The sequence below is a fragment of the Taurulus bubalis genome, assembly GCF_910589615.1.
Source record: "Taurulus bubalis genome assembly, chromosome: 2".
Taxonomy (NCBI): domain Eukaryota; kingdom Metazoa; phylum Chordata; class Actinopteri; order Perciformes; family Cottidae; genus Taurulus; species Taurulus bubalis.
Genome location: NC_136590.1, coordinates 14,623,105 through 14,689,991, shown reverse-complemented (window position 1 = coordinate 14,689,991; position 66,887 = coordinate 14,623,105). Strand labels below are relative to the sequence as shown.

The 66,887-nt window shown below is 39.8% G+C and overlaps 4 protein-coding genes across 4 annotated transcripts in view; 3 read left to right on the top strand and 1 right to left on the bottom strand.

The window, feature by feature from the left end:
- lyrm1 (LYR motif containing 1) overlaps nucleotides 1-2,477 on the top strand; it is a 4,410-nt gene extending 1,933 nt beyond the window's left edge. The window contains exons 3-5 of the mRNA XM_079237479.1: nucleotides 1-38; nucleotides 1,876-1,907; nucleotides 2,011-2,477. The exon at nucleotides 1-38 is cut by the window's left edge and continues 23 nt beyond it. Of these exons, the coding sequence (XP_079093605.1) occupies nucleotides 1-38; nucleotides 1,876-1,907; nucleotides 2,011-2,124 (184 nt within the window). The 3' untranslated portion in view covers nucleotides 2,125-2,477. The remainder of the gene's footprint in view (nucleotides 39-1,875; nucleotides 1,908-2,010) is intronic.
- Nucleotides 2,478-32,244: 29,767 nt separating this feature from the next.
- Nucleotides 32,245-33,546, top strand: kcnj12a (potassium inwardly rectifying channel subfamily J member 12a; the record flags this gene model as incomplete). The annotated part of the gene is made up of 1 exon (XM_079235813.1): nucleotides 32,245-33,546. One exon carries the CDS (start codon nucleotides 32,245-32,247, stop codon nucleotides 33,544-33,546), a length of 1,302 nt encoding a protein of 433 aa, XP_079091939.1.
- A 13,035-nt stretch (nucleotides 33,547-46,581) lies between these two features.
- med24 (mediator complex subunit 24) lies at nucleotides 46,582-57,502 on the top strand. The gene is made up of 26 exons (XM_079237054.1): nucleotides 46,582-46,638; nucleotides 46,894-47,054; nucleotides 47,136-47,218; nucleotides 47,313-47,351; nucleotides 47,437-47,510; nucleotides 48,112-48,338; nucleotides 48,680-48,791; nucleotides 48,937-49,087; nucleotides 49,520-49,633; nucleotides 50,056-50,109; nucleotides 50,225-50,307; nucleotides 50,399-50,485; nucleotides 50,739-50,838; nucleotides 51,087-51,229; nucleotides 51,351-51,388; nucleotides 51,501-51,583; nucleotides 51,809-51,987; nucleotides 52,371-52,470; nucleotides 52,876-53,051; nucleotides 53,165-53,429; nucleotides 53,699-53,880; nucleotides 53,972-54,065; nucleotides 54,223-54,322; nucleotides 56,032-56,112; nucleotides 56,240-56,388; nucleotides 56,707-57,502. The coding sequence occupies exons 2-26, from the start codon at nucleotides 46,925-46,927 to the stop codon at nucleotides 56,821-56,823; spliced, it is 2,961 nt and encodes a 986-aa protein (XP_079093180.1). The 5' UTR covers nucleotides 46,582-46,638; nucleotides 46,894-46,924; the 3' UTR covers nucleotides 56,824-57,502.
- On the bottom strand, nucleotides 57,501-59,661 carry LOC306753823 (uncharacterized protein; the record flags this gene model as incomplete). The annotated part of the gene is made up of 5 exons (XM_079237740.1): nucleotides 57,501-58,146; nucleotides 58,236-58,376; nucleotides 58,469-58,576; nucleotides 59,013-59,188; nucleotides 59,646-59,661. The coding sequence occupies 5 exons, from the start codon at nucleotides 59,659-59,661 to the stop codon at nucleotides 57,955-57,957; spliced, it is 633 nt and encodes a 210-aa protein (XP_079093866.1). The 3' UTR covers nucleotides 57,501-57,954.
- Between the last annotated feature and the right edge of the window lie 7,226 nt (nucleotides 59,662-66,887).

Genomic DNA, 66,887 nt, shown 5'->3' with positions numbered 1-66,887 from the left:
AAGGAGTATAGAAGAATGTGAAGCAAGGATAGAAATAGGTAAGAGTGGAGAGATTCCACACACTTCCTTACATAAGTCTTGACTTCAACTTCGCTCTGGTGAAGACCACAATCATACTGTTCTCTGCTTCCCATGTTTTCTATTCATCAGATGCAAGTGAAGTGCTGACTTTATGAACCGCGTATCATACTTCCACTTTGACACTCAACCTATAATATTTTAATATAAGCCCAGTCTCATTTGTGGACATGGGTAACACTATTTATACATATATGGGTGTTTCAAATATTCTGACTTGACAAAGATCCAAGTAGCATCAAAACATGGTCATGAATAAGACATTGTGGCATGTAGTGGCGTGGGGCGACTGTGGCTCAATGTTAGACCGGGTCGTCCTTCAATCAAAGATTCTGCAGTTCGATCCCCGTCCCCACTAGTCCATGTTGATGTGCCCTTTGGCAAGACACTTAACCTCAAATTCCCACATTAGGCTGTGTATGAATAATGAAATGGTCCTGATGGCCAGGTGGCACCTTGCATGGTAGCCCCTGTCGTCAGTGTATGAATGGGTTTGAATGGGGGAATGAACATGTAGTGTTAACCTTTTCAACCCTGCAAGGCAAAGCAGCACCTGTTTTCAGACAATTTTTATTTTATTTAGTTTGAACGTTTCCTTAATTATCTCCAGAACCACATTGTTGTTTAACTTCATTTAAAGTTCTACAGTTCCACAACCCTTGTGAGAAGATACACATGGTGTAAAACATAATTAAAGTAACCGTTAAGTTTAAGTATTTACGTAAACTCCGCCGACTATACTGCTGCTCAGTCAGCTTGCCGCGGCGGCCGTAAGGTTTTACCAAATCCATGATAAATACCCTTTACAAAGTTGGATTTCCCTAACAAACACACCTCAGTAATCGTACAGGCTTGTGGGAGTCTAACAAAGCAATCAAAATCTTTACAAACTCAATATTAGTACCTGTAAAATCACAAATCGCCCGGAGGTTTCTTTTTTCTTCTCTGTCTCACAAATCCCCTTCCTGTGACTTACGTGTACCCCCCACATTTCTAGAAACACCTCACACAGCAAGGGGGAAGGTTTATGCAAATTGTAATACCCAGCAGCCTGGTGAGACAATGTATTGTCATAAAACAAGTAACCTTTCTATTTTTGAACCGAACAACACGTTTTTTTTGACTAAAACACCGTCCCAATATATCAAATCTTGGTTTTACAGTGGTTTTTGTTGCAGATTCTGATTATTTAGGTCCTAACCTTTCCAAAAAGGTGTCCTATTAGTATTTTGGATGTTGGTAAGGGCCTGAACCATGGAGTAAAAGTCGGCTACTTTTTTGGGGGGTGGAAATCTAGCATAGATCATGCTGGACATTAATAGTTATGATCAAAATATGTTAAAAAAGTGATTTTTTTTTTGAAAATATACATTTTATTCACAAATAAATTCTGAAAAAATAATACAAGTAATATACCTAATTTGGGGTTCATACGACTACTTGAATAAAGTAAAGACGTACAAAAAGAACCATATAAGAGCCTCAGGTTTCAGTAGCGCTTTGAGTGGTCGGAGATTAGAAAAGCTCGTCCATTTACCATTAAGTATACATGTTCAGCCCTTCCCCTTTTAGATTACGGGTGCTAGAATTTGACCACAGGGATACCCTGACAAAAGTTTACATCCTACCTTTGAAAGGCAAATTAGGCTAAAGTGATACAATTACTATTTAAAGCCCCACAGAAATCACTCAGAAATTGAGAGAATCTGCTGCTCCGTCTATCTGACCATGCAGGACTGCAGGAATGAACGCTTTCTGGCTTTAGAAGAGTGACTAACACTATCATTATTTTCACAGGTTTACATTACAGGAACCCACATCCGAGGCCTGTAAGTAAGAACCTTTTATTAGACAAATTTGATAAGTTTCTCTGTGTGGGTTATTGTGTTGAGAAATGTCCTACATTGCTTTGTTCTCTGAATGTCCCTGTAGACGTACCTGCCACCGATGGGATTGGCAACTCAAAAAGGCAGGAAGCTGAAAGCACAGCAGCGGCTGAGGAAGCAGGCCAAGCCAATATACTTACAGTCACATGACGAGACCTGATGCTCGATATCCTCGGTCTTTGCCAGCAGTTCAAGTTACCATGGGCAGGAAACTAGAGTGCAGTCACAAGTTGATCTCATGGGGTGAGCTGTAACAAGCACTCTGTGATGCTAGAACACCAATCATTCAGGAATAAGGCATTTTTCATTGTCTTTTATTTATTTTTACTTTAGATTGCTTAAACATGAGCTCCTCGATGTAGCTAAAAGGTGTCAGCTTCCCCTCTGGTCAGGAAGGCTGTCAAGGTGACTTGTAATATAAGATCAAGTTGTATATTTTTGTTTGTTTCTCTGTAAGAAAATAATATGATTATTTCACAACTGCTAAAAAACAAATAAAGTTGTCTGAACATTTTTTATTCTAGTTGTACATTTGTGAAAGGTTATTTGTCGTATCTAAGTAAGATATATTGAGACACTCGGCAATGACCATCTTCTCTCTTTTCTAGCATGAACGTTGTTAGGAGCCAAACCCTTAATATTGGCCCCATTTTTCAGCTTTTCCATACCTGTTTATTCACGCAGAAAATATTAAATACACTCCAGGAATGTTGGCAACAACACAGAGGAAGGTGGGGAATACAATTCTGAACCAATGCAGTGTATGCAGATGGTGAACTTCCTAAGAAGTTCAGATTTTCTTCAGAAGGAGTGGGTGAGATAGACAGGAGGAAGGGCCCTTTACAGTAAATCTTCTTCACAGACATCCAAGCACTCGCAGTAGTAAACACGAGGCAGAATTTACAAAGAGCTTTCCAGGAATAGGAATACAATTATACTATCCAACATTTCTCGATCTGTATTAAGAGTACAGAATATCTGGTTTGCTTTGATATTTATGTTGTCTTTGTCTTTTTCTCCATAACAATGAATCCAGTGTGGGGAAAGAGCAGTTTGGTTTGTGCATCACTTTCAGTTCTATTTAGAAATCAGAGCAGAAAAAGGCTTTTCTCTCATGTACTCGTTGATTCATTCAGATGTTGATAAAAGGGACAAAAACCTGCAGATGTGGTCGAAGATTAAAGTCTCCTTTGTGTTAGAATATACTGTATACTGAGCTCTGTATTGCAAACTACCAACTATTTACTCATACCACTATAATGTACAAAATAATGTGTACATTTCTGCTCTATTTCAAATCTAATTTGTGATAATAAACTGCAGAGTACTGTGTTTTGTGCATGGTCTTTGCACTTGTATTTCAAATATATGCTTAATCACCCACATGTATCTTTGTACACTGAATGTACAATGAATGTTGGTGAAAATGTTCCCTCCTGCTCTAAAAGATGCACATTTAAATTACTGTTGCAAGAGAAACAATTACCTTTCCTTAAACGGCAGTAAAGAAATGAAAACTGATTAAATTGTATTCATAAGAGTAAGCTAAAGATGTTCTTTCTTTTAATTGGTTCCCCAGATTAGACATTTTAAACAGTGTCAATAATTATTAGTATAATAATAATAATAATAATAATAATTTGTTAGGTTTCTTGATTATTTGATCAAACCAGCTTGCATGAATGATAGGCCTCCACCACAATAATGTGGTTCACTCCAGTGAGTTGGCCACAGCCCAAATGTACTTGAAACGCCCTCTCTAGCTGATGTATTCTGTGGAGACTATTATGTTCTGCTCCACTTTCCAGCAACAAGTGAAAAGAAAAAACGTGGATGAGCAAACATGACTTCTGATAATATCGGCAGGGCACATATTTGCCGTTCAGTATTGTTCTGTGATACAGCGCTGTGTTGTAAACCGTTGACCTTCAACAATGTCGTCTTTACGAGATCATTTTAATTTCACACTCTGGACTGAGTCATCTTGATAAGCACAGTCTCCTCTCTTCTGGGATTTACTGAGGTCATTTTCTTAGTCCTTCAGCACTGCACCGGCCAGAACACAGCCACATGATGGAGCCCAGTGGGAGCAGAGCGAAGGGAAGTGTGCATGTTTTATTGAGTGACGTCCGGTCTGGTGGCTGACACACCAGACTCCAACCACAGGCGTCTGGGCTGCGCCGTTTTTCGAAAGTGAACAGTGACCTGGTAGAATTAAATACATTTGGGTTAATACATGGAACAAACATGTCAGTATGTCCTCACGCTGCTGGGGACCGAGAGAAAGAGTGAAGACATCTTTCAGTCACACAGTCACAAATCCTACAAAGTGCCACAGGACCTGATGTGGGACGCACACAGGAAATGAGGTTAGCAAAGGAACACTAAACAGAGACTGTCTGCAAAGGAATCTCCTGAATGACAAGTGGTCAGACGAGGAGACACAGGGGGAAAATTAGCCTGCAGTAACATCTGAATTTACTAAACTAAAATTAGACCACTAAGAAGAGAGATGGTCATGAGTAATTCTGGACATCAACTCCAGTTTCTGCCTGACTAACTGTCTGATGACTGACTAAATAAACTCACTAGTTTGTGAGTAAATGAGTAAATAAAGCATTTTTTGCAAGAAAAAAAAAAGAGACCAAAAACGTACAACAAAACCTTGGCAGCTCTGATGGGAAGTGTACTGTGAGCGAGAGTGATTGAAAGCAGTTGAGAAAATGTTGAACGCAAACCCGACACTCTTTGGCCACCAGGCGTCACACCATACCAAGTACTAAAGCCTATGAGGCTCAGAGGGTTCACTCAGGACCATGACCAAACTTCACCAGTGTGAGCGACTTTTCTGTGCATTCGAGCTACCTGTGATTACATCTTTCAGGTGGCATTACATATGACACACACCTGCCCAGTATGAGTTCTCTTCTGAAGACGACATTACCTCAGTGATAAATCACTCTCCTCACTATAATTGGCCACTGATGGGAGAGAAGCAGCAGCAGCAGACTGTTTTAATTGTAACAATTATATTAATGCTGAGTAGTGACTCACTCCATGCATTCATATATAGCATTCCTGTTGAACAATGGCCGTTATTTTTCTTTTCAGTCATTCTTGCTGGGAATATATTTCATTCATTTAAATAACTCAGCGCTGGGTGGGTGCATGACGGAACCAATTACAGAACATATGTTACTTCTCTCAGCATAAGTAAAAAATATGACCAATGAATCATGCCCAATTGCACTAATTCACATTTGAAAACCCTTTTTATAAAATAAATATTGTATCTGGAATCAATTACATTCTGTAAATCTGATGTAGTGGGCACACAAAACCTACTTTTGTTTGGAGTAAATTTGGACATCAACTCCAGTTTCTGCCTGACTAACTGTCTGATGACTGACTAAATAAACTCACTAGTTTGTGAGTAAATGAGTAAATAAAGCTTTCCCATCATCCTCAGCTGTATTTGTGCTGAGCATGTATGAGCAATTGTGAGCATGCTAACATGCTAAACTTAGATGGTGAACATGGTAAACATACTTCGCATGGTCATTGTGAGCATGTTGACCTTAGCGTTGTGCTCAAATCACTGCTTTGCCTATGAGTAATGCACAGCCTCACGTACATTCAAGTCAAGTCAAGTAAGTTATATTATGTTATAATATTGATTGAACTGCAATTGAATACAAATTTGACAAATATTCAAAAGACATTTTCAAATTACCCTTTCCAGCCCCTTGTTTTCTTACTCCATAAAATAAACAGCGTAGCAGTGACAACTATATGATCATGAATCTGTCACTTAGTTCTGCGCCAAGAGGTGTAAACATGACTCAAATCCATCAAAGATGGAAGTGGTTGTCGAACATGCGTAAGCCTGCTGTTTATTTGAAACTTGCAATCTGTGATATTTCTGCTTATGCTATTGATTCTGAAGCCTACAAATACCAAACTTAAAACAGAGCATTGACTCTTTTCACAGAACAGTAGCGTGTGGAGTGAGGCTGCCTTGTGGTCAAACAAAATAGCTGCTTTGTGGAGAAGTTAAATATGTAAAAAGTTAATTAAGCTAATTTAAGGCTGCACTGGGTGAAAATGTATGTGTAACAACCTCTCACTGACCGCCTATAGGCCTGATCTTGCTGCCCATATTTATCTCTGCTTAATAATGTAGCCGTGACTTCTCCTGGGGGACTTTAACCTCGAGGCATCTGTCCTATCCTTCTGGACAGAATACTCATTTTAGTCAAAACATTTTTCTTTGTGTTATTTAACACTTATAAAACATGTTCAATCATGTGGGTAGAAGTTATTTCACCTTCAGACTTCTTTAGAAGGGGAATATTTCTTATTTGTTTTGTTTTTATATATTTGGTTACTTACTGCTACAGCGGGTTAATTTCCCAACGGGGACCATTAAAGTTTCATTTGATCTTTTGAGCAGACTTTATGTCAACATACAGTGTGTTTCAGGCATTAATGCTGGTGAGAAATCGTCTCTCTGGGGCATTTTCTCCAAAAAGTTATACAAAATAATCTATAAAACCTTTCATAAGGGGTTGGGAAATGCAACTTAATGTTTGTTTACATTTGTTGGACATTTATCTGTTCCTTCGGTGCATTTATATCTTCATCAATACTTCTTAGATTAATGGAGTAAAATCTTGTATATCTACTGGAAGAGTATTAAACCTAAGATCTGTCTCAACAATAAAGCAAATTAACAAATGAAGGGATCTGTTGCATCATCTAAAAACTAAAAAGACATTTGAGATGTTGATGTTATTTAAAAAAAAAAAAAATATATATATATATATATATATATATATATATATATATATATATATATATATATATATATATATATATATATATATATACCAAAGCTTTGGAATTATAATTTCTTTAATGTTTTTCTCCTCTTATGCTGTAAAACTGTCTCTCTCATTCTAGCTTTTCCACATCATTATAACACTTACAGAGGTAATGTCTAAAAAGTTCAAAAGTAGTACTACTATTTGCGGACTTCCCTGTTTGTAAATAAACTTTCAAAATGAAAGGCATTTGACCCATTTTTGCGGCGATGTCACATACTAAAAACTGGATCATGGAAAAAAAGTGGTTCTTTTTTAATGTTGTCTGGTGTAAATATAGATATTTAGAGACTCACCTGAGAGCAGTGTCATTATGGAAATGATAAATAAGCTTTAGTACAAGAAGAATACAACAGCTCCAGAAAGAGGAGAGTGATCCATCATACAGCCCCTTAAAGCCCTTCACTCTGTGTGCATTATTTAGGGTTTCAGAGAGACCCTGGGGGAAATATGGTGGAAGAACCAGTGGGAGCAGGGAAAAAGGAAAATGACAGGGTATAGAATAATGCAGGAGGTAGACATCTAATGTTGTACTTATGGAGCTACGGTAATTAGATGCTTGTAAATGGGGAAATCCAACTCCTCACCTTATCTTGTCAACGTGCCTTAATGCTCTGATGCAGATCACATTATTGTCTGTCCTTGTTTTCACTTTACAAAGCAGTCAAAACACACAAGATAAGGCAAATAATAGCACTACTGTAATGTTATGTCATCTCTAATGATGATTAAAAGAAAGAAACTATACAGACCATAACATTCTATGTTCTAGTAGCTATTTATTTAAATTATATTTTAGTATGGTGAATTACAATAGCAATACCACAGCCATGATATTCCAGCAGTTGCTGCTTAGCAGCTACAACCTTTACAGCCTTTGGTGCTTTGTAACGTAAAAAGCACAATCGCAGCTCTTCGTTGCACATTTTATTTAAATAATTGTTAGTTCTTGTTTAGGTGCTCCAGTGATTCAATTACAAACAATCATACTATTCAGGGTTATGCTTTATACTAATTTCAAAGGCTCTCAGGCATTGTATTTAATTACAGTGGGCCTGTGTGATTTTCCTGTGATTTAATGAAATCAATTATATCTTCTTGAGAGTTTCTTAAAACACTTAAAACAATAGATTCACAGATGGAATACTTGCTCTACGTATCTATGATGCAGTGCAACATTTCTTCAGACTTCTGCCACACATGTAATCTCCATTAAAAAAATTCTGAAGATACTAGCCATAGCTTGTGTTCACCTCGGGTCCAACCGGCAAAATCACAGCTTTATCAGTGCATATTAAAAATTATGTGATATTATAGTTGTTTTCGGTGGTCATCATTTGTTGTTTGAGTTACCTTGAAAGTGCAGCATGCTCAATGAGAAATCACAAAAAGAACACAAAAAATGTCATAAAATAATTAGATAATTAGAAAGTGTTATATTTGGAATGGTCCAATGTAGACAATAAAAGGATGAGATGTTCTATCATGACTAAGCGTTTAATTGCCCTTTCTTGTAGCCGCAGACGCTTGTCTCATCTCCAGCTCCCTCGCTCACTCCCGTCCCACTCACTCTTTGTCTTTCTCTCGCCTTTTGTTTGGACTATTCGTTTCACATTGTCTCAGCTCAAAGAGTCATTAGTCTGAGATTAGCAGAGAAGGACCGAGGTGTGCGTGGGTCGACTCGAGTAGTGTAGTGAGTGTTGTTGAATGCCTGCAGTATGGAGGGCGCAGACGAGTGATGATGCACGCTCGGTTAAACTCTGTCCACTGGGGCCCTACGCGGAAAGTGTGTGAAGCGTATGCGAGTGTGTCAGACTGGGTGATGACGACTAGTTTACGATGAACGAGATTGAGAAAACAACGTCTGCATTTTTAAAGAGGGGCGAGAGAGACCATAGACTCTTTAGTGCATACGGTTTGTTTTCATAATCACAAAACACCTATAACTGAATAGTATGAAGAGCAGAGAGAGCTGTTTGTAAATAAACTTTCAAAATGAAAGGCATTTGACCCATTTTTGCGTCGATGTCACATACTAAAAACTGGATCATGGAAAAAAAGTGGTTCTTTTTTAAGGTTGTCTGGTGTAAATATAGATATTTAGAGACTCACCTGAGAGCAGTGTCATTATGGAAATGATAAATAAGCTTTAGTACAAGAAGAATACAACAGCTCCAGAAAGAGGAGAGTGATCCATCATAGAGAGGGCTTTATATTATTTGCCAACCAGAGCCATGTACCTGCAATAGTGAGCCAGTGCTTGGTAGAGGTGTTTAACAATGACTGGATGTGCAGATGTCCAACTCTAGTGTTGGGTCACAGGGTGACTGTTACTGGGTAACTCGAAGAAGCCATCAAATATTTAGCTGGCCTCCTTTTCATGATCATGGTATGTAAACAAACATATTATCTGTGTGATTGACACACGATCTTTTGGCCGGGCACGACAGTGAAAGCCTAGACAGTTCTTTAGTGTAAAAGGAAAAGAGATTAATTATCAAATTAATTTCCCAAAAATTTGATCAGACTACTGGGAAAGTAACACTTCCGCAGGCCCACTTTAAAGAGCATAGTGTTGTAAAGTAAGCCATTTGATGGCTAATCTGTTTCAAGAGATACATGAGAAGGTGAGAGACAAGTCTATTTTGCTGCTGCACCCCGTGTACTGTGAGTTGTTGTTTTTAGGGCACCCTGTCTGCTAATGAATGTTACCTCATTTCCTATTTCCGTGCCCGTATGTTTCTCCTCGCTCAGTTTTCCTACTTTACACACAGGGAAGCACATCATGCAGGATGGGTGAAATGAAATTAAAGTGATCAAACACAATTTACAATTTAATTGTGGTAAATGCATGAAGGTGGATGGAAAACTCATTAAAGACAGAAGATGAATAATGGAGGAGGTTGTGTTGGTGTTGTGCTAGCTTAGTTTACATCTTCGCTGGATGGAGCGCTGTTGGGGAGGGGTGGGGGGGGGTCAGAGACAAAGTAAAGCAGGAGGGGGAGGGTAGAGGAGGAAGAGGCCAGCAGGGCAGAGAGCCAGAGTGTCTCAGCACTGCGTAGTGAAAGTGAGGAGACGGCTTCACTGAAAGGCCCAGCCAGCACCTGCCTCATCAGGCAAAAATGGAAAAAGGTTAGCCAGTGGCAGCCATGACAGGAAACACAACCTTCCTCATTGTTGTTGGTGGAAAAAAACTGTGGGTGAGAATTGCTTCATGCAATGCGATAGGCTGTCTGATTCTGCATGTTTAATGCATATTTTGATTTTCTGAATGTTACCGGCTCATGCCTATTCAACTGTGTGTGAGTTCAATTTTTCACTTTGCACTGTTTAGTTTGCAAAAGAAAGGTGCCTTTTTCATGATGTGTAAAGATGATTTTTACTCCAATTCTGATTCTAACATGTATGCTTGTGGTCCCACTGTGAAATAATGAACCCTCGTCATTTCTTTGAAGCAGTTATTGATAAGCCATCACATGGTGATTCATGCCTTGAGGCAGATATAAAGCACAAATGTACCATGACTCTATGTGCACAGCCGACTGGTTGTTGGTGGCTATGGGTGCTAGGTGTCAGGTGACCGGTGTTGCATGGTCAGTGTGGTAAACACAGCAAGAGTCTCCCTTCAGAGAACAAATAGTTCAAACTCCATCAGGAGCAAAGACTGTTGCACAATCTGGCATAAAAACATTTAGATGAACATTCAGACCAGTGCACGCATGCATTCCTATAAACATGCACACACATGCCAAGTCAATGTCCCCGAGCTACGGTTACTCCTAACCAGTCATGCTTCCTCCTGCAAGGTGTCAGGCAGCGTCTGGAAGTGAAAATTAAAAATCACAGGACTCAAAGTGTGATCTTCTGCACATCCTTTACATATTCCTTGTTACAAGGCACAAGGCAATGATGTCCTATTCTGAATTTAGACTGTAACTAAATCTCTGTTGGTAAATCATTTGTAAAATTAGCTTTCCTACTGGCTAGAATCAGAGAGAAGACTTTGGGGGGTTGGGTGGATAGCAAATTATCACGAATTTGTGGCTAAAAACAAAATGTATTTAATCAGCAATGTCACCATCAACACTATTTTCAACTGGCTCTAAATGTGTAGGAAGCATTACGTATTCATGAGTCATTCCTCAACAGGAGCATAGTCACTTATATTGCTAATCTGTCTTGTCCCCGTTGTCTTTTGGGGTGTCATATATATACACAAAAGCCTTTCACTCTGTCATTGCTGTGTTTTTGTGTCTGTTCAGATAAAAAATGGGAGTCTCATTTTTTGTTCTTCCCCTGTGTAGTGATCCATTTTAAAACAGAGAGCGGGGCAACGGGTGCAAACTCAGAGAAAGAGGCTGGGGGTTTAGGTTGGTACAGAGCTGGTGCCGGTGCAGCAGGTGACCGGTCAGAAACAATGCACTCAGAGTGGCAGATGATTCATTTTTGAGTGTGATTGCAGCACTGAGAGAGCAGATAAAGTGAGCGTGGTTGAAAAAAACAGTCACCATGAGTAGGAAGACTAACAATTCACAGCTCGTCATTTAAATCAGAATCGGTCTAAATAACACCGTTTTGATTCTTTCAAATGGCCTTTGCTAACATCATAACACATTCTTGAGGTCATATAGTTAAAAAATAATTAAGTAGCTGTAATTATCGGAGGGGGGGGGGATCCCAGTGACTTGTTGATCACGTTGCTTTCAGTGTGACAACAAGGTCAGGGTTTTACAGCGCTCACGGTATCTACCTACCAACACACCAATAGGGCTTCCCACACAGAGAAAATGGGCAGTTTAAGACTTATTATAGACAAGAGAATAAATATAACACTCATCATAGAATCATCCATATTCAGCGTTAAAAAGCACTATGTATTCAAGCCATATTTCAGCTGTTGAGGGAAGAAAAGTGAATGATGTAATGGGTTATGATTAATTTGAAAAGAGACGTAAAACATAAAGGTACAAAAATGAAGTCTTACTAAATGCTTGGTGTCATTAAACTGTAAAATAATTACACAGCATCTTAAACTGTCCTGAATTATACAATCTTCACAACTAATTTCTTCTCACCTTCAGGATGCATTATGAAACTCCCTGTCATTACCTCACTTGTTTTGGTAGTGAACAGCCACAACTACACAAGCAGGTATTGCTGAAAACAAAATTGCGATTTGCTAGAAGACAAAAAATAAAGTAGACCTTCTTTTCATGTTATTGTGATATTAATGGACTGGTCAAGTTCCTCAGAGGAGAGTATTTTGGACTGAATGTTTGTGATGTCAGTGTGGGCATATCAGTGGTCATCCTTCCTGTCGCTTCACATCGCTCTAACGACTGCCTTTAAGCCGTCGGAAAAGACATCTGCTTTTGAAGGTTAATGCTGCGTTCGTGTTTGAAAGGCAGTAAAAATAATATGCTTATTGCAAATAAATGATGACATTATAATTATTTATTTAATTTCTAATTACTAACACTCAATGTTTTAATCAGTGTGATTTGTTGTTTCATTTTAATTTTAGAAACATCTTTGTTGCTAATTGCTGTGGTGTTTTTCTTTTTTACAGCATCCCCTAAAGATTACTCGTCAATCAGTGTGGCCAAGCACATCACGCCCTGTGTACCAGAGGGTTTTGTTTGTGGGAAATGCTTTTATGAACTGATAACAAGGTTGAATGAGATGTATCAATCAACAACAGACAAGAGCAAAGCAGTTATGTCAAAATGTCACAGATCATTACTTGGAGTTAGTGTATAACCACACAAATCCAGCCAGTCCACACAGGTCACGGGGATGCCAGGATGACCTAGATACTAAAAATACCACCAGCTGCAGTTAATTAGTGAAGTAATAAGATTAGATGGCTCGAATGGAACGAAATGGACAAGAGCTGGAGTAGAGGACTAATCCTGTTCAGCAGCTGTGAGCCTAATCACAGACCCATACACAGCATTAATGGACTTTGTTCTCATTCAGCAGAAAGGTTGATGGTATGACATAAGTGTGAGCTTTAATAAATTACTACAACATGAGAGTAGTATTTTAATATATGAACCATGTCACCATGTAATAATGCAAGTACAAAGTATCTGTGGCAGCCGTTGCAAAACTCAGTTATTCCTCAATTCCTACAGTATATTAGATTACAGATTTCTTTGCCGAAATTGAACTGAAATGCCCTTTTCAAAACTGGCAGACAGAAACACATCATCAGTGTTGAAGCGACTGTACCCAGCTTAACATGCATTTTGATCAGATGCCATGCTGGAAACGGCATTTGGTCGTTGGCTGAGGTAACCAGGGTCCATAAAAAGATGACAAGCGTCAAGGAAGCGGATGCTAATTCAGAGATGTCTTCAGATAGCTCTGATCTTTTTGTGTCTGATTCCAATTATCCGGCAAAATGTTGCCTTTGCACCAAGAACAGAGAGACAGAGAGAAAAAGACAAATACACATTTCAGCTACAGGTCCTGTAAAGGCATTCCTCAAAACTACAGACAAGAAATTTCAACGTGACAGCAATAAACTGTAGGCCTAAGCCGTCTGTTGATGTTTTCAAACACACACCATCAGAATGTAAAAGAAAGAAAAAGCTTCAATTTGAAGAAGAAAAAACGACATTCAATGCTGCTCTGATCACTGCAAAGTCTGGCTGAAACAGTCTGGCTGAAACACCCCTCATAAATATGATTATGATAATGTCCCCTTATGTGGCTAGAAACGCTTTTCTTTTTTTTTGCGTCCGCAAAAGCTGCGCAATTCTTTTGTGAATTCACCCCTGAAAGTCCTTTTGTACTTTGGAACTTGCACTTCTGTGACAGTGCAGTCGTCATTTTTCTGGACAACGGCACACTCAGCACTGCTGAGGTCTATAAAAGCCCCGAGCACTTTATCAATCCTCAGGGAGAATACGGGAATAAACACAAAGTGATGTGCCATTTCAGATTATAAAAAAGGAAGGATAACTGGGGAGAAACAACACCTGTTTCACACAGTAAAGTGAAATTGCATGCAGAGCTTGGTGATAGTGCTAAACGCATCCAGAAAACCTCAAAGACATCATTCAACTGGCTGCAGATGACTGTGACAAGCTGTCATTTTCACTAGTTTTCAGTTTCTCTCAGCAAGAGGTTGGCAAATAAACAGAGAAAAAATAAAAAGAAGAAAAGTGCACTCAGTGGAAGGCAGACCTCTGCCAGGTGTCTGCAACGACCACCACTGTAAAAATGCATGAAATGTCAACTTAAAAAAAAAAAATCACATTTATGCTATTGCGAAGAACACTGGCCAGAAAACAGTTTGCATGCTATTGTCAGGTACAGTAGATTACAAATCCTCTCAACTTCCAAAATCCAGCCAAGTCTGACAGGACAGAACACAAACCTCCTCTCTGGCCACTCATCCTTTTACATGACAGATGAAAAGATCACACACTCTACCTTTGCATTATGCATTATCTTAAAGGTTATAAGGTGCAAAAGTGAGAAAATGTACATCATCTTATTAGCGTTCCCAACTCCCTGTGGACATGCCGTTTTAGCATTAACCAAAGGTACCAATGTTGAAGTAATAATTGCTCTTGCCAGAGTGCAGTTCATTGTGTGTGTGTGTGTGTGTGTGTGTGTGTGTGTGTGTGTGCACGTGCGTGAGTGATTAGAGCCGACATCCCACGCCTGCAGATCATCTTAACACAGCTCCAATTACACAGGAGCTGATTAGATGTTCCCTGTAGAAAAGGCCGGGAGGACCCAGACAGACAATGAGCCACAAAAATTGTGCCTCTGATTATTATGAGAGCAGATAGCGTTGCTGAATGAAAGTTCCTTTTTCTAATCCTCAGGTGAACAGGAGCCAGCCAAAATGCAACGTTTAGAATAATGATATATTCTCAGTAATTATGTTTTTTTTTGTGTTTTATCAAACTGTGATGCGCTCAAAATTCCTATTAAGAATAGCCATGCATTACCCCTTTTGTTCACTGGCCAAACAAAAACAACATGACATCATATTAGTCATCAGACACCATTTCATCCATACAACTATTGACCACAAAGGTAATTTCTCCTCAAAGATTGAGCAGGAGCAGCTGTTTATAGCAGGGAAATCCATCACCGGAGTGGTAAAGCTACCAAACTATCATCAGACAGAGGCCTCACGAGACCACGACGCAATGGAACCAAACAATGGTTTATGTTCAGTACTCTCAGTTCTTCTCAGCTAGAAAAAATGTCTCACTCCAGTACATGTAATTGCTCTCTGCACCTGCTGTACACGAGTAAGCCTCAGCTGAATGCAGCGACTTAACACCCAGTCACTGGAGGTTTCTGAGAATGAGAAGTGTATACACCAACAATATGAATTACAAGGCAGAGATTATCAGAAGAAACCCTGGCATTTTGAAAAAAATTCATTCATGAGTATCGGAAGGCTAAATACCAGAATGGCCTCGCTAATGTTGAATCATGGTGACGACCAGGGGCGTTTCTAGGATTCAAGGAAAGGGGGTGCTTAGCCCCTTGGGAACTGGCATGTGAGCTAAACTCCTTGGTGTAGTTTACTGTGAGCTAAACTCCTTGGTGTAGTTTACTTGGAGATAAACTCCTCGGTATAATCCTGCTGTGGTTGATGAGAGACGTTACTTGGCAGAGTGAGAAAGCCAGCGCAGCAGCCTCCCCAAGGTCCTAGTGCCCTAAACTAAGTTGGCTATTGGAGTGTAATTTGAAGAGGAGAAAACATACAAACCAGATCACATGCACATATGTAGCATTTATTTTATAAATAACTTGTCCATTTGAGAAACAATAGTTTAATTTAATGTCATCACCAAAATAAAAAAATCAAATAAAAAAAATATTTGGGGGGGGCTGAAGAACATCGAGGCCCCTGGTGACGACACCTTACTTGACTGCTTTGTACACACAGTTTACGGCTGATGTATAATGAAGATTATTAATAAGATGTAAATGGCTACTCCCTAGGCATCCAGTGGCGAGAGCTGTCCAGGGTAACTGTTGGTAAAAGGTTGCACATCCTGGGAGTGTCACCACTCTGCTGGTGCCCTGCCTTGGAGACTATGTGACACTAGCTCAGCACGGTCGGTACTTGCCCTGACACTAAGCCGGGCTGACAGCACTACACACTGTTGACTCTCCTTCATACTCCTCCTTCCTCAGTTACTTCCCAAACTGCCATGTCTTAGTGGAAATAAAAATGTCTTTGACTCAAAGGGATTTTTGAGTGAAGCATTGTCGCATACATACATTTTTATCTTGGAGTTCCTTCAATTTGAACTCTTCATGTTCTATTTACTTGATGCAGTTGGAAAGAGTTGGCACACAGTTCATCTGTGTATCTAAAGCTGGCGCAAAATGGATGTGACCAGTTGTGTCAGCTAAGGAAACATGCTATTAGAGTTAATAATGGAGAAATAGACGTGATAAAAATAGGTGTCTTCCTTTTACCTCATGACTGTTTTGACTATTTAACTCCTCCCCTTTTTGTATTGATCAGTATAAATTACAATAGTATCTTAAGACTGCAAGGGGAGACAGCTTTCGTATGATGAAGTGATTAATGGATTTGATTTTGGCCTGTTTCTCTTCCAAATCCCACTGTGCACGTACAAAATCAATTATGAATTGGATTTAGCTCTTCTTTAACTTTACTTTCAAAATAATTGAGGAGCCCAGCCTAAAGTTAACATTTGAGCCTTCTTGAATGGGTACAACAACGGAGTCAATCCTTTAAAAATACTGTTCAATATTTTGTCACTCCACATTACTATTGTACCATCGCTTGCAGGAGTTTATGAGAACTGCTGGTCTTCTGCCCTGACAGAAATACACAACCCCTCTCTGTGGGGTCTTCGGAGAGGGGTGAGGGTGGGAGAGGGGATGGAGGTGAAGAGCAAACTGCTGTAACACAATCGAGGAGGATAGAGTGGTCGGAGATGATAAAGCAGCCGAGGCGATGACGCTCAGAGGACAGTCAGAGGCCGGTGATCAGGGTGCCACCGTGGCTTTTCCATGCCACCACACCCGCCCGCCTCCTCGCCAGCCAATTACAGTAATTAGAGGATCGTTTCCAGTTGCTGAAAGATTAAACGCTCAGTTTCCTGGCTGCTAAGATAGCTGTTGCTGGATAGGTTTCAGCATCAGATTGGAAAAGTGAAATAGTTATGAAGCCGTTTATAAAACATCCCATAATACATGCAGTTTTTTTCACATCTTATTTATATTACATAACATTAAATATATGATGATTTGTTGATAATGTGGGCCTCTGGTGAACTACTTCAAGTGACAGTTTAACTGTAGAGGTTTTGCTCTGAAAGTCTCAGAAATCACAAACAAACAAAGTATTTAATGAACTAGCTGGAGGCTGAACCACTGTTTTGTTAACAGAACAGAAAATGACTTAAAGATATTGAGGAGCATTAGTTTAAGGTCTGAATATTCACATATATCAAATCAACGTAGATGATAGTTATTTATTTTGTGGACACCACAGGACAATTCCCTACCGGGCACATCCCTTCATACTACATATTTAAATACACTTTCACATTACACTTACATTTCACTTGTTTAAAGTACTGTTATCTGTTTGTCTGTGCACTTTATTTTAATTTTATATTCTATTGTAAATTTAATTTACAGGTGGCAGTTGGTGTTATGCCCCTGTGATACTGTAAGCAGATACACAATGCATGACTTTAGGACTTATCTAGGCCCAGTAATTCATGAAAAAAGCTGTTACTGAGTTATGGCTAAGCATCCACCCCCCCCAAAAAAATCAAAATACATTTGTCAGATATGCAATAGGATGATAGAGTTCAGAAGGGGCAAGATAGAGTTACAGGTGAGACAAAACCTCAGAGGGTGTTCTCGGTTCCTAGTCCTACTGACGCGTGTATTGTTGGGTTAATAAGAGCCTTTCCCCATCAGTGTAATAGAGAAGAGTGCTGACTGTCAGTTTGCACCTCTTCTTTCATGGTCTGAACCGAATGGTGACATGAGGGCTCACTCAGGAGGCTGTAATGAGAGCACCCCATCCAGGTGTCTTCTGAGTTGGATAATGTTATGAACGCGCAGCTTTCGGCTTTAATGCCAGAGGATTAGATGCACTAAAGCTAAATGTTACACACGTTTGGGTCCTCCATCTCTGAAGTTTCTAGAGTAATGAAATTATCTCCCGCAGAACACGAGAACGAGTCCTCTCCCCACCAAATTTTCAAAAGGCATGACTTTGGATCCTGTTTGAATACACAATGATTTAAACATTATTTTACCGTTTCAATGTAAATATTTGTAAATGGTTTATCGCTGTCTAAAGTGTCAGATGGCTGCCTTTGCTTTTACTTTTTTTTTGACATTTGCTGTTATTTACTTTTGCTGATTTTAATTACTCTGTAATACAGTTTTGAAGGGAGCTAGTGAATCCAGTATTACATTATTATTTAGGTTCCCTGATACACAAGTGCCATATTAACAATTGTCTATACGTATATTGTATAAAACTTGTATAGGCTGTTTAGTCTAAACTTTAAGAAACCTTAAGGCAGAGAATTCAACTGTTGCTCAAAGGGAATAGATTTTTTTAAATTCACATGAAGCCATAGATTTTTTAAGCCCACTACGACGACTACGACTCCTACTATAATTTGAGCATCATCAAAGTGCCTGATTCAAAAGGGGTAGGTAAGTCAAGAAAAAGCTGCAAAACCATGAATTCAATAAATGATACATAAAAAAAGTCATAATTTTGCAAGATAGCAAACAGAAGGAGGTATAACACACTGAGAATGATGGCTGATGGTATAATAATTAGAAAGTACTATTTTTATTTATTTAATACCATACTTCTAACTAAAATAGGATTCTTAAACAGAGTCTGTAGCTCTCTCCCAAAATGTGATTCCCATGACTAAATTGAGGGCTGACTTCACACAGCTTCAGTCTATTTCTCACTTCTCATCCACACGCCCACAGTGAGAGCTGCTAAAGAGAGACAGCAACTCAGAAAGCTTGATCTCGCAGAGCCAAAGGGAATCTCACTGGGTAACCTGGGGTCAGTCACACCTAAACACACTTATAGGCACATGCACTATGCATCAAAGTTTCACTGACAATCGACAAAAAACTCTAGTGAACTTCACCCTTGTTAACAGTAGCAGAGCGGTGATCGAGGCCATTGAGCGCCTTGCGGGATTGGATGCACTGAATTAGCGTAAAGCCTCAGCAAAGAATAAAGCTGACGCAACTGCACTGCTATGGCCTTGCTATCAGCTCCTGCCATGCAACACTGAGCCCAACCTGCACAACTCCTGTGTTGGGAACAACTGATACTGCCACGCCCACTCTGAGGGATATATTTTAATTTAGATGTACAGATATAGATGTGCATACAAAGGTTGAATTGCTCTTGAAGGACAAGGGACAGTAAGTCATTCCTAATCTAGAAGTTGCACAATTATATTTCCAAAGGTTTAATGGTTTAATTCAGAGCACTGATTACATGTCAAACTGCCATTTATTTGCAAAACAAATTCCTCTGGTTGGTGCATTCAAAGATGCTGTAACATCAAAGATTCCCGAGACGGCAAAAAGCACTGCACTCAAAAGCCATAATGTCAGATTATGAAAACCAGCCGACAAGCAATCCTTACAAAAATGGTGTGAAGAGAAAAAGTGACTTTATTTCTACTTTTATTAAAAAGAGTGCTGATTGTCACCCAAAGTGTACCTCAATACACCAAAGGGCTGCAGTTTTCAGTTCCTTGTTTGATTGATCTCAAGACAGTTGCATGTCTCTCTAAGTTTTATTTTCATATTATTAATGTAATATGAATGGAAACCAGTGGCTGCTGAAAAGGGAAGAGCAGTTAAGAATGCCATTTCCAATTAACTGTTTGAAAGATGTAAAACCAGCAAGCGGCCCTTTAAATAAACAGTACATGGTCCTGGCATGTCCTCTTTACTCCAGCTCTCATGTGTAAAGGCGAGCTTCTCCGCCCAATCTTATGAATGGCATCCTGTAGCTCTATCCAAAACGGCCCCAAGCTAAAGGGGAAAGTGGCATTCCACCATATGCCTGCAAAAAACACCATATGCCTCAATAGTTAATTCATTTTTCCAAGGCCTGTTTTTACAGCATCTCAACATACTATTGATACCACAACACTCGTTTGATCCTTTGTGCAACCTCAAGTACTGCACGCCATTGCAGCATTGAATCATGTGATACCATCTCTGACTTCCAAAAGCTCTTTGCCATTCAGTATAAATCTGCTGTTTGTCTCTTGTGTCTATTCTAGTGACATTACAGGCGAGTGTGTGTGGGTGTGACAGTGACTGTGCCTGAGTGTGTGAAAGAGCATACAGAGAGTAAGGACCGGTCTTTGTGAGCGTGTATGTCGGTGAGAAAGAGGGGGAGAGTGAAGCAGACGGTGTGAGTGAGAAAGCAAGGAGAAAGTAGAAAGTGATGCTCCAAAATAATGTGGTCTGTGATGCCATGGAGAAAAAGGGTCAGCTGCTGGTAAATTTTGGGTAGAATCAACTGGGCACGGCTCTGTGGCATTGACAGAAGGAGGGTGGGTTCCCAGGGAGCCGGACCTGCTACAAATAGCTCAGTGTGCACATGTACATGCAAACATGAAAGCGACTCAGAACAGGAAGACAAGTTCTAGCACAGATGTACACACATCCACACAGACACAGCTGATAACAAATACATGATTTGTACATTCTTTCAGACAACATATATCGGCTTTACTGAACCGTTGGTTTATTCAATGGGCAATGAGAGTCACATATGAGAGAGCAGTATAAACTCCTCGTCATCGCTCGATCTGGTTCTTGGCCTGGTTTGAATTGGTTTGGTCTCACATCCCGAGCACATCGCTGTGTCCCCTTCTTGGGACTAACTCTGAGCGATCCACAGGAAATGACCAATCACATCGCAGTTGAGCCATTGAGGTTAGAGGAATAGAGAGCCGAGGGAACACATACAGTAGCTCTGATGAAGTCACGGTGTGCCTACTTGCATGTCCTTGATCTGCGATTCAAAGTTAGTTAATTTGCAAGAAATATAATGGATTTTTATAACTTTGAAGGATAGAAAACAGTTTAATTATGACATGTTCTGTGTGTATGTATGTTTAACCCTGTTCTAAACATGGGCAAGGCTTTATTTGTAATAATGGCACCCTCCATTAGTCTTTTACTGGACGACTGACAAGCAGTCTTTCATAGAGGTGGTCATGCTCACAGAAAATGTATGAGCTGGGTGTTTCTTTTTTTCTGTTTGAAACCTGTTCTAAAAATATCAAAAGCAGAGAGGGAGTCTGAGAGCGTCTGAATACATCTGTTCAGCAGAGGGGTTTAATTTGCATCATGAGTGACAGCATCTGTTATAATGAACTTGCCGAGACACAGTGTCACAGAGGAAAGAGGAGGCACAGCGGGAACATACGGTGAGCAGCCATCTCAGTGTAGTATAACATCTTCTGAAAAGGAGATTCAGAAGACCGTACTAGCGCCTCAAAGCTGTACTATAAAACCGAACTTGAATAAATGTACTTCCTCAAATGCTGAAGGGCGAGGAGAGCGTTTGATCACCACAGGGGTGGTCTGTCGTATGAGCAGGGCAGAGGTCAGGGTCAGCAGAGGGAGATGAGGACACTGGATCCTGAGCCGATTAATTTTCTCACCCCCAGGGTATCGGTGGAAAGGCAGACAGGAGTCTGCTGTCAAGGTGAGGACATGCTGAACCATAGACACCCACCTGCCACCCCCAGCGTCGCACCGCACAGCACATTAGGTAATGAAACTCTCGTGAAAAGCTAGGATACAAGTTCCGGGCGAGGTTAAAAGAATACGAAGAAAACATTTTTCTCTATCTGACATTCATCAGGTGATTTTAAAAACTGAAAAGATTCCGAAAATAAAGACAATGACTTACTACCAAATTCAACACTAACCCATAACCATAACTACAACCTCTCAAACTAAAGTTTGAGTGTGATCATGTTGCTGTCACACATCCTTGTGTCATTCACCACCACACAACGGCATCATTGGAGCATGATAGCTTATATTCATCCTCATCAGTCTAATAATGTGTCGGGGGAGTGGAAAGTTCATTGTTCTAAACAGCGAGTTGTTGTATAATGAAGCTTTAAAAGCGTATTTAATCGTGGCAAACAAAAAGCTGCATTAATGCCTCCGTGAATGATACATTCTTATGAATCCTGACACTTGTCTGGCAGTCACCATAAGAGATGCAAAGACACTCAACACGTGGTCACATTACAGTTTCCATAAGTTACTTTTAATTTTAATTGGTAAAGCTCCCACATATTAGCATTAGCGCTGAATAACACACATATTAGCATTAGCACTGAGTAACACACATATTAGCATTAGCGCTGAGTAACTCACATATTAACATTAGTGTTGAGTAACACACATGTTAGCATTAGCGCTGAGTAACACACATGTTAGCAAAGTGGTGTTGACACATTGTGAAACACAGGTAAAGACAGGGATTTGATGACACACGGACAAAATAAGTGCCACAGTTAGTATTGCAGTTATTTAAAAAGAAAAAGTAAATAAAATAAAAGTATTTTTAGGTATTACGTATATATTACTATTAAGTATATCTAAGATAAAACAACAAACAATGCCCGTGTGATTTCAGCACAACATACATTACTTCCCATCCATGTATTACTTACAAATATATTTTATTTGTCCTGATAAATACCCACATGGCTTTCTATCATTATTCCAGGGTGGCGATAAAAACTAAAAGCAAATACACATTGCAGCTTTTATTAAATAGCAGAATAAGTACGACATCCCTAGTTCCATAAGTGAGTTAAGAATTACTGCTTCAGTTTCTGGTCAGTAGTTTGAGCTTTAATTTAGACCAAAGTCTGTATATTTGAGGTGTCCTGATACACAATTTCTCACCTGCAAGCCGATCAGAGACATTGCCTTGTTTTTCCTTGGTTACATAATTACATAAATCAGATCGGATTAGAGGATATATGGCGTACGTATTAGGCAGTGGATGGTTAATGCAAGTGTAAGATAAGAGTGACGTTATTAGACGTAGTTCGGAGGGCCTTCAGATCAAACCTCCATCACGGTCACAGGAACAGCCAGTGTGAGGCGGAGAGACAGAGGAATGTTAAGTGCAGCTGTAGAGTCATTATGTAAAAGCATTAACATCCTCACATGTAGTCATGGCTCCTGTGACTGTGGAATGTCTTACTATCAGAATCAGAATCAGCTTTATTGGCCATGTGTGTGTACACATACATGGAATTTGACTCCGGTTACACATTGCTCTCGTCGTACATATATACATATTATATACATTAAACAAGATAAATATAAATAAAGAAATAAATTAAAGACAACATAGTAGTCATTGTGTATTATATATATATATATATAGTCATATAGTATTGTGTTGTCACACATTATTTGTGCTCAACACACCATTTCCTTTGTTAAATGTTTGACAACTATTTAATGTGGCACTGCAGCACCGATGTTAAACCAATTGGAAACACTTAATGAAAGAACACATAAACCTAAATTTGTGTAAGACGTTATTTCCACACTGTCCAACATTTTGATTAACCACCCAACACACACGCACAATCCACCACCGCCACAGCCAGCTGGGCCCAAGAACAAGAAGGCCTTTTCACAACTATCTCAGCCAGCGTGAGTACAGTAATATCACATTCCTAATCCCTGCTGACAAGAAATAAAGTCACAAAAAAGAAATGAACAGGAATGGCTCCAAAACCTGAAATAGCTGCAACAGACAGGAGTCTCAGAGAATAATGTAATTGGGGTGCTTAAAGCAAGCCAAGCAGGGAGGGGAAAGTTCAGCTCTCCCGGCCTTCAACACAATATGAAGACACATTAGTGTCGGGGAAAATTACTTATTTAGATGAGAGATAGAGAGAAAGGAAGATTCAGTGACATTATGTAGCCATGGTTTTGAAGAATCATAATGACAATGGGTAGTTTTCATTAATACATATATATGAAGTAATGTTATATTCAATGAGATGTATTTAAGTGTGACAGAAAGAAGGAGTTTTATACATTTTGTAAAGACACTCCAATCTGTGAGGCTAATCTGTCAAAAACTCACCAAATTTGAATACCTTAATTAGGAAAAGTGCTAATTTCATTAACTTCAAGTATTACATATTAGTAACACAGCACATATTTCATATGTATTTTTCCCTTTGTGTGTCAAAACCCTTCAGATGATATTTCGTAAATATGATGGAGGGAAATGGAGTTGTCGGCAGCAATAAGTCAGGAGAGCTTCTGTGCAGTGTCTGCCTAAAGCAAGCTTCATTTTTAAAAGAGGAAACGCCCCAATCACGATCTCAAGAAAGATTGTTAAAGTTTATTCTTAGGGCCCCTCTGATTAATGCAAATTACATATTGCTGCATACAACTGGCAGCAGCAGAAAAATGTCACTATCTCAACTCTCCATTTCCTTCACTTTCTCATCTCAGCTGCTGTTTAAGATCTGTGTGACACTTCTATTTCAACATTCAGTCTGTATTTAAAACGTCCCATATATGTCTGTTTTTCAGTTTTCTTTCAGTCACACGATTGCATAATTTCCTTGCGATGTTTCTTCTTTTTGAGTTTGTTTTGAGTTAGTCATTTGAATTGAATGCACTGCATGGAGGCATGTCGGTTAAAATGCTGTAAAAGGAATGGATGAGAAGGATTTTGATTCATGTTTAGTGCTTGCAGGCAATCAAGCCCAGCTCTGTATACGAGTCAGTTTAAAAACAATGTTATGAACATAGAATAACTTCAAATCTATCTATTCAAGCAAGATAACATTCTGATTTTAAGATAACATTTTTAATAGATACCTCTTCAACCGCTTACCTAATTAAATCATTTTAAATGTTTCCAACACTATTCTCTGATGAGCCATGTTTACAACGGCCGTAGTACTGCCAAAGCTTTTTGTTGACCAACAGCCTCCCTCTCTTTTCTTGCCTCTCTCTTTGCTTCATTTCAACCAGTTTCTATCGGTCTGAAAATAGTGAAAATGTGTTATACCTGTAGCCATGGAAGCGGCAGCAAATCCCACTTAGCCATCTCCCTGGGAGGCAAAACCCTCTCATTTACACACACACACACATGCAAAGGATATGTGAGCTGCCACCTGTGATTATGGTGCAGTTACATAACAAGGTTTGCAGTCTGGTTGTGTGAACCTTGTGATCTACTGTTCTCCAGGCTTGCAGCACTACGGCGTCAAAGCCTTACATTATGCAGGAACGGGTACAGTACCTGTTGCCGTCACAGACCAAGAGGCGCTTTAAAAGGACGCTTTGAGCTCCATTAGTTGACGTCCTCAGCCAAACACAATAGCCTGGTGATGATCACACACAGGCTATTGCAAATCACCCTCAGAAGTCTGAAATCAGAGGCTGTGAGAAGAAAGAACAGGAGCCCAGAGAGCAAAAGAGGGAAAAAAGGAGAGAGGGTTCCTGCATTGGTGAATCATTAGTGATACAGCTGGGGCTGAGCCAGTATGACTGTATTTAGAAACTTCTCACTCTCCCCCCAACTACCCCCCTCACTAATTGTCATCTCTTGTAGCATTTGACTGATGACTGGCTCTCTGAAAAGACGTGAGAAACGGGAAGCAGGCACTCTGACGCTAATGTCACACTTTGAAGCTGTCAAGGGTAACCACGATGTACTCAAAAGTGGTGGCGATGCAGAAAAAGCTGCAGTTTGCTCCCAACAACAACCGAAGGCAAGAACCAGGAACACTAAATTGTTTTTCAGAGACACAGGCATATGACACCAAATACAAATCTTCCTAAGGAGGACAACTTTTTCCTCGAAGACTATTGTCAAACTGTGTCTCAGAATATGATGAGATAAAATGGGAGTGATTGGCATACTTCACTTTCAATTCCTCTGACACAGAAGTCCTGGTGTGGCGAGACTGCCCTATTGTCAAACACATATACGTCCTCGGGTCAGATGTTATTGAGTAGTCTATGACAAGTGTGAAAGGCATCTCTCTTCACGGAGAGACGGCACTCAGCAGCACGATATGTTGGTCCACACTGCACAGCACACGTAGAATCTTACATTACGGCAGCTGACCATCGCAAGTAAAAAACACACATGAATATTTGACGTGGTCACGTCACGGCTGTGCAACAATCAATTTTCTTAGCTGATGCTGATTTGTTCTAAACAAATCACTTCCTATAAATGAGCTATTAGCATGAGATGACTTATCTCAGAGTAAAAGCAAAGCAGATGGACTAAAAAGGCAGCAAACACTGGGTTGTTAATGTTATGTGGGAAGTTCTTCATCTTCATAATGTTGCCTCCATTTACTTTTGATTAACATCTGATCAAATACAATGGGGGATTGTCTGCTTGGGCTTTCTGAATGATACTTTTGTGCATCAAGTTGCTGTCAACTGGTAGTGCCATGATGTGGGAAGGAGGGAGAGAGACAACAAGAGAGAGAGGAGAGGAGGGGAGGAGAAAAGAGAGGGAGGAGAGGAGGAGAGGGGAGGAGAAAAGAGAGGGAGGGAGGAAGGCTGCAAATGGCAGCTTCTGTGACACCACTGGAGGGAGGGAGAGACAGAGAGGAGAGAGGGAGGGAGAGAGCGAAGAAATAGTCAGAGGGAGAGAGAGAGAGAGAGAGAGAGAGAGAGAGAGATCAGCAGTCCAACTAGATCAGATTGCAAAGGATTGATAAAGAGAGATGTTCAGTTAATAAGCAGTGAGGAGTATCGAACAGTTTTATGGCACATGTGAAGGAAAGACTTCATGTTCCTAAAGATGAGGGATGAGCAGAAGACCAGCTGAAGAAATCGCCCCAGAAGATGGAGATACAAAAACCTGAATTTTCACTGGAATAATCCTCGTTCAACGTTTCGCACCTGTTCTGTACGCGAGGCACTCGCCGAGGAAAAGTGGCTCGGCCCAAGATTCTGGTGTGATTCAGTCAGGTCAGAACTGCTATTCATCCTCGCTCGCAGCAGCACCTGAAAAAGAGAGAGAGAAAAATCCGAGCAAGGATGAAGAAATTCAAACGGGGTCTATACCTTGTGCTGAAGATGATGGAGTGGTTTTCTCCAGTATCAGAGTAACACACAAACAAGGAGCAGCTGCGGTGGCAGATGCAAAGAATGCCTCAGTTTGGTTAACAGGGACACTGGGAGAGAAGATACCACCTTTTACTTCTGCAGCCTGGGGGAGGACAGGTAGAAATAAAGGTAAGAGAAGGACAGAAAACTTCCACTCAAACTTGCAGCCTGATAGTCAACAGTCAGTCAGATATGGTGGTCTGGTCGGTCGTGTTATGATGTGTACTCTCAAACTCTCCCTTTGGGGCAAATCCATAGTTACCTTGTTGAAATTACACATCTAATATTTTCAATTTATAAATAATTTCACGAACTTGGAGTAAATGTATAAAAATTGCTCAAATTCCACGACTATTCATTGAATGTAAACACCACACATTAAAGCTGGAAGTCTGAATATTTCTTTTCAAAGCCACTGTGCAGAGTCAAAACAACAAATAATATATTACTGATCATATGCACAGTATTTAGCTTCATTACAGCAGTAAAGTTTTTCTGCAGAATGTGGATAAACACAATAGTTTAAATTATATAGATTTCTCCAGCCCACGACTCTCAAGCAGGTTTAATCACCTTTCATCTTTAGCATAGATTTTGAAATGGCCAAGAAGGCCATGGCTGTCGATATCAGGTTGTGATATTGGCAGGCGCCCAAACAAACAAACTTATAGAAATGTAGAAGGCGGACAAAGACGAGCATTACAAGCAATCAGTTGAAGCAAAACTTGAATCCTGAATTTACCAGTGAAGTTTGAATCTACACTAACGGCAGATTATTCTCCACATTAACATCAGAGCTTGCTCACCAAGAACATGAAATTAATAGAAAATGCACCAAAGATCCTAGAGTGTTTCTGCTCTATTCTTTATGTTTCTCATCATCCTAAACTGAATAACAGGTTTATTGACTAAGAATCAGACAAAATAAGCAATTTCAGAAAACCGATATTAGATCTGGTAAACTGTGATGGGAATTTGTCAGTACTTTGTAGATTTGATGTACTAATTAATGACAAAAACATATTCAATAGACAATAACAATCATTATATGTTCAGGCCTGGACGAATCAAAACATTCAGCCAATGTAAACAAGCACTCATTTCTGCTCTACATCTTCCCTAATCAACTTCAACTTACACCTTGATAATAAATGCATTTGTTAGCACTTAATCACTTTGTATGCCCCTAATTATCCTGAGAGTGTTTTATCAGATAACTAACCATGGCTCGTGATTTAGAATAATATTACTGGAGGACAGACATGAGCAGGTATCAATGGATGAATGTGTTGCTTTGGGTACTGCACTTTTCTATCAGTGTATAAAGAAATCCCTAATGTGAGGGTACAAAAGAGACAGAGGATGAAGAGGACAAAGATTTATGCAGAATAGCCTGACAGTTCAATTACCTCACCCTGCTTTTCATCTCAGCTTAGTTCGGTTTGATTTACTTTTATGATCCAAAAGGGATATTTAGCAAGCACACTGAAATCATAAAATATAACACATCCACAAAAAAGGCACAATATCACATCAAACACATGGACTACAACAAATACATCGTCTTGCATAACTGTATGTAGAATATCTAGCAGTACAGTGTTTAAAGTAAGCTATCTAAGCGTGTGAGCTCTAACCAACAGGTGCCGCTTTAAATTGGAAATTACAGAGTTTAGGTTAAATATGGGCGATTCAGCCTTTGTGAATGAAGTAATTAAAAAACTGCACAAATAAAGATCAAAATAGCCCAGTGAGAAGCTTACATGTGGGAATGATCAATCAAAGGAAACCAGGTGTTTGAGTGGAGAAAAGAAAGTACAGGTGCAGCGAGCAAAAAAACGACAGATTTTGTTCTACATAATATACCAGATGTTAAAACAATGCGAAAAGGTGACTCAGTTCTTTATGAACACCTCTATCTAAGACCACCTGAGAAGGCATCTTAGCACAGGGGATGGCCTCTACACCAAGTCTAACAGCTTCCAGGGTTGCTTACTGTCTTCTACTGTCTTCTAACTTTCATCTCTTTGTCTAACAGTTGAATCACGAACAGCCTTCAAATTGACAAATTTTCAATTATTGCGTTATATCTGAAAATAACAACCACAAAAAACATTGATCTTGTTCCTAAAACATAGTGTCAATCAGACAACATTTCTGCATGGTGAAGTGGTGTTACTTTCTATAGGAAAATACCTGAAGGTTACTTGAGACGGGATGAGTTCTGCGTGGTGAGCTATAGGAAAATACAATGACACCTGAGCCTCGGCTCTTCCTTCACAATAGCCTTGGGAGGTGGGCTAGGATCGTGAGCTCAGTTTCCTGCAAGCTTCTCTTAAGATGAAGTACCCTATCCTGCTCCACGTCATTGTTCCTCCAAATCTCTTCAATTATTTTGCACATCCAATTATTCATTCTATTGAACTTAATCATCTGCAGGATTATCGTCACCCCTAGTCACTCCTCTTAACTCCCCAGGAACACATCCAGCAGACAAGGTCACAAAAGGATTTTTATGAAATGATTGGCTGAGGTAAAATCACTTTCTCTGTCCTGACTTATGAATCAAAGATGCATGTATTCTAAAATCCAGGATAAAATTGTTTGAACTGCGAGACAAGATCAAAAATATGAATACAATAATATGCACAAATGGCCTCACTCTGAGCTGTCATTCTACGAAGCTTGTTGTGCAATATTTGCATGGTGGTGCAGTATTAAAGGCCTTAACTTTGATCCCAATACAAACAAAAAGGTCGTCGCACGACCACAATTCAAAACACAGGATTGAAATCTGCTATCGCTTTCCCACTGATTGACGTCTCTCTCAGTACAAAGACTAAACCCTTTTAATTAACAGCCGCAGTAGGCTTCTATCTAGTTGTTGTCATTTGTTTGTTTCCATGATTAAAAAAAACGTAATTTGTGGGTAATAGCAGGTTCTAATCCTGTGTTTTCAATTTTGGCGCTACCCTTTTGCTTGAATTAAAAAATACAGACTAATTACAGGTTCAATAACATTGGTAAAAACAGCACTAAAGCAGATGTATATTTACCAAAAAATGCTTATTTTGTATCCATACGACCAGCCTTTTCATTAAATATATGCTCTATGTGTAATTAATATGATTAAAGAACTACAGATTGATTATTTACCGTCTAATTCATTTGAATTAAGGCAGTTTAGATTCATAGCTATTCAGCTGTCACTAGCAGTTAACTGTCAGTCTAAAAAAGCCCGCACTAATATTAAGAAAGGATGAGACAATCTAGTTCGGTTGACATTTTTACAGATGTGAGATGAGCGGATGAGGATTACTATTTTAAGCATTAACAGCTGTGCTCTTTTGGGAATGTAGTGTGATATTGTTAAAAGGCAAAAAGAGCCTTCAGGAGTATAAAAATAGAACATAACATTTAGCTACAGTATATTATACTGATACAGGTATGTGTTTGACCTCAAAGAGACAATTTTTAGATTGTGCATGAGGTAATTTGGCTCCAGATCAGGAGAACTTCCACCTGAAAGAGTGTAAGTGAGGATGGATTTAGTGTGAGTGTGCGGCAGACGGCAGGGCACCCGGGATTTGGGATCGCACATGAGTGAACTGTCAAGTCTTCAGGGCCCAAATCAGGCCAGTAGACACAGAACGGATGTGGCCAGGCGACAAAAGCTGTCTGCACCCAGAAGGGCCTCAGTGGGCAAAACTCCTTGATCCTGAGGCTCAACATCCAACGCAGTGACCAGGTTATCTGTCGACCGACCGAGACAATCATTTCTCAGCTGCACTGACTTAATGTAGGTTCATACCGTTCCAGACTAACATTTTGACACATACAGTATTAAGTGTGTTGTATGCAGAATCTTGTATTTTTTGTGTAAGCTAAAGTACCAGTATGTAATTACAATAGATACGTAATACAGGGCATTGCACAGGGGAGAAATCTACTATCGGCTTGTATAAGGGCACCATGGGAAGGTGCTATAAATTGGCTGCATCCTCACAACATGATTAATAATACTGGAAATTGTACAGAATGGGGTCAAATAAATAGTCCTTCACATCCCCCATTCCTGTATGCAGCATCTGGAATGTCCACGGAGTCAGTGGCACACATACAAGTCCCCTCGGAGTATATTTAAGTACTCACACACGCACAAACCAGTCTACTCCCTGAACAAAAGTATTGTAGTGAAAGGACAATGACAAACTTAAGATCACAACAGAAATAGAGGCGCACAGATTGTCTGTTGAATATGTGATGACTGCATGGCTTGCTGCTGGTAATATAAATACAAGAAAGAGTGCTAAAACTAACATGTGCTAGCCGTCTCTATCACTGCTAGGCCTGAAATATGACAGCCCTCCTAATTTCATAAAACACCTAACCAGATATGAGAAATGACTCACATGATGGCCATTTTTTTCATTACAGAATAATAAACATCTGTTAGGTGACTTAGTTTGTCTCCACTGCCAACCGTCTAATTTGAAAGAGAAAAGCACAGGAAAAGCCATGTGACAGAAGTGGATCTGCTGTGAGACCAGCTCTTCACTTACACAGCCGACATCAAAAGACATGAGGACCCTTCAGTGAGGACCAATTGGATTTTGAGTCGTGATGTTTAAAGAGAGCAAGATGGCGAGGGGCAGGAGTGTGAATTAACTGCATTATAGATACTGACACTATAAACCTTGTACAGAGAAGTGAGACAGGGAAAAGAGTGACCTAATAACACGTAACAATGTTTACTGTAACTGTTAATACATTTATCACATTCCTTATTGTTTCCTATCATATGAAATATCAGACTTTGCATTTATCAGAAGCTGGTCCCCAGTAGACTTACTGCATTAGGGAACAAGAATACTTAGAATAAACACACATATTACATTAAATAGATGGTAAAATCAGTCATATATCAAAAATGTAAATCAAGTAAATCTAATGCAGGTATCTAGAATGCGTTGACTGCGTATGTGATTGCATGTATGGTGTGATTTCACCATTGTGTCACAGAAAGAAGCTCACTTTGTTTTCTTCTCCTGACATTCTCTACAGGGATTGGATTAAAGCTCAAGACCTCCACCCAGCTGCCTGTCTATGACTCACTAAAATGCAACTTAGCCAGTGATCAAGCTGTGAGGGGCCTCGATCGCTCCCTCTGCACTGACCCTGCAGCTGGAGGCGCCGCCAGGAGCATGAGTGTGGGAAGAATCAATCGCTACAGCATTGTGTCATCTGAGGAAGAGGGCCTCCGCCTCACTACCATGCATGGTATGAACGGCTTTGGCAATGGCAAGATCCACACACGCCGCAAGTGCCGCAACCGCTTCGTCAAAAAGAATGGCCAGTGCAATGTGCAGTTTGCCAATATGGAAGATAAGTCGCAGCGCTACATGGCCGACATCTTCACCACATGTGTTGATATTCGCTGGCGATGGATGCTGTTAGTCTTCACTCTTGTGTTTGTTGTCTCCTGGCTGGCCTTTGGCTTAGCCTTTTGGGTCATTGCTTTGCTGCACGGAGATCTGGACAACCCCGCCGGAGATGACAACTTCACTCCTTGTGTCCTCCAGGTCAATGGATTCGTGGCTGCCTTTCTATTTTCCATTGAAACACAGTCTACCATAGGTTATGGCTATCGCTGTGTGACTGAAGAGTGCCCAGTGGCTGTCTTCATGGTGGTCTTCCAGTCCATAGTGGGTTGCATCATTGACTGCTTTATGATTGGCGCCATCATGGCCAAGATGGCGAGGCCTAAGAAGCGAGCACAAACACTGTTGTTTAGCCACAATGCTCTCATTGCCATGCGGGATGGAAAGCTGTGCCTAATGTGGAGGGTGGGGAACCTTCGAAAGAGCCACATTGTAGAGGCCCATGTTAGGGCACAGCTCATCAAACCTCGGATCACTGATGAGGGGGAATACATTCCTCTAGACCAGATAGACATTAATGTGGGCTTTGATAAAGGTCTGGACAGAATTTTCTTGGTTTCACCCATCACTATTCTCCATGAGATAGATGAGGAGAGCCCCCTGTTTGGGATTGGCAAACAGGACCTAGAGACAGCAGACTTTGAGATTGTCGTCATCTTGGAGGGGATGGTTGAAGCAACCGCCATGACCACACAGGCTCGAAGCTCCTACTTGGCCTCTGAGGTTCTTTGGGGTCACCGTTTCGAGCCAGTCTTGTTTGAGGAGAAGAACGTGTACAAGGTGGATTACTCTCACTTTCACAAAACCTACGAGGTGCCGTCCACCCCCCGCTGCAGTGCCAAGGACATGGTTGAGAACAAGTTCTTAGTCCCAAGCTCTAACTCTTTCTGCTATGAAAATGAGCTGGCCTTCCTAAGCCGCGATGATGGAGAGGAGGATGTAGGTGGTGGTAGCAGGGTACTGGCGAACCTCAGTCCAGACAGGAACAGCCGACATGAGTTTGAACGCTTACAGCCCACCAGGACGCTGGATCAAAGGTCATATCGTAGAGAGTCGGAAATATGACCTCGACAAATTGACCCTGGACCAACTTTCAATAACTCTATCCAAGGGTGAAATGCAGAACAATGCAAAGTGCCATAGGAAAAGCTGACTACTGTGAAAGTTTGGAAAATAAATAAGACCACAGTAAAAGGGACACGGGAAAAAGCAAGAGTACACAGCTTAGAAATTGTGGTAAGGAATGTCTACAATCAAGGAAAAGGGAAAGACCTTCTTCCTGAATGGAAACTTGAATCTTTTTTCACATTGTCATTTTGAGTTAAGAGTGTTCAATGATAGCGCATCAAAAACTATAACAGAACCTTATAATCACATTTTAGGTGTAAATACATTGCTTAGGTAAGTTATGTTTTGTGTGAAGTATCAGTTTCCCAAAAAAATAAGAAGTAATTATTTCCACTTGATCTTGGGCACAAATAATAGTGTTACAAGGCTTCTCTTGAGCTCTCCTCTGATTGCTGTAATGTACTGGACCTGCGTTCAGTGACACGTTGAAAATGTGTGCACTGTAGCATTCAGATGCAACAAGCCGTGATAAAACATCTGACCATGAGCCACTGAGAACAACATAATTCAACACCTTCATTTATGTATCGATCTGATCCCAAAATCTATCATTTTAGGCAAAATTGATTGAACTATGAAGAATATATCTGAATATATTGAACAGAAATTCAATGGTATGAAGCATCACTGTTTGTAATCTCTTAGTGCCTCATATTTCAACCATATCTAAACCACCAAAATTATGATTTGGTTGCACTGGGCAACACATGTCATCTTCAAACATTGATAAGTCAGATAAAACAAAACAAAAGCACAAATGGAGGACAACTGTCCTACTACATTTTGTAGTTATCATGTCTGCAAGATAAAGGTTGCAATATCCAATTTGTATTGATTGAATAAAACTGAATAGCAGCAATTTGTAAGATGCACCTTAAAGTGTTTTACTTGCACAACTTGAAAAAAATCGTATCTACTAAGTTAAACTAAAACCTGTATTTTGGTTGTTTTCTTCCAGATGGAAATTCAGACTGTAACAAACTGGCAAACATTTATATCCTTTAAATTGACACTTAATATTGTTGTCCTCTTTAAAAATTAATCTATGCATATTGTTAACAGTATCAGGGGAGATACATCCTATAGATTAATTATTATGTCATGACATTAATTAATTAATACCTAGGGCTGAGCTTGATAAAAGAAAACAAATCATAAACTGAATTTCTAAAAGTAGCTGTTACATTTATCAATCAGTCAATGAATCATCTATTTGACAAAAGTTAAAAATCAATTTATAGCCAAACTTTCATATATCGCTAATACCTTTAAAATGTACACAGGAAGAATGCAAGAATGCCAACAAGCACCCATTCCAAATAAGAGGACGCGTGAATGTGTTCAACACTTTGCGTTATGTTCATAAGGTAGTAGTCGTCCAAACGTGCTGGCCAATTTACAGCAGCCGGCCCAACATTTCTATTCATTTTACATCTGAAGTGGGTACATTTAGATGCTCTTTATATTATTAATAACAGAGTCAATCTCTGTTTGAAACTTTACCTGGTCTATAGAGAAAATATTATTTAATAATGATATGACAAATGTATCCTTAACAAAAAATAAATAATGTGTGCAATACAAAGTTTGACCAAAAATGGTTATCACCCTCATTGCTGTCTGAACAGATATACATGAGTAGCAGTAAAAGAAAGAGAAAATAGCTCCCTCCTTCATTTTTTATATTAATTCCTCTGGCATTTACAAACATTATATAATGTAAATGCATTTTTAGCATAGAGTTAATACACTGGACCAAGGTTGAATAGAAGCAATAAAAACTAAAGCACATCTTTCTGAATACATTTTAGTAGGCATGTCCTGATTCTCTTGTAATATATATGTGTAATTATTGATTCCCAGATAACAAGTGGAAGGCAAGGAGGAGAAGGACCCTGCATTCTTTCGCTTATTGTATTCGTATGCATACAAGTTCTCAGATTTGATACCAAAGTAATGAGTGTAGCTCAGTCTTAAATTTGGGAGTGATTGTTCCCAATGTAATCTTCCAAAAAACAGTTTAGACTGATCTTGAGAAATGGTTCGTCATATTCAGTGTCCAGTTTTCAAATAGTCTCTCTGAATTTACATTATTTTGAAATATTTGCCACTAATTAAAGTTAAAACCAAATCAACACAATATTTTAGTTGTAGTTACAGATTCGATCAGTTGCAAGTAGTTTAAGAGTCCAAATTATTATGCATGATAACTTTTTTCTTTGGCATGGACAATGGCATTTAAAAAAAGATCCCTTATTGTAGATGCCAGAATGCTTCACTCACACCTAAACATGTTAATGTTTGTATCACAAAATAGTGTTTATCAAGTCCAGCATATCTATTACCTCACTAAAACGTGGACGTCATGTGTTGAGAAGGAAACCTATAGGATATGGACATGAACATATAGAAGATAACCATAAAATGGTCATTATGTTGGTCACAATGACTAATATTTTCCTAATAGTCATTTAACTCAGTATATTATATTTCTAGGTTATATGTTGTTTTTTAGAACATTGTGGGATGTAGTAAAATATAAAGAGCATGTTTTGGCAAATAAGTGAAGCGTTCTTTACCCAGCCCAAAATATTTATTATGACTATTGCCTTCTGGGAAGGTTCTATACACAGATGTGTGAAGCCTCTGCACCTCACAGTGGCAAAAAAGCATTTCTACTGAATAATTGTTTTGCAGATTGTTTTAGCTTTGATGATGCCCACCTCAGCCCTTAAAAAAGAAACACACACAATTGTTTTAGCTAAACATACAGGTTTCTAGTGTAAAAAGCATAGTATCATAAAAAGTATAATAGCGAACAGGAGGCTGAACAACCTGCTTATTTTTATACAAAGTTCTTTTTGATAGAATACCGCAATCAATATTTATCTGTTTTTATTAAGTACTTCAATGAAATCACTAATGAGAGGCAAAAATATGATTCTTGTCTCACTTCTCAATGATTTGATTTCTGTTGTTTCATTTCAGCACAGAGCCTCATGATTTAACAGGTATTTCTCTTAAAGGGATGATTGGAAAAACTTTTGACCTCTGTAGAAGTCTTCCTATGTCCAGCAAATTGTCTACTGGGCTTTTGATTTGAATTCAAAGTCATTTAAATTATTGAATTAAAAACTAACTGTGAAAAAAGGTTGTTTTCATCTCTTTTGTTGAGTGCTCCACCAGTCATGGGCTGTATTGATATCAATAAGTACAGACTTCGGACATCCTCAAGATTGAGTAATGAATGGCTGAAGTGTTAGCTGTGGTAGTAATACATCATCACGAGTGGGGGTAAGGGGGGGACCAAGAATTAAGTCACCACAGTCAGATGACTTCCTGGTCTGGAGACAATTATTAGAGAAGGCTCATGAATTATTCACTGTGACACAAAAAAAAAAAAAAGCGGCCAGGGGCCTTTTGGCCCCACTGAACTGGGCATGAGGCCTGCGGCTGACTTTGCCAGATCAATGGAGTAACAACACATGAGAGATCATTAATACTCTACTACCTCATAACTGAGGAAACCTTATTGTTTTTAAGCATTCAATTGGACTGTGCCTCAGCAGGAATAACACAGGCATAACGAATAAAATTAATGACGGCTGAATTCTATTAAGCTGCTTTAGTTTTAGGGTCCTGGTGTCATGAATGCTGGCCCACTGTCACAGCATACTTGAATACTACCGAGCCATCGTTAATGTAATTAGTAACACCTGTGTATTTCCTACGATGACCAGTAAAAACACATTCTGTTAAAAAAAAAACCTATTGCACCGTATAACTGCACATTTAGATTTAACGTTGCCGCTATCGTCTGACGATGATTTAGCTTTAGTTTTAAAATGAGCTTGTAAACTACAACCTGGTCGTACATGTCGTCTCTCAATGTCAGCCGAGCGTCTCGAGTAAACAATTAGCAGCTCAAGGAAACAAAAGGTTTGGGCCAGGGGCGTTTCTAGGATTGAAGGAAAGGGGGGGCTTAGCCCCTAGGGCATTGGCATGTGTGCGCGCTGTGGAGGCTCCACAGCACGCACACAAACAGTGGAGCCCATTTGGGGCCGCGGATATCCATTGTTTCAAACAGTTCATAGATTGGTTCTATCAGAAAGAGTGTGATTTGCTCTGTAGTTTTGCTTGCATTCATTCATATGATAATAGAAGAGACAGAATTCCAGGGTGATAGTGAACACAAATATGAACTTTTCTCAAATAACGAAAGAGAAATACTTTTCCGCTTGTAAAGGAAAGACGGATAAACTAGCTTTCATATCCGCGTCACTCCCAAATCCAATTGATGGAGAATGGACCTGACAGTGTCAACTTTTGAGTTGTTTACTTCTTTTATTTTGAGCAGAAGGGAATAAGATTTTGATCAACATTTACATATATTTTGTTGTCTGTGTAGTTTTTACAAACCAGTGATATGTTATGCTCATTTGGACACTATCACTGAGATAAAGATGAACTAGTTCAGTGTCAAATATACCATTCAATAGAAGAAAAAACATGAATAACGAAAATAAGTACATCTTAATTATCGAATGATAAATATTATATAATGGTACTCCTTGGTATAGTTTACTGTTCAAGGGTGTTGTTAGGCCCTCCGCTGCGCGTCGGGCAAACCCTTGAACAGTACATTATTGTAGACACAGTACTGTCTCGAATACCTTATTGCTTTTAAAATACGGTTACCTGCGACTTTATAAATAGTTATAGTAAGCTCCTTTTCAGCACAAAATAGTTGTAGCGACCAAACGTGTATCGCATTTAAGCGACAGAGAAAATACTGTACTGACCAGGCCGGTTGGAAGCAGGGCTGAGGATGACACGCAGCCACCGATGTCTTTTCTCCGTCATTTTTCTCCTCCATGATGTTTAGAGAACTTGTCTCGCGTCAGGAAATTACCAACGTAATTATCTCTCACTGGAAATTATCACGATTTTGTGATCAAACCCTTTTCATTCCTCATCTTAGTTTCTGGTTTTATGCACTCGCTCCCCGCTAACTAGTCTGCTCTCAGAGCGTTATCTGCTCTGCTCTCCTGATTGTGAGCCGTACCAACGTTTGACTGTACAGCAGGTACAGGGACCACAAATACATTATTCACCGCTGACATTCTCATCAAAAGTCATTCCCCCCAAAATATCAAAGTTTACACGAAACATGTTTGGTAACTGTCAAGCTTGAAATGACAACTAACGGTCACACAATTTAAATCTACCTGTTATTTTAAGTGCGCACTGATATGGAACGCTCTAAATGTAAACAGGCTGTACAGTACTTTATGGCTGAATAAAGCACACCCCGTGACTCACTCTCATCAGAATGCTTGATTTGATCTACCCGTATTATAATTGGAGCTAAACTCCTCGGTATAGTCCTGCTGTCTTTGATGAGAGACGTTGCTTGGCAGAGTGAGAAAGCCAGTGCAGCAGCCTTCCCAAGGTCCTAGTGCCCTATGGTCAAGTATGATGATAGGCTATTGGATTGTAATTTGAAGTGAGAAAACATACAAACCAGAACACACGCACATATGTAGCATTTTAGAGTTATAAACAACTTGTCCATGTGAGAAACAATAGTTTAATTTAATGACATCACCAAAATGAAAATAAAAATAAAATATATATATAATTTAAAAAATAAATAGCCAATGGATTCTGATTGAGCAGCGCCTAACTAATACAGGATATTTTTGGGCTGACACGACAATATTTGGAAGTAAAAACAAAACTGGTTATTAAAATCTAAATGATATATCAACTTATCAATTTCTAACATTTACACATGACTGAAAAAGAGATCTTTGATAAGGTTGGTTAACATTTATTGAGTAACGAAGTGGGACATTTTACAAAAATAAATCAACTGGTCAATTCTCTCTAGTTGAAAAACGACATAATGGCGACAGTTTCTAATTTACCGTAAGCGTATCGTTGTCATTTTTTTGTTACTTAAGGCCAACAAAGATACCAATCTGGGATTAGCTAGTATGGGCCCACAATATTGGCGCAGCTAACCCTCGTCATCTCTGCTGTACAGTAATTTGGTTTTCAAGTATAATATGGGATGAGAATAATGCTCATAACAATGTTTTCCAAAATATACCATTTATAGTTACAAATAAAACAGTATTTGTTAAATATACTGATATGAGCTCCTCCAAAGTATGACAGTGGGACTGCTTCCGCCTGCTTGGTTAACCACACTCTTATTCAAATGAGAATTTAAGTATGTAAAACACGTTCAAAATAATTTAACAACACTCTGGGTCATCTGGTTTAAAATCTTGTGTTTCTTTAACTCATCCACCTACCCTCCCTCGCCCTGTGTGTTGTTTTTTTCTGTCTAGGTCATCACAGTCAGCATTTTCTCTATTTTGTCTATTAATTAGGTGGAAGGAATAACACTGTAGTTACTTAAAAAGCCCGGTGCGTCTTACAGACTCAAAAGGGTGCTTTGTGCATCGGTGACATGACAAAGCGTTGGTATCCTTAAAGTAAAGACATGAAAGACGTATGCAAGTATCCGATCTGGCTAGTACAATGATGTCATTAGCACCACAGTACACATTTTTGACTGTTGATTTTATTTAACCTTTATTTAACCAGGGAGTCCCATTGAGATTAAAAATCTCTTTTTCGAGGGAGACCTGGCCAAGACAGGCAGCAGCATAAAAAACACAGTTATAGACAGAAAACACAGAACAAGACAAGTTAAAAGAAACTAAAAGCTAAGAGCTAAGAAACAGTGACGTAGAGTTAATTTAAGAAACATTTACATTTTTGGGAACATGCCTCTATTTCTTTCATTCGAGATTTAAAAGCAGTCAGTGATATTAGTTCCCTGAGCTTTAAAACATTCTGCAACATATTCCATGATGAGGGGGCAGAGAACCCAAAAGCCCTATTTCCCATATCCGTTCTGGCATTTGGAACAGTGAGCATAAAAAAGTCCAGAGATCGCAAAGAATATTGTCCGACACTTCTCTGGTTGATGCAAACACACAGGTAGCTTGGGAGCAGACCAAGGACTGCCTTATAAATAAGGGTGTACCAATGAGAGAGCCTACGGGTGGCCAAAGCAGGCCATCCTACCCGAGAGTATAACTCACAGTGATGAGTCAGAGCCTTACAGTTTGTAATGAACCGCAGCGAAGCATGGTAAGCTGCGTCCACCCTACGAAGACAGTTAGCAGAGGCATGCATATAAAGAAGATCACCATAGTCCAACACAGGTAAAAAAGCAGCAGTAACTAATCGCTTTTTTACATTATTGGAAAAGGACAGCTTATTTCGAAAATAAAAACCCAGCTTCAACCTCAACTTTTTCACCAGGTACTGTACATGTGGCTGAAAAGTGAGGGAGTCATCAATCAGAATACCCAGATATTTATAAGAGTCAACGACCTCTATTTCACTCCCTTCAAGAGTGACCACCGAGGGGATATTCTGTGGCCTACTCCGACTGTTTGAAAACAACATAAGTTTAGTCTTATCTGTATTTAAAACAAGTTTCAGTTGAAAAAGGGTATCTTGAACAACATTAAAAGCATTTTGCAGGAGATCGATTGCCTGCACAAGGGTTGACGCACAGCAATATATCACAGTGTCATCCGCATAGAAGTGACAGTTAGCGTCCACCACATTTTGGCCCAGATTATTTATATAAATAGTAAATAAAAGTGGACCTAATACCGATCCTTGTGGCACACCTTTACAGATGGTAGCAATATCAGAGGATAGATCCTCATATCGGATGCACTGAGACCTATTCTCAAGGTAGCTCGTGAACCAAGCGACCGCTTGTTCCGAGAGTCCTGAGTTGAGGAGCCTCAGCCTTAAAACATCATGGTCAACTGTGTCAAATGCTTTGGAGAGATCAATAAACAGTGACGCACAATGTTGCTTCTTATCAAGAGCAACATAAATGTCATTGACCACTTTCAATGCAGCTGTAATAGTGCTATGCTTTTTCCTAAAGCCTGACTGGTAGGGTGATAAAATGGCATTGCTGTACAAGAACTCCTTAAGCTGCTTGCTCACAAGAGTTTCAAGAATTTTAGCAAGTGCAGATAAGTTAGATATTGGCCTTCAGTTATTTAAAATAGCTGGGTCACCACCTTTAAATAGTGGAAGAACAAAGGCCGATTTCCATTTCATTGGTATTTCGTTGTTTTTCATTGTCAGATTAAAAATATATGCAAGTGGCTCTGCAACAAAATCAGCAGCCAATTTTAAAAAGTAAGGGTCTATACAATCAGGCCCTGAAGGTTTCCTATGATCTAGGCTTTTTATGGCTTTATGAACTTCCTCCACAGAAAGTGGTGTAAAATTAAAAGGCTGACCAGTATACACTGGAACCCCAGTACAAGGTTTCACAGACCTTGTACAACAAGAGTCAAACAGAGAGCCAGAAGATATGAAGTGTGTGGTTGATGAATAATTCTAAAGTCTTTGCACGAGATCTGTGACCATCAGTCTTTTCTAAATAATTCAGGATGGGGTGTTTAAATCACCCACAGTGAGCGACAGATGTGGGATTAACATGCTGGCCACTGGAGGTGCTGAGCTCAGGCATTAGGTCTCAGCACTAACTGACCCTGGGATCATAGAGTCTACACTGGAAGCATTTGCCAAGTTGTATTATGTAACAGGGCCTGGGCAGTGTATATTAGGCTTTGTATGGCTTGGTGTCACACACATAAAGTAGAAGTGAAGCTTTCAGGATTAGTGGTGGGCCGTGGTAATGAGTGCCTAATGCATGACGGCATTATTCTAAGATTTTTCAAGTGTCACACGGGTTCTGGAGCTCAGAATTTGACTTCACTCTGAAAATGAGCCTGTTTTGATTGCTGTGATGTCAAACTGGTGTACTGTTTTAGCAGGATTAGATGCCAAGAGGTCCTGGATAATTAAGGGCATGTCAGGAAAAACTGCCCTGTAAATGAGATGGTTGCTAATCCCAAAGACAATTCATTCAGAAGGGGATGGGCAGCCTATTGGGATGGGTAAACTATGAGTTCAGTTACTTGAGTAATTCTCAGCAGGTAGAATGCCACTGGTGCTCCAGCCTTCACATTCATGGCTACGTAAAAAAAAAGTAGTGTGAAGCTGAGGAAGTTTCAACAAAAAAACAATATAAATTGTAATGTTGGAATTTAGTTTAATAGTTTATTTATTGTTTAGATAAAGATATATATATATATATATATATATATATATATATATATATATATATATATATATATATATATATATATATAGATAGATAGATAGATAGATAGATAGATAGATAGATAGATAGACAGATAGATAGATAGATAGATAGATAGATAGACAGACAGATAGATAGATAGATAGATAGATAGATAGATAGATAGATAGATAGATAGATAGATAGATAGATAGATAGATGATTTTTTTATTATTATTACGCAACAGCAAGTTGACACCCAAGATCCCTTGGGAATGTCTCTCCTGTGACTCCCAGGGAACAGTTGACTATGCCAGCTGGGGCCTGGACTCAAACATTTGCTCACATGGCATAAAACAAAAAGCATTACACCTAGAGAAGACTTTGGGAGCCAGTTAAATGATATGAAAGGATGCAGCAAGTAGCTTTACCGGGCTCCCTGTCAGCTAGCTCATATAGACTAGTTATAATTAATGCTGGAACAAACTCCCTGTAGCCTGAACTCTTGATGACAGTAAAATGAGGGGAAATCGTGCTGAAGGGGCTATATAAAGCTCTTCAGTGTCAAGCCGCATGTGGCTCTTTGGCCACACTTTCACCGCTAAAAGTTCTCCCTGTTAGTTCATGCGATAGCATCACTCAATCAAAGATACTTACTGGAGGCCTGAGGTCTATACTATTGTAACTACATCTTTTATGCATTGAAAATATGATCTACTACACAGGAATTCATGTACATGAATATATAAAGTGTTACAAACACTAAATCCACTTCAGTTTAAATCAAATATCATGTAATTCTGTTTTACACAATCCAAGTGCAAAGTGAATATGTTTTCACTAGATGTGGATAATGTAATCGGTCAAAAAAGTCCATTGTTATATGTATGTTTATTACTGAAGCAGATTTTGAAAGTCAAGATGTGTGCAAAACTCTCAAGTATGATATAATAATAGTTTAAAATTACTAAGTGAGTAACACATAGTACTGTATTAGGAGATCAATGACTGGTACATACTGAGGGATAAATTAACTGATTATATAAAGAGATACCGACTGTGTGTTGTTCTAAACACATCACAAGTGTCTCAAGTGAAATGGGAATTTATCCAGTAGCTGAGACATGTTTTGAAGTCTGTTGCCTAAATGGAAGAGACACAACAGCCTTGTCCTACACCCACACTTTTCGTCTTGTCAGATAAGCCAAGAGCCCACTGTGTTGTCTATTAGCTGTCAACAGTGCTCAAGTACACATCAAAAGTACACAGCAAATGTACAAGATTCTTAAAGACATCATCCGAGTACTTGAGCTTAAAAACATTGGGCTCTTTTAGAGAAGATATTTTGACATGTCACAGTAGGAAAAGTGTAAATAATGACTTCTAAAACCACATGAGAAGAGCCGACAACTCAGTTTTGAGAGAAGCTCGAGCTAATGTTTGCCAGCTGGGCTGTCTTTCAAAAATACTATTTATAAACTGTTTAAAGCCCAGCACATCCACACTTGGCTAAGTAGACCTTTGTACGCTACATATGGTACACATGATGTCACAGGGAAATAAGAGCGATGTCAATCAAGCATGTCCAAGCAGCTCACACTAGAGATCTAATTAGGCAAAACATTAATTGAAAACACCTGTGTGGGTGAGCCAGTGTTCTGTAGTTTTTTAAGAATTAAGTTAACAATATGACAATGTCCTCCCTTGACAAGGCTGCCATTTGGAGCATTAACCTGAGAAAGGGGTCATGTGCAGGATTAAAGATGGCGACACATTATGTGCCTTATCTTTGCTCGGTTACAGCAGGTGCCTTTAGTCTATCCTGATTCATGAAGCAACTTGAATGGACAACCTGAGGGGACATAAGGGGGCCACTCTCATTTCCTGGCTCTCAACCCTTGGTAATTATCTATGTGTGCCCAAAGGCCCTCAGTGTGCTTGAGAGAAGGACAGAAAGAAAGAGCACAATAGTGAAGTTATGAACAGATCTACTGTAACATAAAAAGTACAACAGCTCAGAGGCACAATCCATGACAAATTAGTTATACTTCTATTATTTCATAAAGATGATCCTCCTCTGCCTATCTGTGCAACATGTGGATGTTTAATGGGTATTCATTTCCCCTGACGGATTCAATAAATAGTTTGCACAAAAAACACAAGAAATACAATCCACATAGCTTCAGTATAATTGTATGGTGCTGCATGAGGAAGATAGATTTTGTGGAGCACAAAATACCAATAAAATAACATTTCGAGAACATCTCATTCAAAACAACACACAAATAATAAAATATAAAATCAACAGAGCATGTTGTGAACATTATCTTTCTTCTTTTAGACAAGTCTTTGAGAAAAGTATCCAGTGTAAGGTGATTTTGGGGAGCTTTGAGTACCAAACACTAAATGCCAGTAAGCTTTATTGAATTGGAATAGGCCACAGCCAATAGCTTCAAACTTAAACAAACCCCACAGTAACTGAGAAGAAAAATAGGAGTCAGCAAAACTGTGTCTGCCCCAGAAGTGAGGTCATGAGAAGAGACACAGAGCTGCGGCTACAGTCTCTCTTGTCTCCCCAAGGGTAGACTCAAATCTGTCAGCACCCTTCTCTAATGCAGCTCTCAGTGAATGGCAACCGGTAAAAGGTACTTTTTACTGCACCTCGCACCCCCTTCATCCCTAGCCTACCTACACTATGCCAGGAAGCATGATCATCTCTTGCTGGCTGGCATCACTCTGTCCCAGGACACACTTCTTGCTCCAGCCAGGACAACGTCTCCAGTGTCAGGCAGAATGAGGGTCTTTGTTAAGGCAGACTCAATACAGGACCTTCACTCGCAGAAGTAGTTGCTTGGTTTGATAAGGAGAAGAGTATCCCTTAACATGGTGAAGAACCGACTGCAAAAGTGGAAATGGGGACAGCTATAAAAACTTTGCAGACCATGAGTAGAGGCTTTTATATCAAACACCCTTTCCACAATTTCTTTATCAAAATGTGGTTTTCTTTTGTGAATACCTAGATTAGTTATAACAGTAATAATGTTTTGTAACCAGTCAATAAAGGTACCAATCCAAAACGTTCAATTGGACTTAGTCTCACATATCAAATTATACTACAACCCTGCTGTCTGCTATGTCTAGGCGCTTGAATGTTTTCAAGACAGTATCTTTTGCTTTTTTATTCCATCTCTAAGGTGTGACATAATAGACAAAAACCCTGTTGAAAAACAGTGAACTGACACCCCAAAAAAAAAGTAGCAAGCAGCAAGCAGCAAGTAGCAAGCAGTGAATCACACGGCTGGTTACATAAGCCAACAAAGCATTTCATTGTATCCTGTGGAAAAGATCATTTGTACCATTTGAAATAACGTTATGTTATCAACCCTAACCTGACAGCAATGACAGCTAACGTTATAATACGTTGTGTCTGAAGCTAGTTGACGTATATTAAGTTGGTAAAGTAGATGTGGGTTTTCTCAGCAAAATTAACTAGTTTGTGAAGTCATTTTGTAAGTACTTCTTCAGTTGGTTACTTTGGCATTTAGTTTTTAACCACTGGGTTTATTGGAGGATATATTTTCACTTTCAAGCTTTGTCTCTTGACTTTGTAAAGTGCGACATCTTGCGCTGTTCTCGGGTGATTACTCTGCCGCCGAGCATCGGATTGGCTCCCCTCTGTAACCAATCAGCGAGAAGAATACTGAGACGCCAAAAGATTAACCAGTGAGCGGTGACGTAGCTCACAGCTAAAATGGCGTCCTATGTATTGTGAAGTGGAGAAGCTACAAACAAGCATCTTTTATGTTTTGAAAAACTGAAAAAGTCAGGTAAGCATCAAAGTTAGTAATGACATATTGTCTGGGCTTTGTCTTATTTCCATTATTGGCATAGTGTTCTGCACCCAGCAATACAACTATCTTAATTCAGTAGTTTGATGAATAACATCGGCAGCTAGTGCTAACGTTAACCTGCCAAATGATGTACATCGCCAGCTAGCTAAAGTAAGCTAGTAGTATCGCAAATCAAAGTTTACTGTAAAATTACTTTAATAGTCGTCTCTTCGGGTTTTTAACATTATGTAGTTTTACAACGTGTGTGTTCGTTTCTACCAGGATGAAGGTGGTCAATCTGAAGCAAGCCATTCTACAGGCTTGGAAAGAACGATGGAGTGACTACCAGTGGGCCATTAACATCAAGAAAAACTTCCCAAAGGGAGCAACATGGGACTATCTTAACCTTGCAGGTTAGATGGAAGACTGTGACGTTCCCTGGCCATAGTATTGTCATTTATATTCTGGCTTTAAATTATGTTTGTGTATTACAGAGGCCCTGATGGAGCAGGCGATGATTGGTCCCTCTCCCAACCCTCTTATTTTGTCTTACCTCAAATATGCTATAAGTTCCCAGGTGAGAAGATGTTGTAAGTGAGGTGTGTGTGTGTCAAACAGTGTTGATCTTATTTTAATACGCAAATTCTCAACGTTACCTTTTCTCTTCTTAGATGGTGTCTTATTCCAGTGTGCTCACAGCCCTCAGCAAGGTAATTTGTACTTTAGGAAAATTATGGTATATTGCAGTTTACTATAAGATATGAGAGTTTTTCATGACTGTCTCTTTTCTGATAGTTTGATGATTTTTCTCGGGAGCTGTGTGTAAAATCACTGCTGGAGATAATGGACATGTTTTGCCATCGTCTCAGGTATGTAAAATTAACTAACACATAGCTGCATCAATTTTCATGTCGGAGTTTTATGCCTGGTGTGAATTAAGAAAGCATATTTGTCAATTTTTGTAATGATATATTAATACCTATTACAACCATAAAAGTCAGTGAGTTATTTCAAGCATCACATAGTAACCATTAATGAACATGTTAAATGGGCTATGTAGATAATATTTTATGAAACTGCGAATTTAATTTAGTTTATTTACATCTTGCTTAGACTAATGGTATTCCTATTACTCAAACCTCTCTCCTATAACTGGCAACAGAATGCTGCTGCTAAGGCTTTTGTCAGTCCTAGAAGAAGTGATTATATTACACTAAGATAACCCTTTTATCACAAGTTAATCTTTAGTTTTTACATTTTACTTATTTTGTTTGAATAATACGCATCAGCTTTATCTGCATAACACTCGCTCTTATTGAGCCGCCAAGGATTTTTGGGCGTGCAACCTTTTTATGTAAGCCTAATGTTTTATTTTTTACTGTTTGCTTGCACTATTGCTTGGAAAAAGTCATATGTTTTTCTTCGAATTTAAACTATCTTTATCTCTACCTCTCGTCTCTGACTCTGAAGCTGTCACGGGAAAGCAGAGGAATGCATTGGGCTGTGTCGGGCTCTGCTCGGCGTGTTAGTGTGGCTGCTGCAGGGCTGTGCCTGGTACTGTGAACGGCTCAGAGAACTGGGTACATCGGCCAGCACAGAGGCCAGTCTGAGAGCCTGCCAGGAGAGGCTTCACAATTTGATGAACAGCCCTAAAAACAGGGCCCTGGTCCACATCGCTCGTTTGGAGGAACAAGGTGGTGCGTGTGTGTTCGCGCGTGTGTGTGCGCGCGTGTGTGTGTGCGCCTATGAGTTAACATAGGATTGTGCAAAATACGTTTGGGTACAAATATATATTTTTCCAATATGATCGTGGGTCTTCCCTGTCAGTCACATTAAATAAATTTGTGAATTTAATGTGAGTTAGAGAGATTTTAGTCACTAGTGATTGTTTGGATTAATTTATAATATGGTTTAATGTATACATGTTGGATGTTAGAATAGCCAACCACTCCTGAAATAATACATTTTGGCCAAATCTTATTGTGCATAATTGTTGTGCCAGACATCTTAATGTGTTTCTGCTGCTATTCCTCCACAGGTTCCTGGAGCAACGTGGAGCAGTCGGTGCTGAAAGTGACAGATGGCCTTGGCAGTGTAGCTAACCAGACACTGAGAACAAAATTAGAGGAGAGTGTGTCACTAGTAAAAGGGTAGAGATTCCTGCCTCATTCCTAAACACATAGATCTATTTAACTTTGACATGAGGCTGCTCAGCCTAATCGTGGCAGTATATTCATTTAAAGTACATCACAAATAATCTTTGTCATGCCAACCAACTCTTCTCACTTTCCTCAGTATTCCCATGATGCTGTCTGAGCAGAGTGAGCCTAAGTTCCATCCCTCCTTTCCATCAGTCCACGCCTTCATCATGCTGGAGGGGACCATGAATCTGACCGGGGAGACGCAGCCACTGGTAGAGCAGCTTATGATGATCAAAAGAATGCAGGTGAACATTTGGTTGCAAAGAAATGTCATGTTAAATCTTCTGTAAAGTTGCAGTGAAAGTTGAGTGACTGAACAATCCTAAATAGCTAGAAATGTATATAGCTTGATGGCAAATTGAACACGTTAAGGCCATTTTTTTGTTATCAGAGTGGCCGGTGTTGTATGTATTGCTAAGTATTTAAAAAGGGATGGGAGAGGTTGAAGATCAAACTAAATCCACATAAAGTACAACTTTATGTGGAAAGAGCGTTTGTTTTAATTGTGTGTGTGTGTATATATATATATATATATTAGTAATGTAGGTAGATCTTTTTGACTTGGTTATTTTAAAAGTAGCTCGCGAGCCAAAAAGATTGTGGGCACCCCTGCTCTATTGTATTTATGTAATTTATTATTTTAGCTGCAGTTTTCTAAATTTCTTTGTCCTCCACAGCGAATCCCAGCACCTCTTTTTGTCTTGGAGATCTGGAAGGCCTGCTTCACTGGCCTCATCGAGTCACCAGAGGGCACAGAGGAGCTGAAATGGACTGCTTTCACATTCCTCAAGGTAAGATGATGGCTGTTGCCTGCTATTCGTCTGTGAACTGCTTCTGTCTTTTTTTGCTTGGCCGGAGTGTTTAATGTCCTTTCGACTTTAAATTATTGTCAAATTAAAGGCTCATGGTCTTTTCTTATTTTTTTTTTTATATATATATATATATATATATATATTTTGTATTGGTATGTTTATTTCCTCTTTTTGGTTTGTATTGACAGTATTATTTCCACTCTCTAGTCTTAAATAGACTCTCCTTTGCCTAAAGGGACTTTAGTTTATTGTTACATGCAGTATCAATTTAGTATAAAAAGTAAACAGATTTACATCTGATAAAAGGCACCAGAGACTGGATTACGTAAGTGTTGTCGTATCTTGGTCACATGATACTCAGCCACCCTTAAAGAAACTATTTTGTTTTCCCTTTCTATCAGATTCCACAAGTTCTTCTGCGACTAAAGAAGTATCCTCAGGGTGACAAAGGACAGGTACAACAATAGACCCACTGATGTCTTTCTAACAAGAACACACTGGCACAATGATGAGCTTTTAGTATTTCTAAGTCACTATCATTCTTAAAAACATGGCAAATGTATCTTCCAGGACTTCATGGAGGATATGAATATTGCATTTCAGTACTTACTCAAGCTCACACCATTACTGGATAAAGCTGATCAGAGATGCAAGTAAGTGCTCTAAAATCTTGCCAGAACCATTTTCCCCTCCTGTAATCTCATTGTAAAACGCTTATCGTTTTTCTTGTGCTTCTTCACATAGTTGTGACTGCCTTGGCATGCTCCTCCAGGAGTGTAACAAGCTTGGTCTGCTGTCGGATCCAAATACAACCTGTCTCACTTCTAAACGGTACGGGTTGCCATCTCACAATGAACACATATGATGCAAATCTCTTCATAAAAAGGAGAGTTAAGCATTTTTTTTAATCTCTATTCTTTATTTTCAGAACAATTTTCTTTTGTTAACATGATCATGAATGAAGTTCAGTTCCCCATATTCACACAATACACCATATCCCCCAACCCCGTGTCTGTCTGTCTCTCCTCTTCCCCTCCCTCCCTGTCCCTCTCCGATTGCACATTTGATTCAGGACCGATAACAGGGAGTTTGCCCCAAGGTTAAAGACGGCAGAAAATGCTAACATCCAGCCTAACCCGGGTCTCATCCTGCGAGCTGAGCCTACTGTCACTAATATTCTCAAGGTAGAGCACCATTACCTGTTTTACAAGGCGTTCCTCGGTGCATTGTGTAGATTGTATAATATAAAGGAAATGTATGAGTGTCAGTAAGTGTCTCATCTCAGGTAGACGATGATGCGCTAAGAAGAACAACTCAAGTAAAATGTCATGTGTCAGTGAATACAGTTGCTCGCAAAGATCGCAGAACTACAATGAATACACCGAAAAAGAACAAATGAGCATAACTCTTATCTTACTATCTTGTTCTTTAGACAGTAGATGCAGATCACTCCAAGTCGCCCGAGGGCCTTTTGGGCGTCCTGGGACACATGTTGTCTGGAAAGAGCCTAGATCTGCTCTTGGCAGCGGCAGCAGCCACTGGGAAACTCAAATCCTTTGCCCGGAAGTTCATTAAGTGAGTAAATGCAAAATAGATTTGCAAGTGAAGACAAATAGTCCCCGTAGTCACCAGAATGCTGACTTATTTATTTACTTTTATTCTTATTTAGTATTTTGTTTTTCCCTTTTTGTTCTAGGCTTAATGAGTTTCCGAAGCACATCAGCGGCGAAGGATGTGAGTTAAAAATACAAGAGTGGCATGTTTCAATGTGGGAGTTGCTCTCCTCATTGACATATTGTTCATTAAATGAGATACTAACTTTGAGAATTCCCCCCCTCCTCTTCAGCCAAGTCAGCGTCAGTACGGGCCCTGCTCTTCGACATCTCCTTCCTCATGCTCTGCCATGTGGTGCAGACATATGGTTCGGAGGTTCGTTCATGGCAATAAAAGCTTGATAGAAAAAAAAACTATATAATGATGTTCATGGCTGGAGTATTTATTATGTGTAGATTTTAAGGCAAATCAGCCTCCTCTTTCATGGTGAGGCCACAATCTGTGGTGACGATTTAGATCTGTCATTTCTGTTTGACTTGACCGGTTTAAGTCTAAATTGATCCATACAGCACAAGCCTGCCCTGTATCTCTCCTTTCCAGGTGATCCTGTCAGACCCCAGCCCTTCAGGGGAGACACCCTTCTTTGAAACATGGCTGCAGACGTGTATGCCTGAAGAGGGCAAGACTCTGAACCCAGACCACCCCTGCTTCAGACCAGAGCCTGGCAAAGTGGAGAGCCTGGTCACCCTGCTGAACAACTCCTCGGAAATGAAGCTAGTGTAAGTTGCATACGTAATCCCCTTACTGTCAATGACTAAACATACTTTACCCAACTGATGACAATTTCCCCAAAGAATACCTGCTTGATATGGTTTTTGAAAGTTGATTTCCCTCTTTACAAACTGTTGGTGTCTATTAATGTTAATGAAATAAGAAAATGCATTTGCACATACTTAAAACAGTCCCCCAGTGAATATTCATATAAAATATTATATTTAATATTTATAATTATTTCTCTGCTTTAGACTGGTGCCATCTTAACTGGGCCTTTTTTTAAATTAAGATCATAGCCAAATAATGATTTGCAGAGTACATGTAGAGTTTCATCTTATTTTTTTCATTATGCAATGAATGCTCTAAATATAGAACGTTTATCTGTCAGTCAGGTGAAATGGCATGAGATCTGCCTGAGCACGCCAGCAGCCATCTTGGAAGTTCTGAATGCGTGGGAGAATGGTGTTCTCTCTGTGGAGGCAGTGCAGGTCTGTTCAACTTTAATGCTCTTACTATTTATTTGTTTTGTCCTCCTTTTACTGGAAAAAATTGTGTCACATGATGCTCAGGCAGTACCAGTAACCTCCCTGTCACCCACATGTCTGCGAATTTTGTTTTTCCTTTTTAATTGATTACTCAAGTAAGGGTGACGTATTCTGTGGAAATTGACGAGTAAAACTGCGTAACCACTTGCAACAGCAGTGACGTCCTATTGTTGTAGGCGACTCATTTTTTCTTTCCTCCATTCAAGTTTTCATATCACGCAATGTGGCACTAATGCTGTTTTTGTCAGAATCCAATCTCCTTTAACTATACCCCGCACTCTTCTGACCACATCCTTCCTTCCTTCCTTCCTTATTTTTCTTGCTGCTGTCATCTCTTTCTGAGTGTAGAAGATCACTGACAACATCAAGGGGAAGGTGTGCAGTATGGCAATCTGTGCGGTGGCCTGGCTGGTGGCCCACGTCAGGATGCTGGGGAGGGATGAGCGGGAGAAGCCACAGACTATGATCCGGCAGCTTGTGACCCCGCTATACGGGGAGAACACTCTGCAGTTTTACAACGAACGGTACAAACATCCCAAACACTAACTTGTCCTTCACAGCCTCCTCCCATGATCAGTTGTGGTCTTCCTCACAGACCATTAATACAAAGATCAAAAATGATGTCCTCTCTCACCAGCGTGATCATTATGAGTTCCATCATGGAGCACATGTGTGCTGACGTCTTTCAACAAACTGCCGCGACGCTGCGCCCCCCAATGGAGGGTCAGGAGCCGATCCCCTACCGCAACCTGCTGCCGGCCAAAGACCCCATACACGTGGCCCTCAGCAAGCAATTCCAAACGGTGCTGCGCAAAGGCTGGGTGGACAGCCGGGCTCTGCATCTGTTTGAGAGCCTTCTCAACATGGGAGGGGTCTTCTGGTTCACTAACAATTTGGTCAAGGTAAGAGGACCAAAACATAGTATATAATCAGCAACACTGTCAGTATTTAAAGGCTGCAGCTAACAATAATTTGTATTATTTTTTTACTCTGGAAAAATTAACTTGATGATTAACCCATAATTAATTGTCCAATGCTTGTGAGATAAAAAATAAAACGTCCACCCATTACAACATTGCTCCATCAGACCGCTAGTGGTCATAAACTCCACATAGTACCTTTTGATGATGACCACTCAAGATAATAATCGGAGCAATGCATCGTATTTCAGGAGCTCCTGAAGGAGACTCGACAGGAGTGGGCCGATCGCGTAGTGGAGTTACTCTACAGCATCTTCTGCCTGGACACTCAGCAGATCACCCTCACCCTGCTGGGTACCATACTGCCCGACCTGCTCACGGACTCTGCCCACTGGCACAGCCTGGCAGACCCACCTGGAAAGGCGCTGGCCAAGTAAGAGAAGCTTAATACCTTGACGTGCAACGGCAGTGGTTGTGGTATATTGAGATCAGGTGTTAACTTTACTCTCGCGCCAACTCCTCAGGTTGTCTGTGTGGTGCGCACTCAGCTCTTACTCCTCTCACCACAGAGGCTCGTTCTCTGCTCGTCAACGCAAAAGGCAGCGTGAAGATATTGAGGTAAAACATTCTCACAAGGCCATATTTGGCATACGGGTTGTGTAATGTGTTTTTCCAGCGTGATCAAATTACATGTTGAAGTATGTGAATACTGTGATATAATTCCTTATCATTGATCTCCGTTACAATGCAGTCTGATATGTTTTATTGGCCACAGGACTACAACAGCCTATTTCCCTTGGATGACACTCAACCGTCTAAACTCATGCGTCTGCTCAGCTCCAATGAGGATGAGCCTGCTGCCCTTTCCAGTCCAGGTCAGTCTATTAATGTCTTGAGTTTTTATACACGGTTGAATTATGAAGCCTTTCAGTCATTTGTCCGTCTGTCTGAGCCGAAGATTATGCAAGTACCAGACGGGTTTTAAAAGCAAATGAGCTTTCGAAGACCCGGTTACCAGCAAGTTGCTTCTTGTAAGCACTCGGATAAGCATCAATAAGCTTAGCCTGTTTCAACATTTATGATCTGTTGAGTGTCTTAAACCGTCAGCAGGTTTTGGCTTGAGCACTGCAGAGGTTTTTTTTGTTGCTTTGACTAATATTAAAAAACAGGAGGGAAATTGATTTTGAGAGGTATTCTGGTTCCAAACTACTCTTATTATCAACCTGACTGACAACATTTGCATTCAGCTTTGGGAATTTTCACTTTGAGCTACAGCTACTTCAATACATTTCCAGACAATAAATCGGTGTGTTGCATTACTTAGGAAAAACATGAATACGCTACTTTGCTTGTTATACTGAAACTGAGTTTTCTTCTTTCTTTTTTTTCTTCCCCAAAAGTCAGCTGAGTTCCACTCATTCCTTGTCTAGTCATGTCAAGACAAGTCATTTTAAAGATGATCATCCCATACAGGAAGTTTTTGCTTGACTGAATTTATACCTGAAGCAGAAGCAATAGATTGTTATTTTATTTATTTATTTCTATCTATCTATCTCTCTCTCTCTCTCTCTCTCTCTCTCTCTCTCTCTCTCTCTCTCTCTCTCTCTCTCTCTCTCTCTCTCTCTCTCTCTCTCTCTCTATCCAGACGCTCCGCCGTCAGGAGAATACATAAGTTGTATGAAACTGAGTACAAAAGTGATGGAGTTGCAATGTGCAGCAGCTGTTGCTCTCACTGAGACTACTGGACATCACTGTAACCATAGTTATCTCTGTGTTACAGTTTGTAGCGTACCCCTCCGACAGATGGTCTTTAAAGACCGTAGCTTTCGCCGTTAAACGGCGCACTCTGCTACTTCTGTTTCAACTCCGTTTCTCGCCTTCAAACTGTAAGCACCTTATCTCAAAACGGGAAACCAGATACATTTGGCTTACGGCAGACAAAAAACATGCAAGAAAAACAGCAAAATTGATTGACAAAATGTTTTTAACTTTAGAACATATTGAGTTACTTACACAGTTCATTATATTGATGAACTGTGGGTGCTGCTTCACATGCTTGAATGTTTTTTTTAATTTTTTTTAACGTTACTTTTTGAACATGGACAAAAGAAGGATTCGCTTGTCCCTCTAACAGGGATCCTTACTACTGAACAGACTGTTTATGCTGTTCCCTAATAATAAAATAAAATGTTTCTTCTGGTACCTGTTCAGAAAAAAAAACTGATTTATAGACTGTTGTTAACTTGCTGTTGCTCCGAGAGTGCCTGTTATATTGTTCTGATAACATTATTTTAAAATAAAAGCGTGCAATACACTGGTTTTTCATTCATTATTGAATTTGGCGCATAATGCGATTAATTGCAGTTAATCACAGAAAAATGCGATTAAGCGTGGAGGGAAGCCTTTTTTACTTTCACAACCAATTGCATTTTCTCAACAGAATACTTAACGGTTAACTTCAACTTCCCTGTTGACATTCAGTTTTGTGTATGTTGTTTTTTTTTCTTCTTTTTCTTATGTCACCAAATAAAATGAAAACAAAAATGGTCAGTTCTTCCACTGTTTCTCACGTCACTTCTCATAGGAGACCGATCTATGAGTAGTTCCCTCTCTGCCTCCCAGCTCCACACTGTCAACATGAGGGACCCGCTCAACCGAGTCCTGGGTGAGACCCCCATCTGTCTACTCTGCATGCCGTCTTCCTACAATAACTACCCCTTACCTGCCACATGCCGTGAACACATACACCTGTGATTACATTACATTCATACACCCTGCTCTCTTTTCCACAGCCAACCTTTTCCTCCTCATTTCCTCTATCCTGGGCTCCAAGATGGCGGGACCTCACACCCAGTTTGTACAGAGTTTTATGGAGGAGTGCGTTGACTGCCTTGAGCAGGGAAGTCGCGGAAGCATTCTGCAGTTCATGCCCTTTACAATGGTGAGTTATGGGCTGAAATGTGGGGGAGGGGAGGTCGAGATAAGGAGGGAGATGAGTGGCCGTTGCATCACACATTATCGGGAAAGGGTTTGGAAGTATGAGTCATAAATCTGAGCGAGAGAGAAGGAATCATACTCAGAGTTTGAGCTAATTGTGCATTTGCAACAAGTTAAGAACTTAAGTTACATTTTTGGTTGTCTGAGTCACTTTGCGGGTTCTGTTGCAGACGGCTCACTTATCAAATAACTGAGCAAATTGAGTTGTGCCTTGAGCAGCGTGATGCCTATTGAACTGTCATTTGTCTTTTTGTGCGTCCAGGTTTCTGAGCTGGTGAAGCTGTCTGCTATGGCCAAACCTAGAGTTGTCCTGGCCATCACTGACCTGACTCTGCCGCTGGGGAGGAGAGTAGCTGCCAAAGCTATCTCCGCTTTGTAAGCAGTGGATTTACGTTTAACTCAGCACCAATTCAACACTCAGTGGGTGAAATAAAGCCGAACTGGATCATCCATTTAATGGGCTTCTTTGTTGGAAAATGCCATTTGTATAACAATGTTTTGCTATTGTGTTTTGTATTCTTTTTCACACTTAAAGAAATGTGTAAATAAGTTTTAAAAAAACAAAAAACATTGAAGATCCTCTGTTTCTGCTTGCCAGTATTTACTTACACAACGTGAATTTCCTTTATTGTGTGTTTAGGAACATATTATGGTTAGACAACATGAGATTCAACCCCTGTGATGATGATCACATGCTAGCGAGGCTAACACATGACACTACGTACAAGGGATTTGTACCATCCTCAGCAGTGACACAAGCTTGTGCTCATCATCCACCCCTTGCAACACTTCCTCAAGGAAATCTGTCTGGCGGCGTGGCGGATATAATGTCACGAAAGCTTTTATTTCACTTTTAGTTGCACTTCTCTTTTACAGTATTGCCTCCACTGGAATTTTTGATGTAATTTTGAGCGCATGTGTCGGCGTGACCCACTGCCGGTGCTCGATGTGTCATTATGTATTGTCGTTCACAAAAAGAAATGGTTCCTTTTTCAGAAAAAGCCTTTTTTTTAATTATTGAATTACCAGAAAATATAAACATACAGGAGGAGAAAGATTCATACAAAAATATTTAGTTTCATTTATAAAGTTTACAGAATGTATAAGTTAATGTATAAGTCCTTAATGTGCACCCAATCCCCTAAAATTAGTAAATAGTTGATAAAGTTCATAAATATTAAGCTGTCGCTAAATGTTCTGTTTTACATTCTTTTTATTAAACTCAGTGATGGAAGGACATTAAAAGTATAGGTTTAGAACATTGATATACTGTATATTATAGTCAGACTGTAGGATGATGACGTTTCAGTTATTGGTGATGAAAAAAGGAACAAAAAGGTCTGAAGAATAGAGTTTTGTTATCATAAATAAATTCCCCAAATAAATATTGCATAAATAAATATATAAATATTTAACAGATAAATAAATAAATATCATGATAATAAAATAAGACAGAATAAAGTCTGTTTTGGACATGAGCCAAAATCCGTCACAGTATGGCACTTGTCGCTCAGCTCTCCGTCTCCGACTCATTGGTCCGGTCCAGACCCCTGAGGCAGCGGACCGTGTCCTGCCCGAAGGACTGGAGCTGCACCAGAGTCAGGTGGGCCGCCACCTGAACGTCATATTCCCCTGGTAGACGCAAGGCCACGGGTGTTGGTGAGGGCTGCACCACAGCCTCTGCTTGGGCCATTTTCAGCATCTGCAGGGCACACACAACGTCATCATGAACGTGCCTAAAAGTCAGGACTGTTTGCCAAGAACGACAGTGGTTTAGATGTCATGTTCTACCTTATTGATCTGAATGACGAGGTCTTTGATGTCAGCCTGTAGCCCAGTCACTTTGTCTTTGTTTGCCAGCCGAGGAGAGACGGAACTCAGCAAGGCCCGGTGCAGCTGAAGACCCTCAGACATGCATATCAAACTGGTCTCCTGATAGGAAAGAACAGCAGCAAGGGGTTCATGTTATCTGTTCTTCAACCATCATCTGATCACACCGATGGATTCCCTTGCTAGATGCTTACCAACGTGAAGTGTTCTGACACAGCTCTGAGCACAGGAGCAGAGGGGATGCCTATGGTGGAGGCCATGAACACAAGCTTGGCGTTTTCTGAGGAATTGAGTTGTAGCGTCTGGTGGAGAGATAAGGGGCAGATATGTAAACACTGCAGCTTGGCATGCAACCTATTTATAATTAAAAAAACAGTGGTGGCAGAAGTACTCACATCCTTTACTTAGGTAAAAGTAGTAATATCACAAAACATGAGTATCCAAAGTACTCATTACGTTTTACTATTTTCTTGTGGGTAGTTTAATCTGGATGGTGCATTGTATTTTGTAAGATCTTCATTTTCATAAGATCACAACTACTAACTAAATATAACACTCATCACATATTTATTCTATTGAGAACTTCTCCAACACGTAAAGCACAGTGATTGCTGCATAGCCACACACTATAACTCGTTGAGCAGCCTGTCAGACCAGTAAGAGGGCACAGAAGAACCTGTACTGATTCATCACCGCACAGCCTGAACGCTCAGACCTATCCACTCCACTGTAGCTCACCTCTATGTGAATGCAGGATTTGTGCGTGTCGGGAATGGAGAGCAGGATCTTTTCTATCAAGCTGCGGCTCCTCTGCACGATGTCTTGAAACTGCTGACCCTCAACAAGTGCGCTCCTCTCCGGCAGAGGTGCGCCGCGGGCGAACGCGGCCATGTAGCAGGGAATGGCGAAAACTGCTGGAGGAGAAGAAAAATCAAAACGGCACCATCAAAAACAATCCCGTGCTTGTGTGCGTGCGTGTGAAAGAGAGAGAGAGAGAGAGAGTGAGTGAGAGTGGCAGAAGGAACAAAGCCCGGCTCTCTCCTCAGTTGCTCCTCCGCAGCATGGGCATGTCTCCCCTCTGGCTCAGTGGCGGCATGAGTTGAGAATAGTCACTGTAATGTGAAACCTCAGCCAAAAGTGACTACAGCACTATAAACATAGCTAATATAACAGTTTTAACAGATGTAAACTCAAAATAAATATCATATTTACTCGTTAAAACAGATCCAGATTTTCTGCAACACTACCAGTGAATAGATAATCCATCAAACTCTAGTCCAATATTTCCTTCAGAGTCTCTGCTGTGCCTGGAGATGAGCAGCAGAGGAAGAGAAAGCAGCATTTTACAAGCATGACCTCACCACTACTCACCAATCAGGATGTTCATGGCCTGTGTTGAGGAATGTCTTTAAGTATTTACCTCAAGTGAACACAATGACAGTACAAGTATTGTCTTATATATAGCAGGCCCATGGAGAGGGATTTCCCATTATTTGTTCAAATGGAGAAGTCTTGTGTCAGCAGATTTCCATTCTTTTCACATTCATATTTAAAGCCTTGTCATTGTTTTGGGAGCCTAATTTAATTGGATCCAAATTACGGTAATTGATAATAATGATATATTTAAATTATTATAACAATATTGGATTATCAAAAGGACAGTACACTTTATATTTTATATAATTAAAAAAAACATTTAAATAGAAAAAAAAATGATATTCCAGACGGATTAAATAAATAATTAAATAATATTAAATAAAAGGGTGAAAGTAGTTGGAGATGACTATATATATTATGTAATTACATGTGCGTGCAAGTCTCCAAAATAACACAATCCAAGACAATTTTAGGAACTGGAATTCCATCATTACTGATTTTTTTTTTTACATTGATGTAATAGTTTTAAGTATGAGACCGCAAGTTGCACAAAACTATTTCAAAGTCAACTTAATGAGATCTAGAGGAAACGGCCATTTCCTCTGACAGCAGTTAAGAGGGAAATGAAAATTGAAAGTGTTAGTGTTTTAAAGCATCAGAATGGTACTGAAATCTAGGTTTTTATGGAGGAAGTTTTTCTTTCCTTATGATGGCTGTGGTCATCCTGCGTGTTTTTTTAGAATATTTGGGAAATTTTACATTTTACGTGTAATTAAGTACACACAGCTGTATTTCCTTGGCTGTAATGAAACAACAAGCAAATAAATAAAACCTTAAACAAAAACAAAAAAAGAGTATTATTACGCTTTTTTAATTGTGGGCCTGTTGCAGCAATTAGAACGGTCTACAAGAGATACAAGAGTGCCACCTGGTGGAATAATGTCTTTTCCCTCAGCTGTGTGGGTTCACTCTGCGAAAAATGTTTTGCTTGCTTTGCGTTCACAAATCTCTCAGTGGTCAAAGTGCAGTGGAAAATTAAGCTGAGCATAAATTGCAGTGAACATTTTAAACAACTTTGTAACTGTAATATATTTGATACAGATGTGCTTTCAGTTGATCCTTGCTTTAAAGGATGGGAAACACTTGTATTTTCTTCTTACAGAGAGTTAGATAAGAAAATCCATATCAATACCATGGCTGAACTCTAAATGTTGAGCTATTGCCAGGAAGTGGTTAGCTTAGCGTAGCATAGAGACAGTAGGGGGAAACAGCTAGCGTGGCTCTTCCCAAAGGTCAAAAGGTCAGCCTCTAACACTCACTAATTACACAATATGTTTTGTTTGTTTAATCCGTAAAATGACCGGTAGTTGTGAGGTTTCCAGGCAAACAAGGGAGGCTCCAGGAAGTCGCTGCCACGGTCAAGAGATACATCCGTACCCCATAGGCCTGTTAATTGGTGAGCCGGAAGGCATGCAGGTGGTATTGATCTTCTCATCTAACTCTCTGCAAGAAAGATATTAAGTACATTACCCAAATTGTCAGGCCGCCTATTTTACTACCTCAAATTGTTAATTTAATTCTCATTTCAAAATTGTAAAATCTAGACATATACCATTGTGGTGAGAGTGTAGTTAGAGTGTAATCACCCAATAGGTCAATCCTGTGCCTCTGTTGTAACGGATCGGTTTGCTTCCCTTGATCAGTCAGTGTAGCTATGTAACATCTTGCCATGCTTGATAAGCTGTGAGGTGAAGCCATCAAATCTGATCCCTGAAATCCACACTGTTCTGATCTCCAATCAATCCTGCACATGAAAGGAGGGCATTATTCACTGCTGAGGCCTCACTCTATGGCCTCGACAATGACCCAGTTGGAAACACTATTTGGTTGTAGCGGTGGAACAATGTGCTAGTTCGCCTTTGGCTGGGCAGAGAAACGCTGCACAAGCATGGCCTGGCTTTTTAACCCTTGAACTTGTGCAATCTGATGCTTCATTTCATCCATAACGTTGTGTCACCTTTGTATCTGCTTGTTTCAATGTAATAATTATAACAATTGGATTAGCGTTAGATTTCATAGGATGTCTTTGTAAATCACAGAAGTCTTGTGGTATCAAGGAATATTAACTACGGTTCTGGAGGGATGAACAATGCTCTTAAGCAGGCATTTAGAAGAAAAACCCACAGATCAATCTGAAGGGATCATCGGCTGCAAGCAGGAGTTTCTGGAGCAGGTGGTGGAGAGGAGGACGTTGAAGAAACTTTTGTCCATATTGGACAACCTGGACCACCCTCTCTACCACCGGCTGCAGGGCCAGAGGAGCACTTTCTCTAACAGATTCCTCACGCTCCGCTGCAAGAAGGACCGTTACAGGAGAACATTCCTGCCGACAGCTATACGGCTTTACAACAAGTCACCGCTTGCTAGTTCCTCCGTGGATTAGTTCATCACTGTACCATATATACTTTGCATTTTGCACTTTGCACTATCTGTTTATCTAATTTACTTATTTACTTAATTAATGAATACACTCTTCAGCTGTAAATATAAATATATTTAATTCCAGTTAGTTGTGTTCTATTCTATTTTATTGTGTATATTTAAATAAATATATAAATATATATATATATATATATTACTTTATTTTAATTTGTATTTATCTCTCATCCCTGTTGCTTCTTTATATATTTGATCTTTTATCTTGTGTGTTTGTATTTCAAGTGGTAAGGCGCTACTGATGACGACAAAAACATTTCCCCTTGGGGATTAATAAAGTATATATTCATTCATTCATTCATTCAAGAGGACAAGAGGTGTTGTAAAATGGCAGGCGAAGAGATTATCCACATGAAAACATCCCTCACCTCTTAAATCTCTTATCTTTTGTGACATATAGATTATTTGTCATGTAGAACAACCCAGGGAGCCATTAAAGGACCTGAGTTTAGAGAGCCCAAAAATGGCAGTAAAATTACTTGATATAAAATAAGATGTTTTATGTTAATCTTGGGTCAGTGGACCACTTCTTCTTTCACAAAAGTTGTGTTTATATGAAAAGATATCATGCTTTCTAAAGATAATTGTTGTATATTTGTATTTATCTTAGCAGAAAAGTAAATGCCCTTTAACATTGTAGTACTAAAACCATTTGGTCCAAAGGTACTGGAAATTATCTCATCTTTACAATAGTGTTCATACAGAAATCAATCATGTAAGCAGAAACATTTGCCCTCTGGTGCTGAAATGCCATATGTATTCCCACTCCATAGACACTGAATGCCACTTAAGGGGATCTCAGAAAGCTTGTTAATGTTATTTTTGCCAAAATCCGGAAAGATTGAAACAGCATGCACTGATGTTAGCGCGTCAGATCCAAATGGTAAGACCGATGCCATGGATCCACCGGGACGTCCAGGTTAGATCTCTTTTGAAACCAGCTTTCATGACTGATTGTGTTATGTGGTTTCACACGGAGTGAGAGTAAAGCTGAGTTGCTCAGAAAAATGATGGAACACAAGAGTTGCATAATGCACTTTACATGGAATGTAGACCAAATCAGGCGGATTACTAAAATATGTGAGAACTCAGGTCTTTCTCAGAATAAAGAAGTTCAGAAAGGAAATTATTTCCCATTTCTCAAAATAACAATGATCTGTTATTCCATAGAAAGTCAGCTGAATTAGTCTCTTGTCTTGTGTGTAATCCGGGTGATTTTCTTTACTAATGTTTGCTTTTACAGTCTTCACAAGAGCTGAAGGGGTATATCCAGACCGAGAACCAGTAAATTCCCATCATGTGTTAGTGGGTCACGTCTCTGAATCTAAATTTACATTTGTCCAAGATTAAGGCATTTACTTTCCTCGCACGTACACATGTTCTGCAACAGGGGGCGCTATGTTGCACAAAATTAAGTTAGGGCCTTGAAACAGTATTTTCTCTTTCAATGGCTTTAATTGTCGAGAACATGGCAGAATATTGACATGGACGTCCTTGTCTCTGTCCTTAGATGCATCATCCAAGGTGTCACTTACCTTTTTTGGCTGAAAGAGGAAATCAAGTGCCCGTGCAGGCCCTCACCGGGAGACCCCATGTGATCTCGGAGCCTGGAAACAGTTTCACCTGCAACCCAACCCCAAACAGGACCGCGCTCTGTGGGATTGGATGCGTCACCTTATCCCCCACTTTGTGTCCCATTACCCAGCAGTTGTAATGCTCACACCAGTGTAACGTGTCTAAGGTAGCAGGCGGGGCAAGCTGAGCTGGCCTGAAATTTAAATTAACCTCAGTGACATTTATGTGTGCTGGGGAACAGGGGTGTTACATTACCGGTCCCCTCACTCCTGCCATGCACACACACCTGTCGTACATACAGGTGAACAAAAGAATGTGCACACTCGCGTATATTCGGTGGACGAAATGCAGAGTCTTTTAGTTTTATTCTCATCTCATGTTGTGGCGAGCCTCTCTTAACAGTGGCTGGTTGCAAAGCCACCGTGAGAGTCTGTTATCAGAGGAAAGAGCGAAGGAGGGAGCTGTGTGTGGCAGGAAATGTCAGAGAGAGAGGCTTACCATCTATTTTTCAGTACTGTTGAACCTCCTGCTCGTCATGGGAGGCTGTACCTGGGCTTCCTTAAGATTAACTCTGTCAAGATCAATATCTTTGTTTTCTGTAAAACAACCTCAGCGTGTTAATAGAATCGATGGACCATGGACCCTGGAGGGATGACAAAAAAAGTTACACAAAAAGAACATGTCTAGCACAAACAACCACTAAAAATAAATCAAAAAGTGGTTTACTGAAAGATAAACATTTCCTTTCTTCCCCTTTTCTTCTGGCAAGAAATAGTTTGACATTATGGGAATCTTTTAGAAGATTGATGCCACTCTTGATGCCTGAAGCTGCAGGCAGCAGCTAGTTAGCTAAGCTTAGCATAAAGACTGGAAACAGCAGTAAACAGCTAGCTTGGCTCTATCACAAGGTATCAAAATATGCTTACCAGCACGTCTATAAGCCATTTATCACTAGTGTGATTATTGCCAAAATGTGATGATGTAGCTAAGCACCCATGTCCGCTTCACAAAACAAAAACCTATCCAGGGAGAATGTGTAAGGTGCTAAAATTAACCGCACATACATGAACTAATTACATTTTCAAACAAATTCCGTGACCAACATATAACGTTAGAAAGTTGATATCAGCGACATCTTCATCATATCATGCCATATATTACTCTTTTTTAGTTTTTTGGGGTTGAGAAACCAAAATTGATCAAATGTGCCACCATTTTGGCAGCAATGTGTCATCTCTTGGAGCAAGGAATTTCATAGGTCAAAAACATATAAACTATTTCCAAAGGTGGAAATTCAGGACCGTCCTACTATTTCCCCCCCAGCTTGTATGTTTTACATGGATGTTCAAGCTTTCATAAGAAACCACAAAATATTTTTTTATAAATTTCTGTGTGAATTTTTCAGATCAAAATCTGCGCTTGGTGTGAAACAGCTTTAATGCTTACTAATTAACTTATGCTAAGCTTAGCTAACCGCTTGTATGCTGTAGCTACATATTAACCGTACACACCCCAGAGTGGTATTGATCATATCATCTAAATCATCAGGAACGCTCAGCATATTTTCCAAGATGTCAAACTATTCCTTTAAAGAGTGAGAACTGCCTTTGGGACAGTGGATATTTGAGGATGAGATAGAACTGACTTTGGTTGTGACTGTGAGTACTTTTGACCCTCACATAGCCGCCCAAGGGCATTTGGAAAGTGCTTTACCCAGGCAAGGGTTGGCCCGGCAGCAGAGAGGAGGGCAGCTGATCCCCCGAGGCCTTCTCCCTTCATTTCTCCTCAAGAACTGGGCCACACAGGATGATGGGTGCTTGCCCGGACTTTCTGCTCTAGTGTTTTCATGGCCATCATAAATCATGTATTGGTTCTGCTGTGCTCTAGAGGCATGTGTGTGTCTGACACGGGGAAATCCTTGTTGACAAACCATTTCCCACATCTCAAACATTAGATTTCATTATTCAAGACTGCACTAGGTTATTCTAACTTTGTTCTGTGGAACAGACCAGACCATGTCTTAGAGCACAGTCTGATGTGAATTAAATTACGCCTCCACTTAACTACATTTCATGTTTTGTGGTCTCGGTTTTACATTGATGATTTCTTCAGAAGAGACACTAAACTTGCATCTTCCTCTTTTCCACGGTCTGGTGCAATAGGAGATTCACATCCCTGGCAGCGCTTTTAAATGGACAAGCAGATCATGACCCCATAAATGTTATTTGGAAAAACCCATGGGAGTGACCGCATCAGACAATATGGCTTCCAGAGGCACCCTGGGGGCTTATAAAGGCATGAGAGATAATGAAAAAGAGCATGCTCTGTCTGTATAACCAGGTATGATCATGCAGGATTCCTCTGTGTTCCCTCAATTACTTTTAGTGCAAGGGGGCACTTGTTTGCTCAAGGGCTTTTCCTACTAGAATATGAACAAATTGTCCATGTTCCTCTCCCAATCTCTTTGTACTTTTGACAGCTGAACTGCAGTAACCTCTAATTCTTTGCTTTGCAAATTAACCTTTTCTAACAATTGCATGGTATGTGCAGGGCTATTGGCTTGTGACTAAAGATTAGCATGAACCAACAACATCATACGCCCATGCATTTGATAAATGGACTTGCAATGGGCTGACATGAACTTTTTGTGTGCAGTGTAGAGTACTGCTGTGCTGTATATATAATGTAAACATCCCTCTGGTTTTGGGAGTGGGCTAGCAGAGGTTTCCTGTCAAATACTCTTAGCATACAGAGGCAGCTTGTAAGTCTGCATTTCTCTTCAACATGGAGCTCGTAGCTACTATCAAAAACATCAGAGTAACAACTAATAAGCCCCTCATCACACAGAGATCTGATTCATCAGCTTAGTGGGCTGAATATGCATTTGCCGAAGAATCATTCAGATTATAACTACTGCACAGTTACTGACACAGATTGTTCAGTAAGAGAAACCCCAAACACAATAATTTAATTGGAAAACATAATTTTACTTAGTACACTAGTGAATACCATAAGGGTTTTAATGGAAACAGTTGTACATGGAGATGGACATTCTCGTGGTGCCTGTTCCTATCGTTCATATTGCTGTTTGATGTTGTCTTTGTGTGCGAGCGAGGTGCATCTTCTGTAGGTGCATGCACCACTGGATAAATCCCATTTATATCC

Bases quoted from the DNA above. Each gene is read 5' to 3' on its own strand.
- med24 (XM_079237054.1), top strand. From the start codon at position 46,925: ATGAAGGTGGTCAATCTGAAGCAAGCCATTCTACAGGCTTGGAAAGAA. The intron at 49,634-50,055 runs GTAAGATGATGG...CCTTTCTATCAG, and splicing joins CTGCTTTCACATTCCTCAAG to ATTCCACAAGTTCTTCTGCG. The intron at 50,308-50,398 runs GTAAGTGCTCTA...TTCTTCACATAG, and splicing joins AAAGCTGATCAGAGATGCAA to TTGTGACTGCCTTGGCATGC.